This window comes from Phasianus colchicus, chromosome 2, assembly GCF_987193195.1.
Source record: "Phasianus colchicus chromosome 2, bPhaCol1.hap1.1, whole genome shotgun sequence".
NCBI classification, from domain to species: Eukaryota; Metazoa; Chordata; class Aves; order Galliformes; family Phasianidae; genus Phasianus; species Phasianus colchicus.
The window spans coordinates 18,430,046-18,490,214 of NC_143437.1; the positions used below are offsets into that span (position 1 = coordinate 18,430,046).

The following is a 60,169-nucleotide window of genomic DNA, read 5'->3' on the forward strand; positions in this document are numbered from 1 at the left end:
CCCAAGCTGCACCAAGGGAGATTCAGGTTAGACATTAGGAAATATTTTTTCTTTCAAAAGAGTAGTGAGGCACTGGCACAGGCTGCCCAGAGAGGTGGTGGAGTCATCAACCCTGGAGCTGTTCAAGAAGAACTTACATGCTGTACAGAGGGATACCGTTTAGTGGGAAATATTGGCAATAGGTGGGCAGTTGAAGTTGATGATCTTGGAGGACTTTTCCAACCTTTGTGATTCTATGATTCTGTACCACACTATCATTTTATATTTCTCTTCTTGCAGAGTTGTTTTTACAAAATCAGGTACTCCCTGGACCTGAGCAATTCTCATCACAAATCAGATTCAGCATTTATTTGCCTGTCTATCATTTGCAGTGAGAAGATTTCATTCATAGCACTCCTGACACTTGTATTTGGAATTCACTTCTGCTCTGAGAAATGCCTGTGCCAGCATTCAGCCAGGAGGGAACTTTATAGTCACGTTATCAGCTCTGCAAACAGGAGATTAAGCAAGAGCCGCTGAAGTGGTAACAGATTTTTAACTCCATCGGAATCAGTTGCTCTCACCTCTGTTGTTGCCTGCAGTATTTATCGCTCAGATGAGCTGGCTTTCCCTGTGTACCTGCCCATGGAGGAGAAAAACCGCCTTGCATTATTTGTAAAACAGCTCTGTCCTGAAACACGATAGTGCATGAACCGGACCTGATAATTTATGAACTCACAGCTAAGCAAGAAACAGTTCCTCCATAGCCCAGGGAAAATGTGCTGTAACATGTTAAATCTTTTTTAAAATGTAAAATCATATTGCCATCCAGGTTTGTGGCTTTCTTAAATGTGGTGCTCAGAGACGTGACTATAAAAATGACACGCTTTCACTCAATGGATCTGCTGTCTTCTGCAGGAAATTTGAGGCAGATATGTTTCATTTACAGACAAAAATACCTTGTTTTTGTATTTTCTACTCTGCTAGCAACATAGAAGTTGTGCAGCCCTGGGAAAAGCAGCCAGCCCTCCTCTGGTTCACGCACCATCAACAGCACTGGTAATTAGCTTTAACCACTGGGTTTTGATTGCCTGTGCAAAGAGATTAGTTCAAATGTTGTATCCCGGGCTGGATCCACAGAGCAGCTGGCTAGAGAAACTAGGCCACATTTTCCACTGATACACATTTAACTGCAGCTGGGAACCCAAACTCCTATTCTCAACTCTTGCACACCAACCTCCTTGAGCTCTGAACCAATAAACACCAGCAGCATCTTTGAGATGGGTCTGATGGGATGGACAACCTACCTAGGGCCCCAGGCAGTGCTGCCCAGCTGTGAGTGCTCCCACATCTGCCTTGCATTCAGCTATTTTTAGCAGGGTTTGGCCAACAGGTGGGCTGCACTGCTGGTGCCATTCATCTGGTCCTGGGCCGTTTTGTTTACAGGGCAAAAGCAAGCCCAAATAAAATTATCCCTTCAAACGATTTCCCCATGACATGATCTCCCAGAGCCAAATGGATGCCATGCTGTCACCCAACAATCCAGCTGTTTGTGTGCAGCCCTGGAAATAAGCATGCTGAAAGCAGACAATAAAGCTTTCAAGTCCATCTGTTCTTCACTGCAAAAGATGAAGCTGCAATTGCCTCACATTTTCCAACTCGAACAAAGCAGGAAGTTCCCATCCTGATGGCCAGAGTTGCAGGAAGGGTATTTCTGCATAAAAATTCACATTTGGTGCAAGCAAATACATTCTGCACGTGGCATTTTGCACAGAGAATGCAGTGAGCTGGATCTGTACAGCTGAAAATCAGAACCCCTTCCACAAAGTCAAGAAGTGATGTCTGTGCTTGCCAAGTGCCTTTACAAACTACAAAAGATGCTGCAACTTCTATGTTAGTTCTAAGCCTGAGCAGATCAAATGAGCTTTGATCAATCTCTACATTGACATCCTCTACAAAGTGTTCAGTCTGTAACAAAGTTTTCCCTTTCTGGTGATTTTATGCAGTGTTTGACATGGAAAGCAGCTGTCTGAGGTAGCTAGCTCCACTTGTCCCCAGTATTTCATGATGACAAATGGGATGTATTTCCATCACTTATCGTAAGATCAACAGTGCAGCTAAGCAAGCTTATTTATTGTCAGCCAGGGGATGGATGGTCTTAAGTGCCTTCCTTAATAGAGGCAATTCCCTAACAAAGGCACTACCCACAGATCCAAGTATCTATCTTCAATTTTTGCCCATGAGCGATCACATGTAAAATGAGTCTGCTCTGGCTGATCCAGCAATATAATTATAACTATTTTTAATTTTTCTCATCTGCCAGCACAAGTTGGTGCTATTTTCCTCTCTCAAACTGGAAGCCCAGAGAGGGACCGCATGGTCCTCCTTGTTGCACAAGATCTACACTATCAGCATGGCTCTTCCATACCCCATCCCTATGCTGGTAGGGAGGTGCGTACAGGGAGAATCTCACCCCATGCCCCTCGCTAAGGGCTCCCTGGGTGCTTCCTGCCATATCCTACGAGCACAGCATTAGCAGTGCTCACACTGATAAGCCACAACCCAGCGCTGTTTGTACTTCTCAGTCACCTTTATTTGTTTAAGAGGCCAGACAAGGCAAACACTTGTGATGCCTTGTTTATCCTGTGGCTTTCACTGGAGCATATTAAACTCATCATTACTTCATATAAGCTAGAGATAGGCATTTTTTTGCTGGCAAGCGTTGACAGTAAGTAACAGACACTCTGCCACAAGGTAACATGTTTATATACTGGTGCGAATGCCTGGTGGATTTTATCCCTGTAAAGCTATCACAGATAAAGAAGCTACTATCAGATAACTGACTATAATAAATGGCCACAATTAGTGCTCTGCTGATGAGACTACTCGGTGGTCTCTCTGCTCTGTCTTGGACAAACCCCAGGCTAGCTTGCTTAATATAAATGGAGACCCTTTAAAATAACATCCCCACCCCCCACTTTGACTTCTGGGAGCATTTTACTGTAATACCACTATTAACTGAATTGAAATCTCCCTGTATTTATCTTCAGAGAACATGAGGATGGGAAAACCAAATCAGACATGAAATAAGTGTAACTATTTCCCCCTCCATACACATACACTCCAAGCTGCCCAGGACTTAGAGATATATGATTCTATGACTTGCAGCCACAAGAGAACTGAGAACTACACTAAGCAAGGAGCCCAATCTGCACTGAGCTCCATGTCCTCCTGCTATCCTGTTGATAAAAATGATCACATTCAGGCCACACTCAGGGGTGTGGTGGTAAGAAAAGCCCCTGCATCAGCTGCAGTCGAACCCCCTTTCTCCTCATTAGCAGCCCTTGTTTGTAAAGCAAGCTTGTGTTGCTTCATGAAGTGTTCTTCTAGTCATTGCTTTTAAGGCATCTCTGTTGACTGCCAGCCAGATCTCATTAAAGCCAAGACTCCGAAAGGAGAGCCAATAATTTAAGCCCTTTTGCTGAAAAGGTCTTTAAGAGACATTTATACCCTTCGCACAGTCTAGTCATTTATAGAATGACATGTATTTACAGTGGACTTCTTTTACATATAAATATGTATATATATACACATACTCACATGTATATACATATATATAGATCTATGGATGTACTGAAAGATTTCTGACATACTTTCACAAACATTAAAATAACAATAATAGAAAAGCTCAAAGGAGCTGTATGTAAAACACAGGCTGTAATCCCCAAGTTATTTTTCATCTGGAACTACAAGCTCTGTTTACGTAGTGTCAAAATGGCACCATCCGGCATGGCTGAAGATGTCTCCTGATCCATCTTCTTCACTATCCCAAAACACAGTGATTTTTTCAGAATTGTAATGGAAAAAGACCTGGCATAAAAGAGGCTGCTACTGGGGCTTACACTGCTGCTGATTTAATATTTCCTAATTGTAGTCTTAGGAGAAACTGCATTGAACAGTAGAGGAACCTCCCACATACTCACTCCACCCCAGGAATGAGATGCTTGTGTGAGGTGGGATTTATGATGGTTCTTTGTGTTCCCACTGCCAGAATCTCATAAACTCAGAAAAGTTACGCAGGCATCAGCCTGTTTACCTTTGCATGAGCTTAAAGCCAATTTATTTGACCTCTGGAAAATAGGATAACACTTCTTGTTGAAAATATCATGGAGTCCAGATTAAAGGAAGGCTGTCAAGTAGTTTAAGCTCCAAATCTGAGCTGCCTTTAACTGTTTTAATTTGAGGACGGTGTTCATTTAATTCAGCTAGAACAGAGTATGCAGTGGCTGCCCATCTATGTACATGGCTGTGTCAATTGTCCAATGGTCTGCACAAACATGTGCAATTGCTAAACCCTGGTGTTCCTTAGCAAACAAGCATTTATAGTGATAAAACATCATAATTAATAACTTCTAGTTCAGAAGGTGTGTTAAGACACTGCAAATTATCTACATAAGACTGCACTGGAAGCCAGTGACAACTGTTTCAGTGTAACTACACTGATAACCATTTCCTTAGAGAGAGCAGAGACTTGGTGCATACAGAACAAGGAATTCCCCACCATTAATCTGTCCATGTAAGTCACCATTTCTTGCTTTGCATTTGTGAGTGGGTTGTACCATTGAGGAAGGTCTCCTTTGCATTGTTTACAGATTTTTAACTTTTTTTTTTTTTTTTTTAAGTTCTTTCTACACCAAGCTCATTGCATTGCTTCTGGTCAGTGAAGAATGCAATTAACCCATTGTATCACAAGTCACAAACACAAAAATCCAGTTCATCTGCCAAGAGTTTTCAGGTAGCCCAGTTGAAAATCAATAGTTTGTGTTCCCCACAACCATTCACAAGAATTCATACATTCAAAAGCAAGCATACAGGAAAAAAAAAAATAGATTTCATCCTCCCTGCATGGCTAAGAGGTGGATTGCATACTATTACATGGAAAGACCATTTGTTTCACTGTATCAATTTCAGCTGAGACAGACAAGTGACACACACTTATCTGAGTTTCCAAACCCATTTATCACCTTCAATGCTATTTGCCAGCCTGCAAGTGCTTTAAATAGATCAATTTAGGTAAAAGGATTGATTCTATTGCAGTGAGCTTTAAAACTCTAAAAAAGCTGGATCCATAGGTGGTTGATGCACTGAGGGAAGGAAAGTAGAGTTACCCAGTGAGCTAAGACACACGTGAGCTGAACAGATGCTGCATAGAAAATACGTTGAGGCAGAAGTAGCTGTGGAGTGCCACTGCAGGTATTGTCAGTTACAGATTCACCATGGGAGTTTAACACTTGTGGGTCATTCCAAACCCTCATGTTTCCACAGAGGAAGACTACTTTTGTGGTCAGGAGGATACCTCACTCTTAGATGAGGGCAGAAACCAAGGTTTACCTGGCCCTTCCTCATCCACAGAAATAAAATGCTTTGATGTATTCATGGAACCACCTGCTATTTTCTACTCACCATTTCTACTGGCATTACTATATCCCATAATTTCATAAGAGTCATTAGTTATAAAGCATTTTCCTGAAAGTCTGAAACCACAGCAATGCCATTGAGTTTTAGATGGCAAAGATGTGATTTCTAGCAGTCCAGTGTCTTCCATTTCCTCATGGATGGAAAACTGGATATTCGTAAGAATTCAAGCGCAACAGTAATGCAAGGAAAGAAAAAAACTTCTCAAGTAACTGCATGAAAAGCTTTACTTTTCACATCTCCTTTCCTTCTTTTTGTCATGCTACTTTGTATATGAGTATTTCTGAGTCAGCTTTCTGCAAAGCTATGTTTTAGTAAATTAAATAGCTATTAAATACAACTCCAGAAATTAAAATAGCTATTGCATTCCTCCAAAATACCTCCTTAAATCACAGTTCAGGAAAACATCATTCACCTTAATGGAGAACCACTGTAATGAAGCAAGAAGCAACTTGGAAGCAAGAGCAGCGACGACGGGAAGACGTGGTTCAAGTTTCCCTCATATTTTCTTAGGAAGCAAAACTATCTTTACACAAGTAACTTGCACAGTTTCAGCCAGGTCTACACAGTTTTAAACTAAGCTTGCTTCAACCACTCTCCCCTTTATATTGAAAAATAGGAAAAAGGATGTTTGACAAAGGTTCATACATATATCATAAAATTAAAAGACCACTAATATCATTTGGTCCAACCATCAACCCATTGCTACATAGAATCATAAAGTTAGGAAAAGATCACTAAAACACAGAAAGAATTATATTAATGCCAACAACCAGATTCATTTCTTCTGAGTGGACTCCCTGCACCCAGACGTACTTCATATTGCTTATTGGGCATTGCTGCAACCTTCTCAGAATTGTAGCCCAGCTTGATCCTTAGGCTGATTCAGATACACCATAGAATTTATGGATATATCTAATTGCCCAAGTACAACAATGGTACTGCTTAATAGTTGCCATGCTCTCATACTTCATAAATTGGGGGCTAGAGAGTTCATCGCATCATAGAATGGTTTGTGTTGGAAGGGACTTTTAAGACCACCTCATTCTAATCCCTACGCTATAAGCAGGGACACCTCCCTCTAGACCAGGGTTCTCATAGCCCCATCCAGCCTGGCCTTTGAATGCATCCAGGCAGGGGCATTCACAGCCTCTGGCAACCTGTGCCAGTGTCTCACCACTCTCAGAAATTCCTTCCTAGTATCTAAATCTACCCTCTTCCAGTCTAAAGCCATTCCTTTCATCCTGTCTCTATATGCCTTTATAGAAATGTCCCTCTCCAGCTTTCCTTTGGGCCAACATCAGGCACTGGAAGGTCTCTATCAGGTCTCCCTGGAGCCCTCTCCTTTCCAGGCTGAAAAGCCAAAGCTTTCTCAGTCTGTTCTCATAGGAAAGATGCTCCAGATCTGATTATGTTTGTGTCCGTCCTCTGAACCTGCTCCAACATTTTAATGTCCTTCTTGTGTTGGGAACCCCAGAACTGAAGTTGAAAGAGATGTGTCCTTTCCACACACAGGCCAGGTTAACAGCAGGAGATGCAGCTCCCATTTCTCAGGACCAGCCTGGGTTAATCTGTTCTGTCAGCCTTAATTCTCAGTTTTATACCCAGAAGTATTTAAAATCAGCTAAATTCCCAAACAGATTGCAAATATGTCTGCATTTACACAACAAGTATGCATCTGCAGTATTTGTTTGTGCCCCAGAAGCTTCCCACATTAAAAAAATCCCAAAGAGTGCCTTTCTAAGTCTGGTGCTTGGTGGCTGATTTATTAGCTTTTCTGTTTTCATCAACATGTTCAAGTTGTTAAAACCCATCCTGTTAAGCCTAATGTGTCTGGTATTCATCTTCACCTCAGTACCATCTGCAATAACAAGCACCAGACCCCTGCTCTATGGCTGTTATGTCTCCCCAAGAATATCTTCTAGTAAAAAAAAAAATATAAAAAGATGAGCCCGCCTCCAGCTTGGGGCAACCCCTTGATCCTTTTTTCCTTGACACAGTAAGTTGTTGCATTGCCTGTGCTTTTGTTTTCTAATAGAGAGGGTGAAGGAGTTTCTCTTTTTTAATGAGCTTGCAACATAGCAAGTAACAGAAGCTTTTCCTGTTCCTGTGGGAAGTTTGTTTTCTTTATTGCTGCAATAGCAAAGTTAAGCTGCAAGCATTGGGTAAACAAAGCATTCTGAAAATATTCGCTCCAATGCAGTTTCATATGTTCAATAACATTTGTATTTCAGACCTTTTCTCCATTTCACCTCTCTCCTTGGAAGCACTGCCCTGCTGACCATAATCATACAGTCACAGAGTGTCTTGGATTGGAAAGGACTTTGAAGCCCACCCAGCCCAACCCCCAGCTGTGGGCAGGGCTGCCCCCACCAGCTGAGGCTCCCCAGGTCCCCATCCAACCTGGTCTTGAGTACTCCCAGGGATGGGAACACACAGCTTCTCTGAGCAACCCACGTCAGTGCTTCACTGCCCTCTGAGTGAAGGATTTCTTCCTAGTATCTAATCTAAATTTACCCTCTTTTGGTTTAAAGCCATTACCCATGGTCCTATCATTACATTCCTGATAAAGAGTGAATAATATTACTGAGAGAGGTCATTTTCAGAACTACACCTGCAAATAGACCTTTTTAAGTAAAATTCACCTTAGAACACACACTCTCCCAGCAACTGCCTTTCTCTCCTTGAGCGAAGTTTTCTTCAGACATCTACTACTCCTTGCAAAGGCATTGTCCATCTCAACTTCCCATTTCCCTAGAGAACATTCCACATATTAAGACCTGTGAGCATCTACTTGTATCAAACAGTATGAATACGTCCAGCTCAATAGCAAGCTGAAGAGTCACCTTTAAATCAGAAAACTGAAGATGCTTTGCCTGTTCGTGGATATCCTGCCAACAAAAAGAGGAACTCCAATAACAGAAAGTATTATGTTGTAAGTAGTTCTGCATACAGGTCCATTAGCAACAGACATGTTGAAGGAAGTAATTATTGTGGTAAATTTATTGACAGAGCAGGAAAATCCCTTTGTATCACTTCTCTCATTCACTTCACTTTTTGCATTGTTCTACGTATACACACACAAACTTACCTTGGCTAACTTGTGCTCTCCAGCTGCTTTAATACTTTTGTTGCTTTTTTTTTTAAGTACTCTGAATAGGAAAGCTATGCTAGTACTTAATAGACAACTGAATGGCTTCAGGTGTGTGAGAAATTGTGTTCTACGTCCATGGAGCTCCACAGCTGCCAAGAGTTAAGGAGATTAGGGAAACAGTAGAAATTCTGCTTAGCTGCCTTGGAAAGGCAGTTTCAAAGCTGTTTTTTTAAGCACCTGTTTCTGATCTCATCAGTGTGAAGTCTACACCTACTACAATGCAGGTAGACTCCCTGAGAGTCATCTGCAGTAAATACAAGTCTAAGCAAACACAGGTGATTTGGCTGCTCTGTAACTTAAGCACCCTAGAGTACAGCTAGGAGCATGTACTGCAGAGTGGGGCTGGCCACACAGAAAACTGATCAAAATACAACACAGAAGAATTACGGACAGTTAAGAATATACAAACAGACTGGAACTCAGTGGGTAAAAACCTGCTTCCCAAAAAATCAAAAACGTTACTTCAGCTTAGGAGCATTTCATCCCCAAAATGATGAGGACCTAGGATGTACAGTCTGAAACAGGAGAGACACATTGGTGGATGTATAGTCAACAAAGTACAGGCAGAAAGAGTACCACAGTGAGATAACAAAGGAACAAACAGAGAATGAATGCTCACCCATAGCTGAATATTTAGGCTCATGATGAAAAACTCCAACAAAAGAGAGTTCCCCAGAAAGAGATCTTTCCCTAGTGGCAGTCAGCCCTTAAATGGGTCTAAGAGAGGGGTATCCAGGCTCCACCTCTTCTGATCACACAGTTGAATTGCCTTCACCTGTGCTTCCATGGCAGACTCAGGTGATCAATCAGTGGTTCAGGCCATGACTCAGCTGTTCCCATACAGTGGATAACATTAGTGACAGTGGGTTTTGTTATAGGATTGAGAGCAAATTGGGCTTTTAAGCACTTTGAGATCCAATGAAGAACACAAGATGGGAGACCAGAATATAATTATTATTGTTGTTATAAGTAATATTACAACACCAATGTCATTGTGAGTGAATCAGCAGATGGCAAATGCCTTTTAGTGAAGGCAGAGGCAAAATAATCTGTCTGGTAGAAAGGGGTGAAGCTAATGATGATGTGCTAAATGAAACAGCCATTCAGCTAGCAGATCAGGAAAAAACATTTGGGTGTCATTGTGGAAAAAACATGGAAAACATTAGCCCAGTTCAAAATAGCAACAAAGGTAGAAGCTAAAGAGGTGGTAGTGTTCCTGCATGGAGATTTTGGTGGATCCCACCAGAAGCCATGCAGACCATTTTCACTGGATGTGGATGCTCTGTTCCTGAGCTCAGTCTGCAGGAGGGGTGAACAAGGCTTCCTCCATGAGTATACCCTCAGGGGCAGCTGGACTTGGGGCTGAGGCTGTGAAGGGAGGTAACCATGATGGGATCCAAAAGTTCATTCTAACAGTGTGATGGGGATTAATTGAGCAGCATGCAGAGGGTGCATGCCAGTGTTTTATTCATTATAGTGCGGCCGCTCAGCCTGGTCACCTCATCCCCCATCTCCACTTTCCAATGAGTCTTTCTGACCAGACCCAAGCCATTAGCACAGAGCCGGTTGGCTTTTGTTTGCTTTTCTCCTGATCCCTTTTTTTCAAGTAGGCTCCCCTGCTAAAGCGTAAGAGTGCTTTGCTCCTTTTAAAACAGAAAGGTCTGAGCCCAGTCATCCACTAGCGACTCCTTTGCAGCCAGTTAGCCCACAAAAATAAGCAAACCCAGGGAAGGAGTCAGAGCCTAAGCCCTTTACGTGAGATTGATTGCAAAGTTGGTGGCAACATGACAGGCTGATTTGTGGTGGCTCCTCATAGCTTGCTTGAACTGTAAACCTCAGCCCCATTTATTTATTGTACAGCGGCCAGCTCGTCCCTCGTGCCCGGGAGCACTCAGCCCTGCGCAGGGATGCGTTCATGCGGGGACAGCCGTGCCCTTCCCAGCCCTGGGCTGCAGTGTGGGGACCTGGAGCCCTCCATGGGGCCGGGTTCCCTCTGCTGTCATCCTTCCCACTGATAGCCAGAGCAGCTGTTTCTTCCTCTTCGGTAGCACGCAGATTGCCAGAAAGCTGGAGGGGCCCACCAGCTCTTTTCCGTGCTTGGATCTAGGTCTGGATCTGCATTATATTTTCTTGAAACAGTAGTCGCATAGCGGGTCCCTCCACCTTCCACACAAATGTGATTTAATGTCTTCCTGGGGAGCGGTGAGCTCATCTGCTTTAACGTGGAATCGTAAGAAGGATTGGCTCCCTGCTTATTAATGTAATCACTTTAGACTACTTGATATGTCCTGTATACAGCTCACAGGGTAGAGTTTTATAGCACATTACCGCACCTCCATATAAGTCTAAACTGGTCATAAAACATAATCACTTACTGAAAAAGAAATATATATTAATGCTGCTACAACTGGGGCACACAGTGATTTTCATAGCAACGGGTAAACAAGGCACTGGCAGAAGACCTACTTTTTTGCACTGAAAAATACAGATCAAATGGAAAGCCATGTACCTTTCCTCCATCTCTTTGTCACCTTCACCCCCAAAGCACCCATGGGCTGTGAGAAAAGACATGGTGTTGGTGGTACCAGAAGGACCACGAGCTGCCAACTCAGTCCCTCAGCTCATGGTGACATCTTCATTGTGCAATCCCAGCATCAGCCTTGGAAACACTTCTGCCATTCATCTCAAAAGCATCAGGCCTTGAAGAAAAAGAATGCCTGGAATGGGAAGCTGGAACACACCAGCCCCACCAACATGTTGTTTGTTCTCCCTGCATATAGGTGAGCAGCATCAAAGCAGACTGATGCTGAGTAAAGTTTGTCTAGACACAAAATTAGATCAGGTTAAAAAGACTACTGTATTTCTGCTCTCTTCTGTTTATATGGCTCATATCAACACAGTATTTTAGTATGTGATGGTTATTTATGTATTTAACAGTTGTTGAACAGCTGTGCAAAGCACTGTCTGGATATTTTTATTTTAGTTTAAAAGTGAGTCAATATACAGTTTTGTGTATTGCATGATTTAAGAGCAACCTAAATGACCCAAATTTAAACTGAAGTAAGTACACATCCAAGCCTTTTGGTAAGGTTTACTTTTATTAGTTTAAAATCACACCTTAATTTAAACCATACCCGCATCCTGAGTCCAGTCTTCCCTGGTACTTAAATATCCCTTTTCTCCCACTACACCTAATGAAAGAAAACTGAGGTTCAGAGCTGTGGGGCATCTGGCTGTGCTGGGTATGAGCACCAGATCTCTCTCAAATCCCAGCCCCTGCCCCAGCCCTTTCCTCCAGCACCAGCTCCAACCCCTCCATCTCAGTGCAGCTGTCCCACTGGTGGAAAACAGGGCTGAGAATGCACTGGTGGGAAAAAAACAAAGTAGTTTGCCTGTGGGAGGTGAGCACAGAGACTGGGGGTCTTGAGCATCTTGGCCACATGCCCATCACCCCATGGCTAAAGGCAGCCAGCAGGTTTTTGAAGGGAGTTTGTCAGCTCCCAGTAAGGGAATTAAAAATTCTCTCCCAATGAAAATGACTTTATCCTTCTCAAGTACTCATATATACAGATATATAATATACCATGACATTCAGAGAAGGAAAGAATATTCCTCCTCCACTTTCTGTTGGTTTAAACATCTGTTTTTGTTTGGGGTTTTGGTTGGTTATTTGGATTGTTGGGTATTTTTACGCTGAGGGTGGCTAAGTAAAAAAGCCGCTGTTTTATTTCCAGTGTCAATTTTTAATAGAAAGCTCAGCGTGACACAGATAATCAGGGAAAAGGGGCAGTGAGACAGATCTGGGTGAGGGATGTGGGGGGAAATTACCACCTGAAAAAACTGCAGTAAATTGTTGCTTAATATTAATTGTACCACGTTGCTGGAAGGCTCTCAGAGAGAGCGTAACAACAGCAGCAGTGGGGTTTTGTGGTGGGCGAGCAGCAAAGAGGATGGTTATTTCTTACTACAGTGAGCAACCAAATGTTGATTGGAGCTGGCACTGGGGGAATTGTTTCCAAGTGAGAGCAGAGCATCTTTGGGCCTCCAGCAGCTGGTTTACATAGAAAGAAATAAGCACTTTCTCCTACCAAAGGGATCTGACAGGTTTTCAGATACAGCAGGTGGAAGTCCAGAACTTCTAACACCTATCCACATTATTGGTAGCCTTGAGATGAGCTACCTTGCTGGTCTGCTCTCAGCTTCATGGCTGCCCTGGCCCTACAGAGCTGGACAGAGCCTCCTCTCTAACACTGCATTTTGTATGAGATGTTTCACATCTAAGCATGCTCTTCTCTTCTCCACCAACCACCATCCCTCCTAGGGCTCTCTGTCTGTCTCTCTGTGCCCTTGGAAAACACTGAGTTGTGGTTTTCTTCTACTCAATACCTTACCTTTTGGGTATGCTGATGTTCATCGTGTTCATCACGTTCATCATTACATCCTCTTGGCCATGCCTGGAAGCCTCTCCACACCAGATCCAGACAGCTAAAGACCCTCCTTCTTTGAAACAGGCTCTTCACACCCACCTAAATCAGACAAGGCTATGACATCCATCTCCCAACTTCCGTCTCTTGACCCTAGCAGATGACAGCAGGTGTTAAAATAAAGAGCTGCAGGCTAACAAGAGAGGTCTGAAGAATTTTCATTAGCAGAAACAAAACCCAAAACTACTTACATAGATCCACTTTGCTGATAGCCAGGAGGTCTTTCCTTCATTTGAATAGAGCATCCTACATGGAACCCTTAGCAGCAGGACAGCTTTATAAACACTAGTGGGATAATTTCCAGCAGGTTTAAAGTAGAAGCAAATTTGCCAGAGCTGGAAAAATGAATCTGTCATCACAGGATCAGTATTTGCAAGTGTTCAAGTTTAGCTTATGATATTGTTTGTTTTGGCTTCAAGTCTATCACTTTTAATGAATACTTTGTATTTCAGAGGCATAGAAGCAGAGTGTGATCTTCCGTTGAGATTTCAACAGCCACCTGATTTGGAATCTTCTCACACAGCCCATCTCACTGTGCACAGGTAAGAAATTGAATGATCTCCACTGTTTCAACAGGTGGCTTTTGGCTGGGATGTGCTCAGTGTGCCAAGGTTTTCCTGTCATCTTGGAGCAGGGAATCTCTGTGAGCAGGATGAGATAAGCTCCCATATGATAACATCAACAGCTCAATCCAGAAATCAAAGTTAGGAGAAAATGATACCAGGTGACAAGGCCAAGCATAAGGCGGTATATTTGGGTTGGGGCAGTACTAGATATGTATACTGACTGGGAGATGAACTCCATGAAGTAGCCCTGCAGAGAAGGATTTGGGGATCTTGGTGGATTAAAAGTTTGATACAAGCCATCAACATACATTTAGAGCCCAGAAAGCCAACTGTATCCTGGGCTGCACCAGAAGAGAGGTAGCAGCAGGATGAGGGATGTGATTGTGCCCCTCTACTCTGTCTCATGAGGTCCTAGTTGGAGTACTGCATCCAGGCCTGGAGCCTCTGGGACAAAAAAGATGCAGAGCTGTTGGAGTAGGTCCAGAGGAGACCACAAAGATGATCAAAGGTCTGGAGCACCTCTCATGGAAAGACTGACTGAGGAGGCTTGGCTTGTTCAGCCTGGGGATGAGAAGGCTCTGGGGAGACCTCATTGTAACCTTCCATTACTTGAGGGGAACTTATAAACAGGAGGGATAACAAGTTTTAACATGGGCAGACAGTGATAGGACAAGGGGGAAAGATTTTAAACTAAAAAAGGGGAGATTTAGATTAGATATCAGGGGAAAACTTTTCACTCAGAGAGCCATGAGGCCCTGACACATCTGCCCAGAGAAACTGTGGTGCCCCATCACTGGAGGCACTCAAGGTCAAGATGGATGGGGCCCTGGGCAGCCTGAGCTGATGGGAGGGCAGCCTGCCCTGGGGCTGGGTGGGCTTCAAGGCAACTGGGGGTTGGGGCTGGGTGGGCTTCAAGGTCCCTTCCAAACCAAAACATTCTATCATTATTTGATTCTATGATTCTGTGATATTCTGTGAAACCCACTCTGAAAACAGAACAAAACAAAAAAAAAGCATGGAATATATATAATTTTTAAGCTATGTTCCCAGGTAGTAAAAGAAAATTTGCCCTAAATCTTGTAATGAAAAGTGAGTGCATGTCACTTTACCACCCCTACATTTCTCAGCTAACACTGAGGAATACGAAGTTGAGGTTGTTGCCTTCAGTCAACCTCCACTATCCTCTTAGGCATATCAGATAGATCTTCACATTTCAAGGGACAAAATAAATCTGAAAATAATAATAATAGATCCTAGAAGTATTTGTTTCCTGCAGGTGCTTTGTGCCTTTTAGCAGAGCAGCCCCATAATTGTCACTGAGCAGCACTGAGCACCAAGCCCCAGGAGCCTGTTGTTGCACACAGCTGGTCAGCACCGAGGTAAAAGCTTTTGCTACACTAGGGACAAGCTTAGGAGAGCCAGAGCTGAAAATAATTCCACATTCCAGTGCAATAGCAGATTAAATAATTGCTCCAGAAAACGTGTAACAAGATACCTCAAAGAATATTTTAGGAAGCTGCTTTAAATAACAAAATAAAAAGACAAGTATGGGTGAAAAATGCCCACTTGGCCTTTCTTTCCTACAGGGAGGAATGGAGGCTCTTTTCGCCTCATTTTTCTGATTACTATTCCACACCAGCCACACAGTGTCATTCAAGGAATCTCACCTACTGCGTCTTTTGTAAATTGCCTTTAAAATAATCTAACGTGCCAAACTTAAAAAAAAAAAAAAAAGTTAAAAATTGATTAAGCCAACACGTTTTCCCCAGCAGGCTCAGTGCTATTGCTTTTCCTTTTTTTCCTCTGTTTCCTCGTCTACCAGCTATGTGGTGCTGCAGCCCATCACCAGCCCAGGTCTGAGATGGTGAAGCAAGGCCTAGCCTAAGGTGGTGGACCAAGCCTTGGAATAAGATGGCGGTGCAGGGCCTGGACTAAGATGGCGGAACAGGGCTTGGACTAAGATGGCGGAGCAGGGCCTGGACTGAGATGGTGGAGAAGTTCCCGGGGCTGTGTTGGAATCTGGCACTGAGGGCTGTGTGGAGCAGTCCATGGGCACTTACTGAGCACCAGGCAGGGCTCACAGCTTCAGCAGCACGGCCACTGCCAGCACAGGGAGCCCTCAGCTCACCCTGACCCAAAAATTTATGGATGGATGTCTATCACGATGATTCCCCATCCACGTACTGCCAGTTCTGGCCCAGCAGAGGGTTCTCTGAGCTGCACCCAGTGAAGCATGGGAGACCCTAAACCAGCACCCTGCAAATGTGAATGGGGTCAGTGTGACACCGGGCAGGAGACGGGTTGCAGAACTCTCTCTGTCCCCTTGCCTGTCCTCGGCCAGACCTGAGCAGCCGGAGTGCTGCAGTAAAACACGCTGAGTAAACACACTGAGCCAGCATCGCTAACCGCTGCTCCAGCAGGAAATCCATGCAATGAAAAAGTCATCAGCACAGCTTTTTTTTTTTTTTTTATCCATTCCTCTCATTCCTCAGATTGAATTTCTTTCCATGCCATTCTTTCAGCCCCCCCTTCACGTGGCTGTTTCCTTCAGAGCTGCAATATTGGCCACCAGCGAGGAAGAAAGAGCTGATAAATGATGATGCACCACTCTCATTATTCTGTAGTTTTCTCTGGGAGGATTTAGGCAGGTCCCGAATGCAAAGAAGAATTAGCTGAGCAGGTACGGAAAGGATGCAAAGTGAAATTCAAGACGCTAGAGAGCTGGGTTTCTCTGGAGGTCCAAATATCCCCTCCACCCGAAGGCAGGAAGGAGTGCTGCTCCTGCAGCAAGGAGAGCTTCTGGGAGTCTGGGGAGGGAGCTCCATCAAAGGAGTTATTTTCCTGTAGACCAGCGCTGAGCAAACCTTAATGGCTTTGTCCTGATTGAAGAATAAATCAGCTATTCATTTATGAGCCAAAGTGCATCTAGCAACCCTTCCAGTGTTCTACGAGGAGCAGTGTTTGTGTCCTTTTTGCTGGAGCTTGGTTCTTACCTATTACTTTTGCTAACGAGCTAAATATTCCCCTCAAAGCTTCATCGGCTGTGGCTTCACCAAAAAAAAAAAAAAAAAAAAAGAGTTAATTAAAAAAAAAGGCTGACCATGTGTTTCCAGCACATACACACACGTAGAGATCCACATGTACTGGAGATAAAGTTAAGTGCGAGCACATGGCTCTTGCTTGGAGGAGCCAAGGCACCATGTGAATGTTGTTAGTGCTGGGGGAGCCTGCATGGTGCGAGCAGAGGGGCTGGAGCGAGCGTGGCATTGGTGTGTGGGAATGGTGTATGGGGTGGGGATGGTGTTTGCAACTGGTGCATGGGACTCTGCACATAGCACTGGCACATCCCATTAGCTGGACCTCTTCTGAGCTGCTCCGGGTCACCCTGTTCGTTTCAATGGGAGCCAGCCTTGTAACAGCAGGCTGAATTATTTGCTTGTGCAGCTCTCCAGGCGCTGAAATATATGGGCTGCATTTAAGAAGATGAACCCCGCTGTGCCTTAGGCTGTGTGTACGCTGTTTGGGCAGAAGGTATAAATTGTAAAATAAGATGACAATATTAGCATCTTTCCTCAGCTTCCCCTCGCCGAAAGAAAACCGCAGAGGGAACACTATTCAAGCATTTCCTTTATGCTCATAAGTTAATCAAGGAGCATCGGGGAATGAGACGGTTTTATGGCTTTCCAGGAAAACGCGATACAACTCGCAGCCACTGAGTGGTTTTACAGTTACCCCTGCAAAGCGGGGCAAACAGAACGAAACAACAAATAACTAAAAATCCTCTCTCGAAGGCTGGTGGGAAGGCGGCGGGAGGGAAATAACGTGCTCGGGACCTCCGAGCTGGCCGCCTGGAGACGGATCGAACGGGATTGAAGGCGTGGAGCAGTGTGAGAGGGGAGCGTGCTCAACGTGTTGAGCCCGAAATGTACGAAAACGGAATCAAAATAGAATGCAAATTGGAGAAAATGGAATAAAAGCGAAATTTTAAAAAAGATCATTTAAAAACAAAGTTAAAAGAAATTAGAAAATAAACAATTTAATAATAATCGTAATAAGTCTCGGCTGTTTCAAAGCCGGCCAGCTCCAGACTCGGTGCCTTTGGCAGCCGCTGCCCTGCGCATCCCTCCTGCAGGCGGGGCTTTGTCGATCCCCGAGCATCCCGGGGGGGTCTTGCGGTGCCCCCTCTCTGTCTCCGTGCCCCGGGGAGGTGCGGGGGCTCCGGACACGGCCGCTCCCCGCAGGCAGCAGCTCCGAGCTCCGTTCCCCGCCCGATCCGAGGTTTGAGGGCCGAACGAGTTCACAGTTTACGCGCAGTAAAGCGTCAATACCGCGCTAATGGCCGCGGAGAAAAGGCTCTTCGCAGGGATTCTCATAAAAGCCCTTTATTTGGTATCCAGCGTTTTCTCGCAATCAATAAAGTCGACCGTTATCTCCCGGCGCATTTCGCGGGGAGGTTTATTGCCTGCGGGGCGGCTTAGGGCTGAGACAGGAGTGTACCATACAAGGAAGGGACTCCCGATCGCCTCGAATCCGAGGCTCGGATTCATAAAATAGAGCCATCCATTACGCTGCCGATATCTGGAGCCAGCAAACGTACACAGACCGTAAATCGCCGCCGGCGGGGAGCGGGCCGGGCGCGGGGCTCCGCCCGCCGCATTCCTCCCAGTGCCGGGCGGGGGGCGCGGGGGTCCCGGCCCATCCGTCAGCGCCGCGATGACTCCGCGATGCGGCAAATGGGCCCTGTAACGAGGCGGCAGCTGACAAGGCGGCGCGGTTATCCTGTCCGGATGATGCATAATATTAGGATTAGGGCTTAGATCATCGCATGCTTTTAAAATCATCACCGCTAACTGGAGGGGAGTTGAGGGGGGTGGCGGAAGGGGGAAAGTCCTGGGGGCTGCAGGGGGCAAAAGTTTCCGTGTGGATAATGATTATAGATGGAGGGATTTATGGCGAAGGGTGTGCACGCAAATAAATGCATCTGCTGCGGCCAGGGTGGGGGGAGACGAGCCACCCCTGCTTCCCATTCCCATCTCATCACCCCCATCCCATCACCTCCTCCACCTTTCCATCCCATCATCTTCACCTTATGGCCTCCATCCCACCACCCCCATCCCACCACTCTCAACCCATCTCCCCTGTTACACTCTCCACCATCTCCATCCCTTCATCCCCAAACCATCACCTCAATTCCATCATCCCCATCCCCTCACCTCTTCCCATCCCATAACTTCCACCCCCATCCCACCACTCTCATCCCGTCAGCCCCATCGCCCCTATCCCATCATTCCCTCTACCATCCCATCCCATCACGTCCACCTCATGACCCCCATCCCACTTATCCTCATCCCATCACCACCATCACATTCTCCACCACTCCCATCCCACCCCCCAAACCATCATCCCCATCCCACCATCTCCAGACTCACTCCCATACCATCCCTGCACGGTCCTCATTCCATCACCCCCATCCCCATCCCATCACTTTCATCTCCATCCCACCACTCTCATCCCATCAGCCCCATCACCCCTTCCACCATCCCCTGTATCAGGCCCCCATCTCCATCACTTCCAACCCAGCACCCCTATCACCCCCATCCCCCACCCCGGGTAACCTCCCCCCGCGGTGCCCGTCCCATCTCGGGCAGCCCCGCAGCTCCTGCCGCCGAGAGCCGCTACGGGCAGCGCGGGCCGGGAGCGACGGCCCTGGGAGCGGGAGCGGCGATGGCTGAAACCCTTGATTTGGGGTTTGCCCGGAGGCTGGGGGTGGAGGAGGGTGGCCCGGGTTTTTTAAGGCAAGCAGAAATTTGATTATAGCGTACGGCAGCGCTCTGTGATTTGCGGCGAGCGGATTTCATTAACTGCGGCCCTTTGAATCCCGGAAAACCCGGGCAGGGCCGCAGGGCCGGGTACGAAGGTGACCCCGAGGGCGGGCAGCGAACGGGGGCTCCGGGCCGCGGCGCCGGCGGCTCCAGGCTGCGGCGGTTGCGGAGCGGCGCGTCTCCGGGCACGGCTCCGGGCACGGCTCGGGCTGGCCTTCGTCGGGATCCGGCACCCCTCTGTCGGCCCACATCCGACCCCGCCACCTGCTCCGCCGGCGGGCAGAAGGGGTTCGCCAGCCCGGTTGCCGGTTCGGTCCGCTTTTGGGGTCCGGCTGCCGGGAGAGCGCCGGGGCCGGAGCACAGCCCGCCCCGTCGGGGCTCGTAGCTCAGCTGCGGGAGCGGTACCGGCTCTAATCGCCGCCAACGAATGTCACCGGCAGAAGGAAAAACAAAAACTGCCTCCAAAGATCGCGGAGCAGATTTTGGCAAGGCTCCTAAAGACACCAATTAGCAAAGGCTAAACCCATTAATGAAGTGGCGGCTCTCTGGTTTCAGCCAGGTGGCGCGGATCAGAGCGGCCGTATCTGCCGAGCAGAGCTGCGCTCCCCTCCAGCCGGGACCTCACAGCGAACCTCCACATCAATAACGCTCTTAATGGAGCTCATTAGGGCCTGGGCTGAGGGAGCGGGGGGCAGCGGAGCGGAGGGCAGCGCACGGGGGGCTCAGGGGGACCCCCACCGCCGTCTCTGTGCGGAGCGGAGCTCGGGGCTCCCACCTCTGCAAAGAGACTGGGGTGAAGGTGGAGGGGGGAGAGTATCTCCGCTTCGTTTGGGAAAAAGGGAAGATAAAATAAGAGAAGGGAAGAGGAAAAGGAAAGCTCAGGCCGAGGTCCGCGCGGATGTCGAGCCGGTGGAGGTGGGCTGTGACAGGAGCCCTCAGATTTCTCCCCTCGGAGGCTCTCCGGGTCCGCAGCCGGGAATGCGCACAGCCAGCGCCGCGCCTGAGTTATAGCCGAGGGTTCGCTTTATTTGAGTTCGCTGCTGTTTATTTAAGAAAGTGAATAAAGGTTTTGTGTAAACAGCCATTATTCCCGATGAGCGCCTCGCAGCAGTGAGGAGGGGGCGGTTTTGCAGCGGGGCTGCGGCAGGAGCTGACATTTGGGGCTCGCAGTTTGTCTCGCCGACGCCAGGCAGTCCCGAGGCGCGGGCTGCAGCAAAGCGCCGCGTGTGAGCGCGAAGCGGCGATGCCGAGAGGAGCGGGGCCTGAAAACAATTATTTTTTAAGACATCAGCCGAAGACCAACGTTAAAATAATACGCAAATATTTTCCTAAAGAGCACGGCGGGAGGAGAACGCGGGGTTCGCCGCCGCTGGGCCCGGGGCCGCGGGCGGGGACCCCTCTCGCCCTTCCATTAAATTTTAAATATTGCCTCTCTTTCTGTCTCTCTCTCTCTTTTTTTTTTTTTTTTCTCCCGTTAACGTGACCATTCCCATTTCCGAGGCTTCCTGGAAGTCTTTTCGGAGCTGAGAGAGGTTTCAAGGAAGAAACTGGGAGAGAAGAACAGGATCTCGTTGCGCATCGTAATAGGGGGGGGGGGGAACGAGGGCTCATTGCGATGCTGATCTCGAGCCGCAGCCGGAAGGACTCGGAATGTCGAACGCGGCCGCGCATCGGGAGCTGCGCCTCGGGGTCCGGTGGCCCGGAGCCGCCCCCGGTCCCGTCGTTCTTCGGTTCCCCTCCACGGAGGCAGCTACGCTCTGCTCAGCCATCCCTGCGCTGCCCCACGGCCCGAAATCACAGAATCGGTCATAGAATCATAGAATATCCCGACCTCACTGAGCCCTCCCGGCCGACCGCGGCCCTAACCATTGTATGGTCCGAATTTGGCGTGCGTCGCGGAGGGGTGTTGGGGAGAAACCGGCCTCGAGCCCGAGTGTTGGGGCAGTTGGAGAACAGGATCCGCGGGGCGATGCTCGGCGCTCCGCCTTCAGAGGCGACCACGACAGCCCGAATCCGCTCGTGTTGGCAAAGCTGCGAGAAATAAAGCAAACAAAAAGGGACCCCCCGGGCTTGCTGGGACCTTTCTCCGGATGGTTGCAGCACCGCGTTACGGACGGCTCACGGGCTGCCGCACTCCCGACGGTCCCCGCACCATTATCTCAACAACTGGGCTCCCTCCCCACTTGGGACGGGCACAGCCACGCCGCTTTCCCCAGAGCCACGTACGTGGCTTTGTCCACCTGCCCGACGGCGCGCACAGCCGGGGCATGCTGCCTGTAATGTTTTAATGTCTTCCTTTCTCCTCTGGAGAGGAACACCGTTATTCTCCCGGAGGCCGCCCGAGCTGAGCGGGCCCCAAAACCGGAGCGATGCAGGGAGATTTTTGGCCCTTCTGTTTGGCTGTGGGCATCACACGGGGCCCTTTTCCTGAGGCGGAGGCGAAGAGCAGCTGTCCCCGACGAACCTCTCCCCCCCAGCAAAGCCATCGGGGACGCCCTACTCGCAACCCCTTCCCTGACGCACAGAGATCCAATGGAAACGGCACCGCAGGCGCTGCGCGCATCCACGGGCGCAGCGGCACCGTTGAAAATCGCTTTGTGCGCCGTGACTCTGCTCGCTCGTTTGCACCTTGTTTTCTGCCTCTCTCATCCCCTCCTGGCCCACCGCAGCCCTCCCGGCTCGCTCTTTGCCCTGGCTCAGTTTTCCCCACAATGATTTTTGCCGACGGACACTCGAAAGTAGCACTGCCTCCTCTGTGCACTCTTCGCCCGTGACGTCATACCGCGCTCCCCGGGCCACGCAGTGACAGCGTGACGTCACAGGGCGCTACCACCTCAACCCCCTTCCGAGACAGCTCCCTCCCACCCCCGGATGCGGTTCGTCTGTAGGGACGATCCTGCACCAAAACCCAAAACCTCCCCAAGATATCCATGTCCGTAGGCGCGCGCCGTCGAAGCTGCAAACGGAATTGGCGATTTTCTCGTCCAAGCGCAATTTTGCGTAATGAAATCCGGTTGTTGTCATCACCTCCGCTCGCGGGGGAAGGGGAAAAAAAATTAAAAAGGCGAAGAGGGGAGTTGGAGGTGAGGAGCAGGCGATGGGCAGCCCCGCGGCCTCAGCCTAGCCAACAGATGGACGTGGTTACAAACCATAGCAAACATTTTATTTACAGGAGATAGATAGATAGATAGATTTCTATATTTTGTCAGTGCAGTATTTCTCGGTCGGATTATTCGAAGCAACACGTCGCAACCCAGGAGGATGTCGGCAAAAATACTTCACATTGTAAATTGTTCAGGAGTGGGGGAGTTATTTCGGAGCGCAGTCCCTCACTCGGATTTTTCCAGAGAGGGAAGGGGCGGGAGAATAAAATTAAAAAATAATAATAATAAAAAAACAAACCTCAGGGGGAAAAAAAAACAAAAAAAAAACAAAACCAAACAACGACAACGAGAAGTCCCGCTCTCTGTCCCGCGGCCGGGCCGCACTCTCTCCGTCCGGGGCAGCGCTCCCTCAGCCTGGAGCCGCAGCTCCCGCCCCGCGGCCGCTCCCCTCCGGGCCGAGCCGTGCCGTACCGCGCGCGGGGTCCCGCCCGAGCCGCGCTGCCGGCCCGCGGCGGGGAGGAGGCGTTCAGTCGGCGCGGAGCTCCGGCGGCGTCGGGGCCGCCCCGTCTATAGCCCCTCGGGGCTGGCTGCGGCGGGCGGCGGGGAGGGGAGGCCGGGGCTGGAGGAGGGCCTGCAGCCCCCGGCCTGGGGCTGGCTCTGCTCGGCGCCCTCAGTCCTTTCCGTGTCGCTGGGGGCCATGTCGAGCGAGTCGGGATCGCTGCTGTCGCTGTCGCCGTCGCCGTCGGAGCGGCTGGGGCTGCGTTCGGGCTCCCCCGCGGCGGCGGGCGGCGGGACGGCCCTGGGGGCCGCGGGTTCGGGCTCGGGCGGCGGCTCCTTGTCCTTCTGGGCCTGGGCCTCTTTGGAGTGCCGCCACTTCATCCGGCGGTTCTGGAACCACACCTTCACCTGCGGCCGCGCCGCTCTCAGACGGGCTCACGGGACCGCGCAATACCCGCGCAGAAACCGCGCAGCGCCGCGGGAGTGGGGCAGCGCGGGGAGGCATGGCGGGCCGCCCTCATCTTCCTCATCCCCATCCCCATCCTCATCCCCATCCCCATCCCCATCCCCATCCCCATCCCCATCCCCATCCCTATCCCCATGCCATCCTCATCCTCCTCTGCCTCCACCTTTACACCACGAGGGTGATTTTCTTATTATTTATGGCTTTCTTTTTCATTACTATTTGCGTGTTTTAATAACCACTCCCGGGTTTGGATTACTATTTTTTTTTTTCAGAGTTTTCCTTTTGTTTCGTTTGTTTGTTTGCTTTGTGTTTTGTTGTGGGTTTTTGTTATTGGTGTTTTTGTTTTTGTTCTTTTCCTCTCCTTCTCCTCCTTCTTCCTGGAAACTCAGGCCCTTGCTCAACAAACCACAGAGTTATACAACTCCGCGGGCCCTCAACAGCGGAATCATCGCTGAGCGGCACTTAATGGCTCCGTTTGAGGCAGAGCTTTCGCTTCCCTTCGCTCAGGGATTTCACAACGCGGGGAGGAAGAGATTTAGAGGGGAAATAAAAAAGAAAAAACGGGGAAGGGGCATTAAAGGTACTACTCTTCCTCGGAGCTAAGTGCCTCCCCGGTGCTCGGCTCGGAAAAACGTGCGGGGCCGCAAAGGAGAAGCGAAGGGAAAACGGTCTCCGGTTCCCTCCCCGCCCTCGATATCCCCCCCCTCAAGCGCAGCAGGGAGCCCTCACCCCATACCTGGGCGTCCGTGAGCCCCAACATCGCGGCCAGCTGCTTGCGGTCCGGCTTGGTGACGTACTTCTGTATTTCGAAGCGCTTCTCCAACCCTTTCCTCTGCAGGTTGGAAAAAACGGCCCTGGACCACGAGCGCTTTCTCTTGTAGGTCTGAGGCAGCGTGTCCTTGGTCAGCACCGCGTACGGCCCTGTGGGGACAGACGGACGGACACGGGGCGGCCCCGTTAGGGTTCAAGCAGGGACGGAGCCCGCAGCCCACAGCCCTCAGCCCACAGCCCGTAGCCCGGCGCAGAGCGGCCCTGGCTGCCGTCGGGGGTCTTCCGCTGCCGTCGGGGGGCTGCCCGAGCGTTTCCCACTCCCTCCCACCCCATTTCTCCGGGCTCTCGCTACGGGACGGGGCGAAGCTGGATCAGGCCCTGAAGCGCTCGTCCTCCCCCCATGGGGCGTCCCAAACCCGAGCCTCGCGAAGAAAAAAATCATATCATCGTTATATCATTATATAAAAAAAAATAGTAACCATCTCCAGCGTTTATAAACGCGAGTCCCTGCGGGCCCGGTGCCACGGGGGGAGCGAGATGTACCTGGAAAAGTGTCCTGAAACTGGTGCTGAACTGAGCTCCTTGGGGCCGTGTTTAGGGGCCCCAGAAGGGCAGAGGCCTCGTTAATGGGCTCTAGAGACGCGAAGAACTGGCCGGCGGACGGCTGCAAGGCGGGGAGGTGAACCCCGGCCTGGCGGCTGGTACTTAATAGCGAGGTGAGATCTGCGAGCACAGAACAAGGAGAGCGCGGTTACGGCGCGGTCGGGCCCCGACGGAGCGAACGGAGCCCCGCGGCCCCGCCGTGCGCTCCCTCCTTCGGGCTGCGGGGGGAGGCCGCGGCTCTGCCCGCCTCGGCTTCGCTACATGGAGGCTATCGCTATTTCCAAGGGGGTGCCGCCGCGCGGGATGCGGGAGAGCCCTCGTTCCCCGCTTTTCTCGGTGTAAAGCCGCGGGGACGGGGAAAACAACCCAGCGCCGAGCACGCAAAGCGGACGCGGCGATTTCTCTACCTCTCAGCGTGTTGCCTTCCTTCACTTTGGGGTCAAACTCCGCCGACAAAATGCGGTCGATGCCGAATTTCAGGTCCTTGCTGGCGGGCGCCGGCGCCGAGCCGCCCGTGTGGCCCCCGGGTCCCCGCGCCGGGGTTCCCCCTCCTCCGCCCGGTGCGGCCGCCGCCGCCGCCGCCGCGGGGTTGCGGTGCTGCGGGGCGCGGTGGTGGTGCGGGGGGTGGAAGGCGGCGGAGAGCGGCGAGAGGCGAGGAGGGAACGCGGCGGCGGCGGCTCCGGAGGGGGCGTCGGGGGCCACGACGGGCGTCGGCCGCAGCGGGGAGGCGGCGGCGTGGAAGGGGCCGCCGGGAAGGATGGAACCGAGCGCGGCTGCGGCGGCCGCTGGCAGCCCGGGCGCTGCGTCGGCGGGTCCGGCCGCCGCTTCTCCGCCGGCGTGCAGGATGTCGGCGATGCAGAAGGACGGCTTCTTGGCCGCCTCCAGCGGGAAGCAGCCTCCGGCCGCCGGCCCCGCCGCCGAGCAATACGCCGCTGACCAGAGGCTGAAGTTGGAGGCGTAGAAGGGGGCCAGGCCGGCCGTGTACATCCTGCCGGCGGCGGCCGGGCTGCGTGCCCGGGGAGCGGCTCAGCTGCCGGGAGCGCGGCGCGGGGCTGCCCGCCGGCCCGCGGGCATGGGGAAGGATGGCGGGGGCGGCTACGGGGCAGCGCTTGCCGGAGGGGCAGGGAAAAATAAAGTAAAATAGGGGAAAAAAAACTTAAAGGGAGGGAAAAAAAAAAAAAAAAAAAAAAAAAAGAAAAGAAAAAAGGAAGAAGTCCCCAAAACTCGCGGCGAGAGGCAGAGAGCGAGCGGCCAGCGCGGGAGAGCAGCGGCGCAAAGAAAACAAAACAAACCCCCTTTCTCGCGCCGGGGAAAAAATGCACCCCTCCCTCCCCAAACTTTCTCTGGCAGCGGTTCCCGGACCCGCCGCAGCCCTCGCTCCCGCCGCCCCCCGCCCGCCCGCGCCCAATCCGCTCTCCGCGGGGCCGGAACGCACCGCCCGCCGACACGCCCCGCGTTGCCGAGCCGGGATGGGCCGCGCTGGGCCGTGCTGAGCTGTGCTGGGCCCGTGCTGGGGCCCGCAAGGTGTGTCCCGCGCCCTCACCCGCAGTAACCCAGGCGGGACAGTCGTGGCCGGTGACAGCCGCAGCCTCAGAATGACACACGAGGCCGGGCCGTTCCGTGACACGTTGCCCACAGCCATGTGCGCAGCGTGCGTCTGCGGGAGGCCGGAGCTGCGCGCCTTGGTGGCATCTCCGTGGGTAGGACTTCAGGGGGCACTCCGCCCGCTGCTCGGGCATCGTTTCCACCTCAAGCCCGATTCGTAATTTTGGAAAATTTGGCATCCAAATGACGCCTATTTTGTTCTTTTAGAATATTGCCCCAGGCTTCGGTCGCTGGAATGTTTGGGAGACAAACCCATCAGCGCGTGTGTTGTGCTGATATACAGTGCCCACGTCTCTCCCGAGATGGTGCTGGGAAGACAATAGAAATAAAAACAGAAATAGAAACGGGAATAAAAATAGAAATGAAAACAATAACAATACAATTAAAAATAGAAATAGATATACAAATTTAAACACAAATACCGATGAAAATACAAACGGGATACATATAAAGAACATTTTTAATTGTCGTTTCCACAAACGGAGACGCTGTGAGCAGGTCTGGAGTTGTACGGTTGCGGATTTGCTTTGGATTGGTTTCGAAAAATTATGATTAGTTTTGAAAATAGCATTCAAAATTCGGCGCCTTCCCAGGGCCTGACGGCGGAACGGTCCCCTTCCGCAGGTACGGGGTGGCCGAGCTTTGTGCTCGAGGCCGAGCGCGCTCCCAGACGGGAACGGCTTTGGTTTGCGTTGGGTTTTATCAGCGCCGTTGAAATAGAAACGATAATAAGCACTGCTGAGCCGTGTCCGAAAGCGAGGGGAAAGCGAGACTGGCTCGACTCTGAGCTTCTCCCGTATCCCCCTTCCCCGCATCCCCCCGCGCTGCCGGCCCCGTTGCTGCTCTGCAGCTCTCGCTCCGGCCCAAACGAGTCTTCGCCCACCCTTCGGTCCGGCGCCCCGGCCGGGTCGTGCCCCCCACCGCTGCGCACGGTGGCAACGAACGCCGCCACCCCCGCCCCGTCCTCTCGCGGGGGGAAATTCGGTCATCGCTGCACCGACAACGAGGACCGCGTATGTATCGGCAGCAAAGGTGGATCGCTGCTTTTGTTCGGTTGTTTTCCCCCTTTATTCCCGGAGTCCGGAGCACTGCCCGCTACCCCCGGGGCGCGCAGCTTTGCGCGGCCGCGCAGCCGGTGCGCAGCGGTGCCCGAAGGCTGCAGGAAGCGCGGGGCTCGGCTGCAGCCCGGGTCATCTCCTGTTTTTTCGAGAGGTTCCAACTCGGACTAAATGAGCGGATGTGCCTGCGAGATTTGTCCTAAAATAGAAGCGGCTTCAGTATTTTAGGATACAGCAGAAATCCTTATTTCTTCCGGAGAAAAACTTCATAATGAGCGCGAGCACTTCCCTTTTCAATATTTGTGCAACTTTATCTCGACCAGCAAGTTGCTTGGGTGACGCAAATCCGCCCTTGTGTATTGCAACTACAAAAATAAATGCGAGGAAATCAATTCCCTTCTAGCAATGAAAACACAAATATACAGCTGCGACTTTCCCCTTTAATCTCCCTTTCCGAGGGACTCGAGAAGGAGGCGAATGGACTGGAGATGATGCGCTTTTTTTTTTTTTTTTTAAGCGGGATGAAGTCTCGAAGGACTTTTATTATTGTTTTTATTTTATTTTTATTTTTTTCCTCCGATGCCGAGCGAAGAGGAGGTGGAGAAGAAGCTCGCGAGCTCCGCACGCCCGCAGCCGGGCGCACCCCGCGCCGCCGCCGCTGCTCCTCGTCTCCGCTCCCCGCTCGGAGCATCCCGTCATGGGCCGAGTTCCCCGCACCCCCCCCCTCTCCAGCTGCCCGGGGCCGGGCCTCCCTCCGCCTCCCCGCGTTGCACCCCGGCGCCCTTTCTCTTTTTTAGGCTTAAATACATCTTTTTTGTTGCTGTTCTGTCTATACCTACGGTATACATCATTTGCTATACATCAAAACTCCCGCTTTCTCTAGAGGACTTCATTTTTCAATCGCATCGCGCGGCCCTTCGGATCCCCCTGGTGCGGCGCAGCCCGAGCACCCCCGGCCCCCCCGGCCCCCCCAGCCCACGGCCGCGCTCTGCCGCCACCTGCCGAGGGCACAGCGCCGGGGCTGCGCGCTGCTCCGCGCCGCTCCACCACGGCACCGCTGTGCCACGGCCCTTCGCACTCCTTCTTTCTTTCTTCCCTTCTTCCTTCTTCCTTTTTTTCCCTTCTTTCTTTCTTTTCTTTCTTTTTCCTTCTTTCTTTCTTCCTTACTTTCTTTCCATCTTCCTTTCTTCCCTCATTCATTTCTTATTTTCTTTCTTTGTTTTTTCCTTTCATACTTTCTTCCTCCCTTCCTTCCTTCTTTCTTTCTTCTGTTCTTTTCTTCATTTTTTTTCTTTCTTCATTTTTCTCTTTCTTTCTTTCTTTCTTTCTCTCCTTCTCTTTCTTTTTTTCCTTTTCTTCTTTTTTTTTTTGTTCATTTCTTTTTCTTCCTTTTCTTCATTTCTTTTTCTTTCTTTCTTTTCTTCATTTCTTTCCTTTCCCTCCCTTCCCTTCCCTTCTTTTCTTTTTTCCTTCTTTCTTCATTTCTTTGTTTCCTTTATTTTTTCATTTCTTTTTCTTTCTTTTCTTCCTTCCTTTCTTCCTTCCCTTTTTTCTATCTTCTCTTTCATTCTTCATTCCTTTCTTTCTCTTTATTTTTCATGAAAACCTGCAGCTACATCAATCCTATTTTTAAAAACATCAGGGTAATAACTAGCATCCCCCAGCCATGGGAAAGGAAGCTGTGTGCTGCAGGACAGCCGGGTCAAGATGGTCCCTTCCTCAGGGTTTCCTTGCAGTTGGGTCAGGCAGTCCTTTGGCATGCCAGCCTTTGGGAAGCCCATTTTCAGACATTCAGAGCAGTGATCCTGTGGTGCTGTAGGGTTTGTGTTCAAGCTGCTCAAAGTTGAAACAGCAGTCTCCCAAATTTTCTCCAGCCCTGCCTGCCTGCTCCCTCCCCCAGGGGTGTCAGCATGCAGAGGATTAACTCCACCTGGAAGAAAAAACCTTTCTGCCACCATTCCCCAAACTCTCTGCTTCGGCAGGCTCCATGGCTTACCCCACCTGTGCACTGCCTGAAGATTGTCCCTGGGATTTTCCAGGCCACACAAGCTGAGAGGTCTGCAGAGAGCCCCTGCAATTAGCCCCGGCAGCTGATGAGAGGTGATGAGGCAGCAGTGCTGCCCCGCTGTGCTGTGCTCCTGCACAGCTGCCGGGATGCACACACCCAGCATGATTTAACGGGGCAATTGCCATTCCTAGAGCAGGACATTTTCCAATGGTTTCACTGGAGTAACTCCACCTAAATTCCCCATACTCATCTGGTTTGTGCTGTAGTGCCTCTTGCCATGGCCCCTGCAGTAGCAGTACCTTAAAGGTGCAATGCTTAAAGGACGTCGAGGGTTGAAGAAGGAGACACTAAGATGTAAGAAAACTCTGAGTAAGAAACAATCTACAGCTTCTTGCCAACAGCAGTCAGAAATGCAGGAACACTGGAAACAGAGCTATGAGAATGCAGGCGTATCTACAGCACAGGCAGCCCATACATGAATCCAAGATTCTAGAAGAAAATCACTTTGTAAAAGTAATTTTATCTGAGAGTAATTATTGGTTTTCTTCCAGCCCTCCTTCCATGCTCTCAATGGACTTAAGCACTGGTGGGCTTTAAAACAGTGCTTTCCTTTTTAGGAGCACACCTCTGCAGAATGGTGCCATTGCAGCCCTCAAAGAACCCTAATGGGACCCATTTGCCCAAAGGAGATGTGCCCTCTCCCCAGGCACTGCCCACTTGCTCTGTGCCTTGTGTGATGGAAACACAGTCAGTGGGCATTGGCCATGCATGGGGATGTCATTTCCCACAGTCCTTCTCACACATCATTCTGCATCCTGGTGTCAGGGGGCTGGATGCCCTTCACTTTGTATCTAAACAGTTATAAAAGGGCACTTTGATTTTACTTCTGCTAGAGCTCATCACCACAAGTTGTTGGCTATCCATCCTGCAGCAGTGAATTCCAAAGGTTTGGTACTGACAGTGTCTGCACTCACTGTCCTCTTCTCACTGCGTTGTCTCATTTCTCAGCTCCCCGAGGCACTCGTTCAACCTGGAACTGTGAAACAGGAAAAAAGAAGAGGCGTCCAGTTTTCCCTCTCATTTGTCACCGTTACTAACCCACATGTTTTTACCCTTGATCTTAGATGTACAGAACTTTTCCACGCTTAGAAGTTCTTTCCCAGCTCAGCAGCCCTCCTTCACCCCAGGCCTGTCTGAATGCTGCTGTGAGCACCAACATGCATCCCCTCAGCCCAACTCCACACAACACAGCAGCGAAAGCAATACTGCGCTGCAAGCGTTCCCAAATGCTAACAGAGCAGCACCCTCTAGTGCAAAAAAAATAAAATCTGCAAAACCATCAAACCTCAGGGTCGGCTGCTGGGCTGGGCTCAGCCACAGGGCTTTTCCCTTCTGTGCTCTGAAGGTATCCCAGGTTTCCTTCTCTTGGATCACCTCTCTGTGCTTTGTGCATCGGATGCTGGACATTTCCCAGCTCCCCAGCTTTGCCTTCATTCTTAGCCATTTCCATGGGTTCCATCATTTTTGGTTGGATATTAGCAGAAATTTCTTTTCAGGAAGAGCGGCGAGGCAGTGGCACAGGCTGCCAGTGAGGTGGTGGAGTCACCATCCCTGGAGGGGTTCAAGAACCACGGAGATGTGGCACTGATGGACATGGTCTAGAGAGGTCACAGGCATGGGCTGACAGTTGGGCTAAATGATCTTATGGGTCTTTCGAACCTTAATAATTACATGATTTTCAGGTTGAGGAACAAGAAGGACCTCATGGGCCCACCCCCACTGCACAGAGTGGGTGTGAGGGGCACGGGGTGCAGATGCAGAGTTGAGGCAGCAGAGCTGTGCCATGCCCCACACCCCTGTGACCCAACATGCATCGCAGGAGTTCATGCAAACATGGAGCTCCCTTCTCACACTCAAAAAATAACGTTAGTAAGCGGCTGCCTGAGATTTCATAAAAGTTAAAACTGAACATACCTGCTTAACCAGAGGTGGAAATGTTGTCTAAAGTTTCAAGGTCAGAGCTTCCTTTCCTTGAGAGCTGTGACTGAGGGAAAGGGAACAGATCCCCCTGGGACAACGTGGAGGCCAGGAGCCAGCACGTGCCCATGGTCCCACTCCTTGGGCTGGCACATCTGAATGCCCAGCTCTTCTCTGCACTGCATCTGGATACAGCTTCTGGGAGGGGTGGGGAAGGCAGTGGCTCTGATAGTTGCATCGAAACCCCGAACCTGTAGTGTTGGAGAGAAGGAACAGCTTTCTGCCTCCTCAGCCCCCATGCTGTATTTTACTATTTTCTTCAAATGAAGCAAACATTGTTATTTCCCCTTAGGTGTTCCTGGTGCAAGAGTCTTTCATTGAAAAATGGCTCTTCAATGCTAATGGGAATTATGCTCCTAGCATGATTTATATTAATAAGGCATGTGCAGTTCCTTCGTACACTCAGACCCAGATGGGAAATGGGATTTTTTTTTTGGTTCTTCCACACGGCATCTGATGAAGTGCTCCGAGCACACAATTTAACAAGCCATTCTCCTCTGGCCTTACAGATGAAAAATAGTCCGTTGTGTCAGCTCCTTAGATGCCTATTTTTACACCTTCTGTTTGTTCTTGGTCTGACGTTGTTAATCACAGTCCCACCAAAGCCCTATTGTTCAGCTCTTCAAGAAGAATGTTGTTATATTGACTGTTTGTGCGTCAGCCCAGCTCTCTCTGGAGCTGCACTTGGATGAAATTAGATAATTTCCATTAGTAGAACATGCATTATTGGTCCCCAATGCCAAATTGAAAAGAGAGCCAAGATTACTATTTCTGGCCATGTTCACCTCAGGAAGGAACCTTCTCAGCTTTAATGGGATTTTGCTATTGTTGGTTGCCTTCTGTTTGACACCGTGCCAGCAGGGTTAAAAATTGTTTAGAAAGCTGCATGAAATATAATAGAGCCCAAGCCATTTGCTGCAGCACATTCCAGCGTGATGTTTATTTTGAAAAAAAAAATTAAAAAAAAAAAAAAGGAAAAAAAAAATTATTGTCCTTGGCAGAAAAAAAAATCCCACTAAGGCAGCTCTCAGAACATACGCTTCTCGTTGCCGCTGTGTTTTCAAAAGTCTCTGCCAGCACTGGCACGTTACATACAGAGGTGATAAATCTAATGATATTTATAATGACCCACACGACTTGTGGAAGGGGACTGCAGGCACAGGCGGCATCATCTTGACAGGAAAATAAGCCAAGGGGTCCCAAAGAAAAAGGTCAAGACCCACATTTGTCAGTACAACATGTGTCTTCGTCCCCCGCAGCTCAGCCTTCCCATCTGTAACATGGGCCCATGCTCACACAACCACCACCCAAAGGAATCTGGAGATGGTGTTGGGATCTCTGCTCTGCCAAGGGAGTGGCCTTCCTCCCTCCGCTCCCCCCTGCACCTGGGGAGGTATTTCTTGGGCGTCAGCCTGAGAGTGGAGCTGGTGGAGCAAATTCTCTCCCCCAGGCTTACTACTGTTCCATATAGTACTGTTTTGTTCTACGAATGCCGTCCTAAAATAATTATTAATGAAAGCAGAGTTGACTTTGGAGCGAAAGTTTCCGGTTTCTTGGCATTTCCAAAGTGTGAGCTATCTAGGGGTAGTGAAATGAGGTACATTTTTTGGATGAGGTCAGGATCCAAAACACATTTTCCTTCCAGGCTCCTTTGGAGCTCAGAGCCAGACCCACCTTTACTGGACCCTTGTCTGTTCAAGCCCATAAGAAGCTGTGCAAATAGAACAGACACCCATCTTTAGGAAAATAAATACAGCCAGCGATCTTCAAAGCCTTTGGACAAGGATCTTCTCCACAATGCAAGTGCTATCATCAGGCTCTAAGCCGGAGCACTCTTTGTTTACATTATCCCATTGTTTGTTTCTATTTTAACCCACAAACATTGACTGACTGCAGAGCCTTGGCTTCAAACATCTGCCCAATAATTGGAAATATGACAGACGCTGACCCACACGTTTCTTTAGCACAAATCTGCTACCTGCCCTGCCTGAAGATGCTCCACCACCAACAGCTGCCCACAGAACCACGTGTGTCCCCCAGATCCTACACTTACTGCCCCGTGCTCACTACTGGCCCCACAGGCATCCTCTCAGGCCACGTCAGGGTGAGCTCTGTGGGTTCAGATGGTTCTCAGGTCCTTCTTCTCCATGCTGCTCCAACAGCACCCACCCCACAACAAGCTCCGGAGCTGACTCAACACGGGAAACATTCTGAACCGGAGGTAGAACAGAAAATAATCTGTGTTTACAAGGCTGGGGGAGCTCATCTGTACCCTGCCTATCTCCTCACATGAAGCATTTGTCTTCCCCACAGCCTTTTTTTATTTTTTTCCTTTTCACGCTGTGAAATGTTCATTGTCTCCTGCTAAGGCGAGCTTGATAAGGATCTTGCTGAGAGAGGCTTTTAGGAAAACCCGTTGCTCCAAAGAGGAACAAACCATTGTAGAGACAGCACTTCAAAGTCAGAGCAGTATCTTGTTTTTCTGCACCAAATAAATAAATAAAATGAAGATGAACAATGTGTTTCCATTTACGGGGGAGTGTGGGAAAATCCAGGTCTCATCAGACTGCAGGCAGAGCAGCAGATGCTGACTAAGAGACTAGAAATTGCAGACAGCAATTGAAGGAATTTGGGGTGAACAATGCCATGGACTGGGGCGGTGCTGTTGGCCTCAGACCCGCTCCTTTAGGTTCTGTTGGATTCACACGAGCAGACACGTGGCCTTGGTCAGACACATCAGTCTGAGGGCAGCGCGGGTTGGTCCAGCACACCCAGCCAGCGGTGGTGATGGTGGGATGCTGATACTGCAGCCCCACCCAGTGCCCTGAGCTCAGCCCAGCCACCAGCTGCTCAGGAAGGGGCACCCCAGCAACCCTTTAACACTTTGATTTATGGATAATTACCCTGTGTTTTTTTTCTTAGCTGGTGAGGAAGGGAGAAAAGAGCAGGAGAGATCCCATCCTTTGGTGCTGTGGGACTTGGTGCGGTTTTAATAATAACAACAAAATACTGAGGGGAAAAAAAAAATTGCAGCGTATCAGCATGTTTTTAAGGTTGGTGGGAAAAAAAAGACCTTCTGGTCCCAGTGGTATCAGCGAAGACAGCGTCTACTGGGCTCTGGTTCTTAAAAAGAAATCTGAGTCACGCAGTGAGCGCCCAGCTCAGCTCATGCTGGGAAGGGGAAGCCAGCCCAGCCCCGTGCCTCATTACAGCCTCTCCAAAATTAACACATCTTCAGAGCTGTGTTCTCTAATGAGACACGCGCTGCTGGCCCAGGAGAAGAGGGAGGAGAGGAAGAGACGTTTTGCTTCTGTCTCATTCCAAACCTGCTAAATTCAGCCCTGCACTTGCTGAAGAGAAGAATGAGACATCACGCTCCACCTGGCAAGATAGTTTTTCCCCCAGTCATCAAAGGCTGGAAAATGGGTATCTACACTTCAGGAATTTCTCTAAATAGGTGATGACAGTTACAGCCTTATTCACTTTTCCACTATTTTAAGATTTAAGTGAGTCTTCCAGCCTGCACTGCACTACCCATAGAAAGGCTGCAGTGCAAAGGGGGGAGCAGGCAGAGCCCCCCACATGTGGGGAGGGGTGCTGGGTGCACACACATGTATGTACGTACATTGGATGGGGCCCTGCACAGCCTGAGCAGGTGGGCAGCCCTGCCTATGGCAGGGAGTTGGGATTGGGTAGGCTTTAAGGTCCCTTCCAACCCAAAACATTCTACGGTTCTATGATTCTATGATACCTGCACAGGGAGAAACACAGCCTCTCTGGCCTTTTCAGGTGGCACTCATTTCTTCCCAGACCACGCTCATAAGATTTAGGATCAGCTGTAATGCTGCCTTTGGTTAGATGACTAAATGAAGGCTCAGATTCTCCTGACATGGTACAATTTAGAGGCTCATTCCTTAGGTTCAGCCTCACTGTTGGTGATCCACCCCAGGCACAAATAAGGATTCCTCTCGTTTATCCACCACAAGCACTTACCCTGAGAACATCACATTTTTCAGGAAAACTGGAAGGTGTCCATATTCAGTGCTGTCGAGAGCAAAACCTCGCACATTTACAAGCAGTTCCCAAGGTCAGACATTTCCACAGCAGCAATGTGGATGAGATACATGGGTGAGAAAGAGATGGCTTTAGTCACTGCCCCTCAGTTGGGCCAGGTTAAAGGAAAGTGCTGTTCTGTGGCTGAGATGAAGGCCTCGTTTCCAAAAGAAATCAGTGATATTGGCTGCTAACTACATCATCCAGTGGGGTCCATCCTAAAGGGATCTCAGTGGGACCCTCAACGGGCCGTCAGATTTTCTGAAGCATCAGCCTCTTTGAGTGTCACAACACAAACAGCACAAAAAGGAACCAGACAAAATGATGGATACTTAGAAATAAGGGAATAAAAAAAAAAAGATTGGTTGAGATTCTGCTTTTGTTTTTGCTTTGCATGTACCCATGCTCACAGACATAGGATGTCAGGATCCAGAGCAACACCCCCAGGAATGAGCCTGATTAGAACTCACTTCGGACCCATCTCGATAGGCACTCTATAATCTTTCTATTCATGACCAGTCCTCCAAATTTAAACACACATTTAAAAATAAATAGGGTATGGGTGATGCGCAGGAACAACTTGCTGCTTCTCTTTTTTATTATTATTACTACTATTATTTTAAATCAATGAAACAGCCTTAAAGAGGCCCCCTTAAACAAGCACAATTCATTTATTTTTCTTGGAAGCTTCCAGTGTTCTTAACTCCTTTTAGACACATGAGAGGCGAACGATAAAGTCAAAGCCATTATCTCTGTATAGAATATCTCTGCTGGCTGTGAGCCACACAGAGAGGAAAAGCAAAATGCAATAAAACCCACCGGAGCCATTGTGTGCAAGCAGGCCTGCGGCGAGCTGCTGGGAAGCCTGGCTGGGTTGAGGAGAGGTCTCTGGGTGGGGATGGGAGGTGAGGCAGGGTGCAGATGGGGGCAGCCAGAAATAAGGGCATATAAACAGGTCGTGAGAGAAATCCAGCTTTCATATGGACAGGTGCCACAAGTTCAACTCTACTTGCCCCAAGCCAGCGAGCTGCCCCCTCCTCTCTGCCATTCCTCAAAGAGTAGGAAATCCGCACTGCCATTTGCTCATCCCTCCCCACAGTGGGATGAGGGAGAGAACTGGAAACAAAATAGAACTCGTGGCTTGAGATAAAATCTATTTACTCAGACAGAAAAGGAAAATAGAAACAAAAATGCAGTGACAGAGGGTGTGATATACCCACTCAATGTTATGTTCTTTAGCCCAGGTGTCTATAAGGTTATATTTAAGATGAGTCCCACTGTCTGGCTCAATTCTTTCTGGGGTGCCATGTCACCACAAGACTTGCTTTTCAAGGCCCAGGATAGTGTTTTGGGCAGCAATACTGGGGATGTTTCCAGCCATTTGGTGGCTGCTTCCACTTGTGTAAACACAACGTGTTTGCCATGGCAAGCTTGTGGAAGCCTCTATACCAAAGAAGCTTTACCTGCAGAACTTGCTTGAGTACAACAGATTTCACATTCATGGATAACCTGTGCAGTAGCATCCATAGTCAAATACACTCCCTGATCCCTAGCCCCTCTATAGATTGCATCTCTTTCTTGATGGCCTGAAGCATCATTGGCCCATGTGAGCCAGTTCCATCCTAGAGGCTTCATCCACAACGCAACTCTACTCACCACTCACTGACTGATGCACAGCAACAACACACTGCCCACTGTCCAGCAGCCCACCAACAACACAACATCTGACCATCATCCACCAGTGTCCAACAGTGACTGCCTCCAGTCAACTCCCCACATCTTTATGGCCTTCTGCACGGTATCACGTGGTGTGGAATAGCCCCTTGCACAATTCACCTCATGGAGCAATGAGCTCTGGGCTCTTGGCTGCCCTGGGTACCACTGCAGGCCAGCAAAGCTATGCTTGCATTGCTGGCTCAGCCTTTCCACTGACAGCTGCACAGAGCAGGACATGGCAACTTGCTGGCCTCATCCTTACAGAACACCAGGCAAAGGTGCACCTGGGAAGGCAACAGTTTCATCTTGTTATCACTGCATCAGCAGAAATTACTCAGTGCCCTGAAAATGAAGTGATTCAAAGGCCTAAATTATTTAATTCAATTGCGGAGTTAATTTGTCTGCAAGAGAAATGTGAGATGCAAACTACCGACTGATTTATCATTCCATATCACTCCTCTACCTTGCTCAGGATAGACACCAGTAAGGCAGCAAATGGAAGAATGGGAATCACCCAGGGTTATACAGGATACACCTACTGAAGCCACCACAAAAATATTACCTTACTTGCTCATTTCCTTCGAAAAAGCGATTTGTACAGTGCTGCAAATTGTCTCTACACCTGATTCTGTCAAGGAAAGGTTTGAAATTGCCACTGTGAGCCTATATAGCTCACATACCAGCTGATTGTGGCTTTGGAATCACCCTGCTGGACTTCTTCAAATTAAAAAAAAAAAAAAAAGGCAGCAAAAGAAGCCAGAAAGAACATTTACATCACAAGTCACATCTGCTCCTGTAATTGCTTTCCTGCTGGCTCTTTGCAATGCAGATGAAAGCCTGCCAGAGCTGGTATCCAACAATGCAGCACGAGTCACCTCCCTGAAAGCTCCGAGCTTTCCGAAAGGGGAAAACGTGGTGCACAGCTGAGCCGCGGTGAGCTGCTGCAAGGACAGAGAAAATCAAGCACTTGGCTTAGAACATGTGCTTACAGATGGCTTCCAGGGAAGGAATGCTTGGGAACCTCCCCGGTGAGCTCCCTGTGTGTGTGCACAGCCCAGGCCACTGCCAGGCACTGCAGGAGAGGGATGCTCGTGTGACCCTCACACTGCTGGCTTCTGGAGGTTTAACACTGAGTTACACATCACCAAAAGATGAACAGTCCAACAGCAACAGCCATACCACGTGCCTGCATGACAATTGGCATGGCTGCCAGGATGCATTGTTTAAATGTAGGTCACTTAGAAAGGCACATAAAATCCAGCAGGAGATAGAGAATAAAAATGTAACATTCAAGTCATCTCAGAAGAAAATATACAGGATTAAAAAATTGTCTGCTGGGCAAGAAGGAGTGGTGCTTCTTTCACCTAGATGTGCAAAAATCTTGGACGACACAAAGCTACTTTGTGCCATAAACCCTAGGTTGGCTCACTCCTTTGCCTTTGTCTATTCACTGCCTCACCAGAGCAGAAATGTACCTCCAAGTGCAGCATTAATTTTTTTTTCCTTCCCTACACAGCAGGCACCACTCATGTTCCATATTTTTATTCCTTTGGGCAGCATTTGGTCACAATAGTGGTGGGCTTCCATTGCCCTTGCCAGCATCTATCATCCCCAGCACTGCACTGGATCCACATTCCAAGCCTTTCCTGGTGCTGGATAAAGTGGTGTCATTGCTGCTGTGTCTCCTGCAAGGAGAAGGTTTTGGCCACGTCCCCACATCAGCTGTTGGGAGCAGGCGGTGGTGACTTTCCCAAGCAGCTGGAAAAAGCATCTGCCAGGAGCACTGCATCCAGGCATTCAGTGTGACTTTTAGCACCAGGTCTTTGGGGAGCGATTTCTGTCAAGCCCAGAGCATCGATCTCATTTCATTCATCTTAATTTTCTGCCTTTACTTCAAGCAAATCTAAAAATTATTCCAGAACTATTGTTGTACAGACATATGATAAATCAGATGCTGAGAGGGGAGAGCACTGCCGTTCCCTGAGCCAAACACATTCCGTATATCCTGGATGAAGCTGGTGATCATCAGGACAAGCGTTACGTTTCAGCTTTACTCAGGCCTGAAGGCAGTGGATGGTGAGAGGGTCTCCATCTGGAGTCGTTTTATGGCACTGGGACAGTTTTCCTCCAGCAGCAGTCACTGCCTGCTAATATAAAAATACTTAGGAGAAAAAGCAATACATTTTATTAGGTTGGTAGGAGGGGGAAAAAAAGCTCTATTCAAGACATCCATTAAATTTTATGAATATCTCCAAAGAGATTTATTTTTATAACAACATTGAAGCAGAGGAATAAAACCCAAATTTCTTGACACTCACAATTATGATTTCTCACCAGTGTCTGCAGCCAAGCCCTGCTCACTTTGTCCTATGAATGGCCCCTCTGAAGGCCAGAATCCAGTTCTAGGTAGTGGGATGTCCCCATGGCTGACACGTGGGACACCTGGGCTCAAGCTTTGGAGCTGCCAATGGCTCCTTGCATCATCCTCTCTGCCCTTCTCCATGCTTCTGGCAACCTCCCCTCACAGGCTGGGGATGTTCAGACCAGCTCCTGCAGTTCAATACAGCCACACAGCCATCCCACCTCAGATCCCAGCCTACAATAACCAGACGCTGACTTATAGAATCATAGTATCACAGAATCATTAAGGTTGGAAAAGATCTCTGACATCATCATGTCCAACCACCAGCCTCTCCCCGCTATGCCAACTAACCACATGTATCTCCACAGCTCTTGAATCCTTCCAGCGACAGTGACTCCACCTCCTCCCTGGGCAGCCTGTGCCACTGCCTCTCCACTCTTTCTGAATTTTTTCCTGATATCCAATCTGAATCTCCCCTGGAGCAACTTGAGTCTTATCACTGTTACCTGGAAAAGAGGCTGACCCTCATCTCACTACAGATTTTGCCTAGAAGATTTGTATTGCTACCTAGCTAATATAATATACCTTTTATTTTGGTGTTAGTAAGCTGACCGCCCAAATGCCCATCTTTTTAAAACCCAAAAGATAGTAGAGCCCAATTCCCAGGCTCTACTATCTCCTGCAGCAGGAAGTTCCTCCACCCAAGCAGATATTGTACAAAAGTGCTTCCTCTAACCTGTTTCACATTTGCTACTCTTTAATTTTCTTGAATGCCCCTTTGTTCCAGTGCTATATAAATGGCCCCACCAACCCATTTTCCCTAGGCTATTTATTAATTTCGTTCCTCTCTTAAAAACCTAAATGTTCAAGAAGAAAAAATAAAAAAAAAAAGCTCCCCAGGAAATTGTTCTAATAATAAAAGATTAATATACTTCACGGTGTGGCCTTGTTGCAAAGAAAAATAACATAAAATGAGTCGAGCATCACTGAGCTGCCAGGACTGTGGATGAAGCAGACAGAGCCCTGTGCGGTGCAGGCATCCCAGAGGTGGCACAAGCAAGGCGATCCTCATGGCTGCAGATCCTTGCTGGATTTTACAGTCAAAGGAGAAGGGTGAGAGGAACCCACTGCAGAAGGAACAGGCTACTGAATGACTCAGATGTACCACAGCAGTGTCTGCTGGAGCAGGGACACAGCTGGGATGGCAGGAATGCATCCTTGCTGGGGCAGATGGCTGGGCTCCCAGCACTGCTCCCAGAGCCAGCAACCCAAGTCCCCAAGGGTGCCATGTGCCGTGCGTGGGAACTCAGGGAAATTCATATTTAAGGGAGGATGATTTTTCATCTGGCTGTTGTATCTCTCTGCTTCCATCTCCAAAGGGAAGCTCCACATACAATCAGCAAAACCACCCCAGCCCTAGGAATCGTGTCTTTCAAACTGCCCACAGACGCTTCTAGCTCCAGAGACACACAGTGCCCAGCTACCATGACTCCACGTCCCATTCTCCCAGATGAGCAAGGATTCCTTAGAGGCAGGTTTGGAAGCAGGAGCAGGCTGAAGCCATCCCCTGTGTCTGACTGCCCTCTACCCGACAGAGCAGGATGCACACCAGCAGCTCGCTGCAGCCAGCCCCATCACACCCTCAGAAACCAGTGCCTTCTATTATGAAAAAAAATGAAAAGAAACATGTCCAGCCCTTAGGACATACCCTGTCTAGTTTCTCAAGACTCATGCCACAGTGCCCTAAGTAAGGAAAATGTGCCATTGTGAATGTTTACAACATCTGATTTAGTGTTATGCAGCTTCTCTCAGCCATAAACCAGAACAAATACTCCAAGATTTATTACATCCTTCCCTCCAGGGCCTTAAGCAATTGTACTTGATTAACTCCACAGTTAAACAGCACCAAGCAGAAGCACAGCAGTTTTGCATCCAGGATTCCTAATAAGCAGACTCTTTTGCATGAGGATTTGGGCCTAAAACCGGAGAGATGAGCCTTCAAATACGTTGGTTGCTCCAAAAGTAATGCATCCTATTTACTTCCACGGAAACTACAACAGACACAAAGAGCACAATAACACTGTTCAACAGAGCAAATTCTCAGCTACAAAACACTGGTTTTCAACATAATCACTACTGTTAGCTATGCATTTTCACCTGCGATGAGCTGGCCTGGATGCCCTGTTTGTAAAATTTACATCAGCAGCGGTGACCACTGTCACTGTCAAAAGGCACCACCCACCTCCTTAATGTGCTCACACCCACTCTTCGGTTTCCATTAACATTCAGCAAGTGACAGTGAGTGTCAGTGGGAGTCATTTTTTCCACATGGATGAATCTAATCCCACCGCTTTGCTTCATACTCACTTCCATGTCAGATGCCACTGTGTCAGACTGCCCCTCTGCTGACATCTGTTCCACAGCAACAACATGTAATGGAATATTGGTGGGAAAGTTCAGCCTCTTCTGTTATAACATCAATATCCACCTCTGACACTGTGGGCTAGCATAGAAAAATAGGAGGCATTACTTTCAGAGCAGCCCTCATACTTAGCACACTTTGTGGAAATAAGTGTCTGTTCCTCTTTATCAGCTCAGATTGTAGACAGGACAAGCATTCCTAAAGTTGCCTACTGGGGGGTCATTTTAAGTGACAGAGGCATTACTTCAGTACCATTTTTAACAGAGGTGAGACCTTCTGGGGCATCTCTTTGGTCAGCTCACTATCTGCTGCAAGCAGAGTGAAGAGACTGCCCAAACTTCACACAACAATGGCCAGATTCGACTGAGTTCTGCTGTCTTTCCAGTCCCACGAAAGACTCATGAAAGCATCCAAGGAAAGGTGCAAGCCAAGGCAGAAGGCAATCCTGCCTGTGGTATATGGTTAATGAATTTAGAGGAGCAAAATCAGAAGGGAGCACTTCTACACATCAGCTTTGAAGAGCAATCAGAAACTGCAAGCCCACTTTATGCAGGGGCTGCTTTAGTTAACTACAATGCACAGAATTTATTGCAGATTAAACTGTTTGCTGTACGAGGCAATTTGCAAGGACTGTCATTCTCACAGTGCTTTTTTACTGTTCTTTTTTTTTTTTTTTAAGTATTAAAAACCCATCAAAACAATATTAATTGAATGCTCCCTTTGCCCTTTTGTATCCTCAAAGACATTTACACATCTTTGAGTAATTGAGAAAAACGACTGGGATTGTTTGCATCTGAGGGGTCATTACTACTCTGCAATACCCTCTGAAAAACGCATGTTAACAGTGTTTTGACAATAATGTATTTGAAGCCTCACTAAAAAAAAAAAAATCACACAGTGTATAGACTAGCGCTTCAATTGGTTTGAAATATAGTCCAGCATTTGTCTTGGCTGCATTAACAAGGTCTGTTTTACCAATACATTTATATTTATGATGAGTAAGGGCAGATTATAGTTGTTAAAATTTGTCCTCCTGACATGAAAACACTACTTTGTCATTAATACATTTTGGAGTATAAACTATGATGTCAGGTCAATGTAAAGGGTAAAAACTTTCCTAAAGTATGCACACATCATTTTTTTTAAAGCTATTGAGCCTAATGGAATAACAAAGGTCATAATAACAAACCATTACAGCTTTGGTCTTGGCAACTACGTCCACAGAAGAATCCTCCAAGAAACAATCATCATTTCTCCAATGTTATGGCATTAGGACGACAGGAATGGTTCACAAATGAGTCATGTGAGCCCAGAAACGCAGTAGCTATGTGAAAGCTGAGCAATCAATTATTCATTTGTTTACCAAGAGCTTTCTCAGCTGACATTAACCAGAACTTCTTAAAAAGAACTTTACAGCTGTCCTTGGATGTCCCATGAGGCTGTGCTCAGGGGCAGATTGCTTAATTTCTCTGTAAACAATCTGGTATTTTTATTGAAATAGCCAACAACATATGAACTAATTAACTGGGTTCAACTCGAGACCCGGCAGGTGTCAAAACAGCAGAGACCCAGGGCTGGAGTGGTGATAAGATGGGATACAGGGTGGGGAAAGGGCATCCAAGCAGTAAAAACCAGCTCTTGCTCAAAGCTCAGTCCATGACATCCCAAAAGCCCAGTAAGCTTTTCTATGGCTTAGTGAGGTTACACACACACATTTAGTCATATTAATATATTAATACATTCAAATACTCACCTCTGATTAAATTATGTTTCTCTTACATTGTAGTGATTGGCTACCCGAGGTCCTAATGAAGTGCTGAGCTGAAATCTTCTTTAACCACAAATTAGTAAGATTTAACAAGGTGTAAATATCACATCATCTCCTTTTAATCTATGCTCTTTTTGCCTTTTTTTGTGTTTGAAAGACTCATCCAAATGAAGGGAAACCACCACACAAAAGGAACGGAGAAAAGTTGGATGTAAATACAGTACCAAAATAAGTGATTGTGCAGATGAAGAGATTTTGGTTTTTCACAACTACTGAACAGATCAAAATCCTTAAAGTAATGTTTTGATGTTGATTTAGCACTTCTTAAGAGGCTTTATCTACGCACTCTGAGCATGTTTATTAAACCCATGGTTCCTCCTCCATGGCTTACAAAAACAATGGATAAATACCAGCAATCCTCAGCACTTGGTGGGAGAAGAGCTGGGCTTGCACTGGTGCCAGGGAATGGCTCAGAAGGGACTGGGGGCTCCTCCTTCGCTTCTGCAGCTGATTACATCTAACAGTCCTGACACTTCAGAAAGTTTATTGCTACACACAGCACCTTCACAAGGAAAGCACATAGCAACCCACCATTGTCACAGGTGAAGCATGGGAGGCACGGGAGGGCTGCATAGGGTCACTTCAGGCAGAGTTAGGAGCAGCATTCACCTCTAACCAGAAGTCTCATTCATTTCATCCCACTGCTTGCCTTCAAACAACTATGCTAGTCCTATAATCTGCAGATTGCCTACCCCTGTGCTCCTGTTACCCCACCTATGTATCTTCACGAACAGACAAACTAAGAAATAACCATTAACAAAGCAAAATGTGACTGCATCAACTTACCTGCACTGGCTGCTGCAAACAGAATTACAGAGAACAGGGAAATCCTCTTTGCCATCACTCAGATTTAGCCACAGCATACACGGATAAAACACGTTACAACCTTCCCAATACAGTTTGTTCTATTAACATGGGTCTGTCTCAAGATACTCAACCATTTGATAAAAAAGTCTGTAAAGAAGGCATCTAGTCAATGGAAGTCTGGATAGACTTACCTCTAAAAGCCATCATCTCTTCTTTCAAATGTCTGAATTTGCCATCTGATAATTCTCTTCTGATGCTTCATATATGGGTTTAGGCATGGAGGCGCATAAAACAAAGTTCAGGAGCTGATCATAATCAAACTCCATAACACAGAGTCCCATACATACAGGCTCCTCAAAAATAAATAAACAAGCCCAATCTAAGCAAAGTTTTTAGCACTTCAGTTGATTTGAACTCTTCAATATGAAATGTGCTGTAAATAAACACACTCATTGGAAGCACTGTTCGTTTGCGCAAGTTCCGAGTGCTTATTCTGATGACAGAATGAAGCAGCCACAAGCATCAAGGGCTACTGCTCACAGCAGCTGGAATTTTCTCAAGTTCATGTGTCCCCAACATGCCTGCTGCTTTTGTTATCCAAGAAACAGTCCTGTCTGTGACAGACTGTAGGACATTGGATGGGAAACTGACCGTACAAATTCATTCTCTACAGTAATAATGACTGGGCAATATTATTTCTAATACAATTTTGATATATTAATGGAACTCAATAGTGCCACACTAATGTAACTATAGCAGCATTAGAAGTTGCTGCCTCCACTTTCCTTGCCCAAAAACTCTGACTGGGAAAAATGCAAGTCCAAGTTTTATTTCTTTCACCTTCCAACACCCAACATTAAACTTTCTCTCATACTTTCAAAGTGCTCTTTTCCATCAGCATGCGTTTTAGTCACATTGCTCTGCTTGACAAAATACAGTACCAAAGAGCTGTCCTGCACGTTGTATTCTGTCAGGTTCCTCACTTAGCTGGTCAGATAAAACATATGGTCTAACATAACTTCATCTTCATTTCATGACCATTTTTCTAATAGGAGGAATAAGCTCATGCTGTAAACACAGCTAACAAAGCTTCAAGACTGAACATCAGTCACCTGGTGACAAGAGAGGAAAGAATAAACAAAACTTGGCAAGTCATTCAGATCTGTGTAGGGATAATGCTTTTCCAGAGGTTCATGCAACACAACTCAAATCAGAAGGGAATGCGACAGCTGTTTCAGAAATGCTCTGAAATAAGGGAAGTACATACATAAAACCACTGTAGGCCTGGTCTTCTTTCCATTGAAAACAATGACACAACTTCCATTGATACGTGGGTCAGCCAATTCCACAGTAAAGCAATTTCCCTGCACGCAGCAAGGAAGATCCCTCCCAAGAGCCCTTCTGAAAGAGCTGGGCTTCCACCGACACAGCAAGGGCAGCAATGCTCCCCAGAATGTCCATCCAAGAGGAATCTGAGCTTCAGTCAGAGCCATCGAGTCCTAACAGGTGAGCAATGGCGACTCTATTCCAATGTGGTTTTAAAGAGTATTTATACTTTATCACTGATTTAAGATCTTAAGACTTGTATTTATTTAAAAAAGCAGAAGCATTGTCAAACAGCCGACAATAAGAATAAAATGTGACTTTACTTCATTGAACATCTGGAAAAACATAAGGGTAGGAGAGCAGTTTGCTGACAACTGTAGAGCTAGCACAGATTTAGGATCCAGTGTTGCCAAATGCAAAGCCTCTCCAGGCAAGAGTGAAAGATGCTCAGCTGGATCTGTCCTTGGGGATGCAGCAAAGGACACCAGTCCCTCAAATTAATGATTCCCTTTCCTGGAAACCCATGCTTTGTTACATTTATAGTGACTTAAACTTCATACGGAGTCCTAAGATCAGATAGAGAGTTCAAGCTGAATTCTTTCATCTGGGAAAAGCTTGGGTTCTGCAAGATGATTGAAAGCAGGTAGAATTCAGCTGGTTCACAACAGAACCCTTTACAGACACATCTCAGTCCCCTCAGCAAAACAGGTCTTACAGAAAAATTTCTACTTTTCCAGTGCTGCATTTGTGTACATAAACAACATATTAACAAAAGCAGAGATGCTCCTTTGTGGAAAGTTTATCATTAAAACTTCAGGCTAAACAGCTCACAGTAAAAAAAAAAACAAATAGCTCTGAAGAGTAAGCAGCCAGACTGAAGGTCACAAATCTCTGCAGTGATGTTCAACTAGAAGATATCAAAGAAAGGAGAAAGGCAAAGAATATACAGAGCACACTGAGACCCCAAGTAAAATCCTACCCACCTTATTCAAGTGAAATGCTTCAGTTTTAGGTCTGACTCTTGGGTCCATGAGATAATGGATGGACTTCTTAGGGTTAACACACCTTTAAATTTAACAGTTCAAAGGCAATACCTAGATCCCTGTGACTAAGGCACAGAGCAGACAAAAGCAGAGCTACCAAAATGTGGAATATCTCTGGAACCATAGAAAACACAAATAACAAATGAGTCACTCTAAAAGCAATTTCCAGTGAAAACAGAGGATGAAAATGTACCATATTGTGCTGTGAGTTTTGACAAGTATAAATGAAAGCGGCAATGAAATCACACATTTGTTGTGCTCTCTAAAGATGTTAGAATAATTCAGTTTTCCATCATGTCAAGTGATAACATATGCCTTAGTATTATTGTTTCTTTTGGTTCTGGTCCTGGTTTTTTGTGTTTTGTTTTTTTTTTTCCAGAAGCAGGAAGAAGAGTCGTGATGATCTTGCAGGTCTTTTCCAACCTCAATGATTTTGTGAATCTATGATTGCCTCTACATCCCCGTAGGACCAGCAGCTCCAAACACTGCCCAACCACTGCCTTCTGATTGCTGAGTGTTGGCAGGGCATGCACTCACCATCAGAGCATCTCACCACTCACGTTTCACCCCAAGGAAGATAAGGAAGACTCCCCTTCCACTGGGATGTGAAGGAACCTCCAGATTTGACCAAGAAGCTGTAAGCCCTCGGTAGAGTAGCCCACAGGGTGTTGCATAAGTGCCTCCTAGCTCTCATTCAGAGGTAGCTTCCTGTTCCACCAGCTGGCTTCAGGAACAACACCCATCATTTTCACAAGTTTGAGACAGAAACAATAGACTTTTTCCCAGAAGTAGCTTGTGAGATTTTGCCTAACAAAATTATTTCTTATCAGACTGACAGGAAGAACAATTTTCAAGCAGGTCTGCTGAAAATTAATTTCAATCTTAGTATAGCCAGTCCTGTAATCCTGCTGCCTGAGAGCTACACGATCCACAGGATGGAGAGCCACCACAAGTTTAGGAAAGACATTCAACCTGAAGAAAAGATGACTGAATACTCAAAAGCTCTAAGGGACGTGTCATTGTATGACAAAGTGCACTTAAAATGTAATGGGAAGATGAAGGCTTAACACGTGGAAAAAGCTTCCCTTAAGGTCCCTTATATCAAGTTGTTTTCCGGTTACTGAGACAGGAGAATGAAGGACAAAAACAAGCAAAGGAAAATAAAGGGAAGGAAAATAAAAGCTTTGTTCTGAAGTTTCAAAAGCAAATTATCACAAGGAGACAACTTCATCCAAGGCTGGGACAAGTTGTACTAGTGTAACATCTTGCTGTATTTTACTGATGCCAGCAAGTTTTCAGTCCCAGAAATGTATCAAAAGTGATGCCTCAATCTCCAATGGAAATCTGCCAGGGAATAAAAAAAAATCCTTGCAGGCATCTATAATAGGTTGTAGTGAGAATGAAACAAGAATAGCAAGCCAGGGAACCTTCACATTTTTGCAGGAATGGATCTTCCAGTCCCTTACACAAGTTAAATGTCATTCAAAAGCATTTTCTCATGGGAAGAAGTAAGCAATCAGGGAATAAAGTGGAAATTATTGCTATCTTGCCAGCTCGAGATGCTTTCAGATATTTGTTTGGGGCAGGGAAACCTGGCAAAAGCAAAGTATGCAAACCATGCTACTTGGATATTGAAGTTTCCTTATACATTCCATGATAAACGTGCACACATAGAAATACATACACACTGATACACTGTGAACAGCTGAATACATGAAGGGTTTAAGAGTGAAGGAAATGCAATGTCCACACTACATCGTCAGCTGGAGAAAGTGAGAAAGTGGGGCAGGGGTGAGGGGGGAAAACAGCTTTTCCATAAATACATTTTATGGAGAATTTTGTCATTTATGGGAGAACATGCACACTGCACATTGGCAATTTGCAAATAAACCCAAAACAAACCAGTTCTCTGACACCTATAATGAATACTGCGTCAGCTTTTTTAGAATACTCTTAGTACAACTGCAGTTGCATCCAGACTTACCTGTGCACCCGCTTCCCCCTTTCAGTTCATGCATCTTGAAGTCTTCCAATCCAGCCCCAAATCCACTTTGACAGCTCCCTTTAGCTAATTAAATACACTGGCCTCTCCTGCTTGGATTAATGGAGGATATATTAAACAGTAACTGTGGGAAGACCCTTCAGAAAGGGCATGCCAGAGACATTTACTTTATCCAAATGTACACCACTTAAAAAGGGCAAACAATCCCAAGGGGACCAGGGAGGGCAGTAATTATGTGATACTAGTGAATAGCTTTAAATATAGTTTCTTCAAAAGTAGCTGGCATCAACTGTATTTACGTAGAAAGTTCACTGGGGTAGGATGATCAGCTATTTTTGAGTCTCAGAAAGGTCAGAAGAATGCAAGACAAGCATTGGCATTCAAAGGACCATGGAAGACGATCCTGTAAGTACACTCACCTTGACAGAACATCTTAGGAAAATACAATTTCAGTAAAAAGATGTACATGTACATGGAAGTTACATGTACAGAGTAAATAAATCCACTTGTTGATCACTAATACAACTTTTCCATGACTTGGAGCTGAGCCATTGGAATTTTTTTCATAATAAATAACTCAAAGAACTGCTCCTCCAGAACAGATCCTCCCTGATGGGAAAGCACTGGCATCCTGCTGAGCAGATGGAGGGACCCTGCATCTCCTCTGGCTGAAGGCTGATGTGTATTTTTGATGCCTGCAAGTGCGTTGGTGGTGAGCTTTTCTTTTCTGTTGCTTTTTTGTTTTCCTGGTGCAATGATTGGAAGTTTTTGTTGCTGTTGGTTGTTTTGGGGAGGACAGGGAGACACTTAAGAATTTTTGGTCTGAAAGAAACAAAGTTTGTAGATGTAGCTCTGCTCAGCTTGTAGATGTCCTCAGCTCTGCATCTGCCCAGTGCAGGGAATTTCTTACAGATCTCAAAATGAGAGTAAGACAATTTAAGCTTCTAGAAGAAATTAGAAATTAACACTGTGGCAATCCTTTTTTGAAACATCTTTGCTATTTGGAGTAGCAAGTGCCAAGAATCTCTTTTCTTCTCATATAAAGTGGAGCAATGCCTCTGGAGGGCTTTTTTTTCCTCCTTAAAATGCAAATACATAGCTCTTCCTTTTTTTTTTTTTTTTTTTTTGACTTACAATGCACCCCACTCAAATCCTAAGCAACTAGGAAATTACTACCAGCCAAGGACTGTTCTTCACTCTCACAGTTTTGCAAGAACTACACTGGCCCAAGAAATGATTTAAAACAAGACTTCATATTTAGGGAATTTCCTATTTTGCATCTATTGTATTCACATGAATGTACTATAATTTCCTACTTTCAGAGTATTCCCTGTTTTTTTTTTTTTTTTTTATGTCTGTGGAAAAAAGATGGTGGTCTGTAAATATCTTTTTTCATCATCATAAGAGTTGTGAAGTTGAGGTAGAAGACCACTTACATCCAATGATTCTGCTCTCTTATGTGTATAGCTTCCTCTGGTTAACTGGATACTTTCCCAAACTTAAGAGGAGGGAAAATAAATAAATAAAAAATTAAACAAACTCTAGTTAATTATATGCGAAGTCCAGTAAACAGCAGCAGCAGTTAAATGTCAAAAAGGGAAACAAAGAAAAACGATTAACAAATTTTACTCCTTAACACAGTCAGGATTCAACAGAAGTTTGTACTTTACCTTTTTTCTTCATTGTTAGAAAAAACATTAACATCTTAAAGTGCACAATTACAAAAATATTGTATTTTGAGTGACATGTTTTGCAGTCAATTTCCTAAATGGCTCTAGTAAATTCAAATTCAATTCCTAAAGTTACAGCAGTTCAACGTTTATAAGAATATATTTATATTACAACGTTCATTAGTTACCCTCTTCAGCTCCCTACATAACGGATTTAAACATCATTTGTCAAATCTGTTATACTCAGGGCATACTCAGTTTAGCATTCTAACCAAACTCTTCTAAGGGGCTTTGAGAGGGATAAATTAGGGTTTTAGATCTATGGCATTTTCCTAACAGGAACAGAGATGCAGTTTTTCATTGGGAAGACTATCTCATTTGAAAACTAGTCCAATCAATGACAGCACAAAATGAAATGCAATCTATGCCATTCAACGCATGATGTAACTCCTACAGTGGTGCTCAAATAACAACGAAAAAGTACACTTGGCTAGAGGCAAAATTTCAGCTCGTTCATTCCACTTCTTTGACTTAATGAACAGACACACTTAACTAATTGCTTTGGCAGGCCAGCAGGCTGTCTTTGCTTAATAGTACTAAAAGCAATTCCACTATGCTTCAGCCTCTAGTACTCAGGATTTTTTAACACTGTTTTGAAGTGAACCTCAGGACTGTCTTGCATTTAAAAGACAACACTTCTCCTCTCACTTCCTCCCACTAGTCACTGCATTAGGCATAACTATGTACCATTACATGATGTGTAGACCTAACTGAGTACTTGTCCATCACAGGAAAAATCAAGTACTTACACAGCACTGTGCTAGTAAAGGCTACTTGGAGCAATTCTGAGCTCACAAATAATAGAAGACTACTTTCCCATTATGCTTGCTTCATGCTTGCCAGATATATCCATTTGAATTTACTCAAAGGCACAAGGTTTCTTCATCTTCACCTTACAGGGCTGAGCTGTGAACATGCAGCAAAATTTCAATTTTATATTCACAGCAGAATACAGTGAATCCAAACACAAAACTGAATCGTTACTTGTCCTTCACATTTAATTACTCCTCTTTTTGGCTAGTTCAACTGCCTTTCCAGATCTAGCAATTTATAACAAAGCATCAGGCAGCCAAGCATTCAAAAGATGACAGGCTTGGATTTTTTCATGATGACCTGGATTTTTTCATTTTCACGATTAAGCTACATTTAAAGAAAAAAATTTAACTGATACCATCCAGAGTTCATTCCCTCTGCATTACATCCCTGTCAGTTTTGTGCAATATAAACATAATAGATAGTATAATTATCAGCTTCATACAAATTCCTGGCATTTGGTTAGAGAAGGAAGGAAAGAACTAAATGAATAATGGGTAAAGATAAAAGTTCTTGATAGGCACTGAAGGTATCTATTACATGAAGCAAAGTCCTTGAAAATTAGTTTGGATTCTGGTGTTAGGCTCAACATAAAATTTTCGGAGGTGCGATACCCACAGTAGTGCTGTGAAGTTTATCCTGTCTTAGACCTTCTTCTACGACATCCTGAAGAAAACTAAAGACTTGGTTGCTACGCACACGCTATTTGATGATAAGATCTAAAATGATTGGCAGTTTATAGTTTCAGAAGAAACCCTTCACCTTACAAAGAAATACAGCATTGAAAACATTGCAAGGAAAAAAAAAAGTATGAATTTGCATCGGTGACTGTGTTTACAGATAAGCAATTTACATATCTAAGTGAAAAGTCATCTTCTGATAAAAACGTTTGCCATTACTCAATCATCTTGTACACAGGGTCTCCAACCTGAATTGTTCCAGTTTTGTCAACAGCAAAGAGTCTTCCAAGGAGAGGGCTGGATTTGTATATATGTCGCTCTGATGGATCACACAGGCGGTAACTGCAAAGAGAGAACACTTCCTTAGAAGCAGTGGAAGCACACTCTAAACATCAAAATATCAGCAGTGACAGAGAGGACATATGATGTTTGGACCACCATACTAGACTGCAAACTAAACAAGCGCTATAAATAAGAGAACTAAGCACTTCAGACAGAGAGAGAATCTGACTGCACTCACACATTCATACATTTACCACATACACAGAAGATACTTTAAAAAAGAAATGCTAAAGCTGCAAAATCAAACCTTTAAAATACCTTAAATATCTGTCGCACCAAGCATTCATACTAGCAATGATGAAAGAGGCACTGAATGTAAAGTTTGCAAGAAAGAAGAGAAAACTTCCTGAGTTTTCCTACCACATAGCACTGCATAAAGTAGAACGGAAGCCAACAAACACAGATCTTTACATTGCGTTATTACATCTCACACATACTTAAAACCACTTTCAAAACATCAGCCTAGCACGTGTTGGGATCTAGCCTAAATCCAATCACACACCCTGAAACACACTGGTATTTTTACAACCTTTTCAATGTTTCCAGAGGCTCCTTCCTGTCCAGCACTCCAGTGTCTGGGTTAACAGTTGTTAAAATACACCTGCAATGACAAACAGCACCAAATCATTAACATTTGTTTACTTTTTTTAAATTTTTTTTTAACTATAAATCTTTATACATCTATGTAAAGTAACATTCTCAAATGTTTACCTTCCACAGCACACCGTCCCTTTCATCTCCACGTCACCAATAAGAATGTCCTCCCAGTTGTCCTGAAGAAAGGTTTATACACAGATTAGATGCACCATGCACAACCAATCCCAGCAGTCACCCCTTAAACAGGCAGTACCACTCCAGGCGATCACCTTTAAAAGCAGGCATCCCCATGACTCAAAGCACACAGATGTGTTTAAACATGTGAATATTCACCCAATTTCTACCAACTGTGCATGCACTGTGTTAATTTGGAGCTCTGATATGGGTTCTTTGGTGGTTGTATCCAGACAAAAGGCTGTGTACTACATAAGTCAGGTCCCATACATGGCCAGAAACCAATTTACAAAAAAAAATATGGCTGTTTGTTGACTGAGTTTTTAATTGGCGCTTCGACCTTGCTATGGCATCTAGCAGGGTACAATTTACTTCCTTCTCAAAGCTGGTGGACTGTTGAATCTCCACCATTAGGCTCCAGATGACTTTTTTTTTTATCTAGGAACAAAAACTTTCCCAAGAGAACAGTTCTGTTGAGGTGTTCAAATTAATTGCTGAAAGCCCTGAATTCGTTGACAGGTACCAATTTCATCACCAGATACCTTCATAAACAGTAATTTTTGAACCACCAGAATACAGTCAGAGATGTAATGACGGTACTGCAGAATAACAATGGCCAGTTTTACTCTTGTGCCAAAGGCTATAAAACATTGCATTCAGAATTTTGCAAATTGTTAATGTATATCAATAATCTGATCAGTTACAGCATGCACAGCTTTCCTTGCTTCACCCTTGAAGGCGAGCTTTAACAGTAAACTGTCACTTAAATACACTGATGTCATCCTTTGCTGAGCTAATTAAGTATTCACAGACATGTCACCTCCCCTCAACATTTCACATGGATTCAAGCAAGCAGAAGCTGTATCTCTCTGGAATCCAGTTATACATCACAGAACAGCAGCTTTCCTCATCCATGTTGGCACCACAGCCCAAGGAAATTGAGTTTAAGAAAAAAACATATCCAAGACTTCTAAAAAACATTTAACATCTGCTTTACCTCCTCAAAAGCACTGCAATCTGACACAAAAATATTCGGTCTGAAGTTCTGTATTTTAACTTTCTTCTCCAATCTGGTATTTAAGTCTTCCAGGGAAGCTTCTGAGATGATCAACACTGGGCTACAATCATGATAGGCAACCTACAAAAACAAATTGTCAAGCTGCTGTGAGAGCATGGGAATAAGGGCAAAAGGTAAGTTACACACTGATATGTTGCAACAAGAGGCCATTTATTTGCCAGGCAGTATTAAGATGCTGTATTCAGATTTTAGTTTTGGTGGAGGTATGTTAGAAAAGAGCATGTTACTTTACTTGCTATTTCAGAAATTGCTACAACTTTCATTTGCTCAAACTGTAAAATTAAACTTCTATTAATAGAATTAAGCTGAAATTATAGAAGTTGTCACAAACAACTGTGCAAGGCCTAAGGAGGAAACAAGAGCATTCATTTACCTCGTCAGTGGTTCGGAAAAGGTTTATTATATCCTTTGACTTTCTTGGCACCATGGAAGGCTCGAAGTGTACCAGTCGATATGGCTCTGAATTCAGGAAGGTGGTGATCCACTGAGCCACTTCATCACCACAGTCCCTGCCTTGAATATCCAACCCAAACACCCTAAGGGATCACAAGGCATATCAGCAAGTTAGCTGGAAAGCCAACGGCTCAAGCACTGTCACTCTTCAAAAGTAAGCATTTTAACAGTAGTAACTAGACACAGGTAATAAACCACCTGAATTAATAACGTGGAAGCTGGTAACTGAATTTGGCATGAGGGTCATATCCAGTGTGCAATCATCTTGTAGGAAGCTAAATAACACAGATGTGGCTGGACAATACCAGCTGGTGAAAGAACAAGCCACAAAGACTTTAGGTGCCCAGGGCTAACTGTCACACAGCAATCAGTAACACACCTGTTTGTTTATTCTCAAGCAGAGAAAATAAGTATTTTCTTACATTTACTTACTTAAAAGATCTCTACCCAGAAATTGACTGCAAGGTAATTGATGTGATGAGTGGCATTTTGAAGGATGTGGTTAGTTTCTGAAATTAGAATATGCAGATATCGTCCCTAATTGTTAAGGATGTTTTCCTTCATGTTTTAGTGCTGTAAAATTTACCCAAAGCTGAGTAAAACTCTGCCACCTACAGATCTCTTCCCGCTGCATTCTGACAATAAATTTGCATATGCCACAAGTATTTTTACAATAAACAGCTGGAGCTGCATAACAGTTTGTTAGAAGCTGGTATTTACACATTTCACCAAAAAAAAAAAAATCAGCAAAATCAAATCACACACTACATCCAGACCACTTGAGAATCAGCCTGTCAGCTCACAAAGTGGAGCAGGAAGTACAACGCAAACTTCAACCACTGTTTTCAACGAGACCCTTCCCCAAAAATGATCTGTCTCCCAAAAAGTCTCTGGAAGATGGCTTTGCTCCCCTCACCACATTAGGAACAACAACAAAAGGATACACGCCAGCCTTTCATGAGGCTGCTGGCATGGTCTCAGCCCAGTGAGATCTGGCAACAGGCAACTAATTCAACAAGCAAAGCTCAAATTTAAGATACTGAGCTATTCCAGATGCTAGGAGAGGTTAAACATTTATAATGGAAGCAAAGTCCATGGGGCACAAAAAGCCACCAGCAGCAGAATTTAAAACAAGTTTATGCAAGAAGCACTTTCCTCATAGGACAAGGTAAACCTCAACTCAGTACATAAATTCCAGCAACAGTCATTAATTGCTTTAATGCTGTTGACCCAAATGCACTGCAGTTTCTTCTGCCCCTGCAACAGCATGCTACATAGCTTTATGCATGCAGATACCCAGGCAGCTCATCTAACCCTGCACCCAGCTCCTCGGGACCCACTCCTGCTGCCATGACCTCACAAACACCCATGGAAAGGCTCAGGGCTCCAGGAAATGACAGCCAGCAGTGGGCTTTTGCTGCCAAAGAGATCAATTTCTTTTCACTCACACAAATCACCCCTGCAAAGGAAGCCATTGACAGATCACTCCTGCTTGCTTACTTTCTTTTCAGAAACACCCCAAATTTATTTGTGGGTGCTCAGTTTGTGTGTGCAGACCTACACAGCCTTTTGCAGCCAGATGCAATATTGCATTGTGTCAGCTCCCACCTATTACTGGGCACGAGCCAGCACTGATCTGAAGGCACTATGCTCTCCTTGCCCGCAGGCTGTGTGGTGTAGCAAAGCAGCAACTTTTCCCTTCCAGCCTGTGAGTGGAAGGGAAAAATCTGGGATCAAAAACCAAATCTTCATTTTCCTGAATATACTACTGTCCCCACACCTCATTCTTAATGGATCAAATCAGCCAGTCCTGAGCACAAAAGCAGCAATATCATGCAAAACCTCAGGACTTGTCTTGAAAAGAACTAGGCAAGGTACTGCTAATTTTACATCCTATGGCACCACCAGACAACTTCATAATATTTATAGTCCATTTACCTGCATCTAACTTCTGCTTACTTACTCTCCCAAAAATCTAGCAATTTTAAAGCCAAGGAGTGCAAAGGTTTATCAAACTGAAGAAAGAGGACTTGAGAGAAAATTAAATTCCTGAGATCTAAAATTGCAAAGTCTAAGACAATATTTCATCACGGAAATGTACTTAGCCTATTTAAATCTTCTTCTAAAAGCACAACAATTTCAAAACAACATATTGAAAATAGTGAACGTTTCTGATATGTGTCTCATTGGCTGACATACAGACATTACAGACTGATTTTTAATACACTGCCCTATTTCTCTGTGAGAAACATTACCATTTGTAACTCACTCCTCCTTTGTATCTACAGAGCTACTGAGCTGTGCCAATCAGGGGCCATCATAGCAACAGATTTATATTAAAAGCAAATAGAGTTCCTTTCCGGCACTTAGTTTTAATTACACCAGTTGGCACATTAACCTTCTGGCTACCCAAACTAACAACACTAAGCAGTATCCCTGCAGGAACTAACACAGAGTACAGTTACTAAGTAACCTTAGGTACGAATTGATATTCTAACAGGGAAGAGGTGTTTTCTGCTTCCCCCTCCCATTCCTCAGCACAGATTTCAATACATGAGTGAAATAACCAGGGCAAGCCCATCCCACATGATTCCAGGCACAAGGATGAATGTTAGGAAAAGTTTTTCTCAGGAAGAGCAGTGAGGCAGTGGCACAGGCTGCCCGGAGATGGAGGAGTCATTGGCCCTAAGGGGTTCAAGAAACGTGGAGATGTGGCACTGAGGGACATGGACAGAGGGCAGTACTGGTGGTAGGGGAATGGTTGGACTTGATGAGGTCTTTTCCAACCTTCACGATGTTTGATTCTAAGAATGGAATGACTGCCTGTAAGCAGTTCACCTGAAACAGCTTTGTGAGGGGCACGGACCTGAACCCCAAACTGCTGGTGCACACAGTGACCAGGAAACGCAGGACCGAGGCGCTGGGATACAACTACTCACCCAAGCGAGAACAACAGGACAAGCAAACACAAACAAGCGAACCCCACGTGGTGCGAGGACTAAAGAGCACAACTTACGGTCTTTGAACGCTGCGTTATCTCCCCTGAGATTTACCTCCGCTACTGTTTATCAGACCAGAAGCGGACCTTTTGTTACCATCAATCCGGGCCTTTCGCATACCGTACGGCAGAGAATTTCCCCTGCCAATGGCACTCAAAATGCCAACCACCGCCCGGTCCTGAAGCCCGCGAGCGAGGCGCACCGCAGCAGGCAGAGCGCAGGGCGGGACGAGGGGACCCCGGCAGCGCCCCGCCCTCCCGTACCTGCAGTTCTGCACGGGGTTTTTGCGGGGCAGCTTCACGGGCAGACACAGCTTCTTCATCCCCTGGGCGCTCAGGGTCAGGTAACCATTTTCACAGCCGGTAGAGATGAGGACGAGACGCGGCTCCTGACGAGCCGTCACCATGTGTCCGTCCTCCTTGACCACGAGCCAAAACCTGAACGACACGGAGCGAGGCTGAACACGCGATGCCCGGCGCGGCGATCCCCTCCGCGGCCCCGCGCAGGGCTGCCCTACCTGTCCCGCATCTCCCCGCTCTGCAGCCCCATCGGCGTCACCCGCGCCCGCTGCACCGCCACCCCCTGGCACGACTTGACGGGGTACACGAAGAGGCTGGACACCGTGCCCACCCGCTGCAGCCGGCCCGGGCGGCGGCGGCGTTGCCCCGCGGCTCTCCCTCGGGTCCAGCGCCAGGCTCCGAGCAGGACGCCCAGCGCCGCTACCGCCGCCGCCCCCCACAGCCAGCCCCGCGGCGCCGACAGCACCAGACCCTGAGCCCCCATCATGGCGACCGAGCGCACGGCGTGCGCAGGGAGGCGGGGCGGGGCGGGACCGGCCCCTTCCGGCTCGGGGGGCGCAGGGACGGTGAGTGCACCGCCTGCCTGGGCGGCCTGTGCCGTTGCGTCGTTGCTTTCTGAGAAGTTTTTTCTAATATCCAACCTGAGCCTTCCCTGGTACAACTTAAGGCCATTATTTCTTGTCCTGTTGCTGCTACCTGGAAGCAGAGAAAGACACTGAAGCCCTGGAGCGTGGCCAGAGAAGGGCAAAAAGCTGTGAGGGGTCTGAAGCACCAGTCTTATTGAAAGCCACTGAAGGAACCCGGATTGCTCTGTCTGGAGGAGAGGAGGCTCAGGGGAGAGCTTATCAATCTCTACAACTGCCTGAAAGGAGGTTGTGGTGAGATAGGGTTCGGCCTCTTCTCTTGGGCAGCAGCTACAAGATGAGAGGGAATGGCCTCAAGCTGCGCCAACAGAGGTTCAGATTGAGTATTGGGAAAAAATTTCTTCCCTGAAAGAGTGGTGACACAGTGGCACAGGCTGCCCAGGGAGGTGGTGGAGTCACCGTTCCTGGAGGTGTTCAAAAAACAAGTGGATGTGGCACTGAGGGCAATAGGTAGTGGGCCACGGTTAGTGGGCATGGTGGGGATGATTGAGGGTTGGACAAGGTGAACTTAGTGGTCTTTCCGACCTTGATGATTCAGTGATTCTCTGAAATAAGGAGCAGTTGGAAGGGGGAGCTTTGCAAAGGTGAGGTATTGCTCCAGGCTGATTTTCTTATCTGGGGATGACCATACAGACCGGCTGAATTACAACAGGCAAACTTAGTAGGGGAGAGACAGATCTCATAACCTATGCCTGTGCACCAAGGAGTCATCTTGCTGTCATTTACACAGGGGGAGAGTGAGACCCCCTGAAGCCCCTCTCAACTACCAACCCATTTCCAGAGTATTCTAAGAATCGAACAGCACTTGCAGAGGGGCCATACTTTGATCACAACATTAGAGGGGGCCTGACAACCACCCAAGACCCAGACCCATTTCTGGAACATTCTGAATAGCTGAGCTTGTACTCAGGGAGAACAAAGTGCAAAGGCATCATAGCTCATCGCTAATAGGGCATTTCTTATCTAGTACCAATAACCATTTTTCCCAGGCAAACTTGAAGCTTCTCTTTCTTTGAGTAAAAGTGTTAACCGATTGCTTGGTGTCATTTCACCTTAATTTACTTGATAGAATCTTGAACCTTGTGACCTCTGTACACTACCCAGGGCAACCTGGAGTCGGGTCATGACGGATGTATGCCTGCAGATGCTGCTGGGTGCCAGCTGGGTGAGG

General features: G+C 47.1%; 2 protein-coding genes and 1 long non-coding RNA gene across 4 annotated transcripts; all 3 read right to left on the reverse strand.

The window, feature by feature from the left end:
* Positions 1–21,036: 21,036 nt before the first annotated feature.
* On the reverse strand, positions 21,037–28,034 carry HLX (H2.0 like homeobox). 2 transcript variants are annotated; one of them, XM_090135020.1, is made up of 4 exons: positions 25,330–26,910; positions 24,863–25,042; positions 24,285–24,469; positions 21,040–23,490 (listed from the first exon to the last, which is right to left on the reverse strand). In XM_090135020.1, the coding sequence occupies exons 1-4, from the start codon at positions 25,907–25,909 to the stop codon at positions 23,152–23,154; spliced, it is 1,284 nt and encodes a 427-aa protein (XP_089991146.1). In that variant the 5' UTR covers positions 25,910–26,910; the 3' UTR covers positions 21,040–23,151. The 2 variants fall into 2 exon arrangements, with proteins under 2 accessions (XP_089991147.1, XP_089991146.1); XM_090135021.1 differs by lacking the exon at positions 24,863–25,042 and having other exon boundaries at positions 21,037–23,490; positions 25,330–28,034.
* A 2,104-nt stretch (positions 28,035–30,138) lies between these two features.
* LOC149918875 (uncharacterized) lies at positions 30,139–31,963 on the reverse strand. The gene is made up of 3 exons (XR_016464625.1): positions 31,568–31,963; positions 30,939–31,204; positions 30,139–30,629 (listed from the first exon to the last, which is right to left on the reverse strand). It is a non-coding gene; the product is annotated as an uncharacterized LOC149918875 (long non-coding RNA).
* Positions 31,964–50,799: 18,836 nt separating this feature from the next.
* LOC116230749 (mitochondrial amidoxime reducing component 2-like) lies at positions 50,800–58,879 on the reverse strand. The gene is made up of 7 exons (XM_031596106.2): positions 58,573–58,879; positions 58,319–58,492; positions 54,977–55,139; positions 54,523–54,663; positions 53,466–53,527; positions 53,284–53,355; positions 50,800–52,754 (listed from the first exon to the last, which is right to left on the reverse strand). The coding sequence occupies exons 1-7, from the start codon at positions 58,839–58,841 to the stop codon at positions 52,628–52,630; spliced, it is 1,008 nt and encodes a 335-aa protein (XP_031451966.1). The 5' UTR covers positions 58,842–58,879; the 3' UTR covers positions 50,800–52,627.
* Positions 58,880–60,169: the final 1,290 nt, after the last annotated feature.

Excerpts from the sequence above, each read along its gene's own strand:
- HLX (XM_090135020.1), bottom strand. The coding sequence starts at position 25,909 with ATGTACACGGCCGGCCTGGCCCCCTTCTACGCCTCCAACTTCAGCCTC. Across the intron at positions 25,043-25,329 it reads GGAAGGCAACACGCTGAGAG|ATCTCACCTCGCTATTAAGT; the intron begins GTAGAGAAATCG and ends CTGTGCTCGCAG. Across the intron at positions 23,491-24,284 it reads TGGGGCTCACGGACGCCCAG|GTGAAGGTGTGGTTCCAGAA; the intron begins GTATGGGGTGAG and ends GCGCGGCCGCAG.
- LOC116230749 (XM_031596106.2), bottom strand. The coding sequence starts at position 58,841 with ATGATGGGGGCTCAGGGTCTGGTGCTGTCGGCGCCGCGGGGCTGGCTG. Across the intron at positions 54,664-54,976 it reads TTTTCCGAACCACTGACGAG|GTTGCCTATCATGATTGTAG; the intron begins GTAAATGAATGC and ends TTGTTTTTGTAG. Across the intron at positions 53,356-53,465 it reads GGGACGGTGTGCTGTGGAAG|GTGTATTTTAACAACTGTTA; the intron begins GTAAACATTTGA and ends TTGTCATTGCAG.